The sequence below is a fragment of the Eumetopias jubatus genome, unplaced genomic scaffold, assembly GCF_037043125.1.
Source record: "Eumetopias jubatus isolate StellerSeaLion01/CBP00866 unplaced genomic scaffold, mEumJub1_p1.0 scaffold_65, whole genome shotgun sequence".
NCBI lineage: Eukaryota > Metazoa > Chordata > Mammalia > Carnivora > Otariidae > Eumetopias > Eumetopias jubatus.
The window spans coordinates 1011000-1083088 of NW_028274871.1; the positions used below are offsets into that span (position 1 = coordinate 1011000).

Here is a 72089-nt window from a genome sequence, read left to right on the forward strand (position 1 = left end):
GCTCGATCCCACGACCCTGAGATCATGACCTGAGCTGAAATCAAGAGTCGGGCACTTAACTGACTGAGCCACCCAGGCGCCCCCTCATTATGTGATGATTTTGCTGTGGCCTTGCTTAGAAAGTTAGTATGCTGACTAGCTTTCCAGAAAGCAAACTGTGGGAGGAATCCTTGCACAAGGTGTAAAAGGCCTCCTGTGTCTTCACAAGGAAACGATTTAAATTATATCCCTGTGTACTGTAAGGAAATTTTAATCCTTAACAACAATGCCATGGTTCCGTTTGTAATAGTCTTTATATTATACGGAAATTCTCAACAAAATGTTATGCCCTGGGGGTAAGAGTTGAGGATACACATATTAATTTATGCTATAGTAAATTTAAAAATTCTGAAAAACCTTCCACTCCTGCTTCCTGTGTCCTAGGGAATTCTCCATCAAGCTATCTAGAGTTGGAACTGTAGGAATCTGTATGGTAAGGAAAACCAGACACGTGAAAACTGACTTATTTCTCACAGGTTAACTCCTCACATATTATCCCCCTCATTTCTAGCAGTTCTTGGCTCTTGCCGATCTCCCTGAAGAGCAACGTACTTCATCCTTCTTCACGAAGAATTTCTGGATTGTTTTCACTTGATTTTGAACACTGTACAATATATACCATACTACATATCCTATAAATATGAATATATACCTATAGGTAACATATATACATGGCATATATTTATAATAGTATACATATGCCATATGTATACAAACACAAAGATGATCTGCACCGGTATCGATTCATTTGATAGAACGTCTGTATTGTGCACAGTACACATAGTGAATCATTCATTTGCGGGGGTGCTTTGAACACTGCGGGCACTTGGAAAGATGCATTAGCTACCTAATGTTACCCACTGTGTCTGGGACATATCCTCTATAAATGTGCTGGTGGCTTCTCTTAAGGATTACAGATGACTGGAGGAGAGAGGAGAATCCATGCCTCCTGGGATTTATTTATTCTAATGTACTTTTCTTTAAAAAATATATAAATAATCCCAGATTTATTGAGATATAATTCACATACAATTCATCCATTTAAAGTGTACAACTCAGGGCGCCTGGGAGGCTCAGTTGGTTAAGCAGCTGCCTTTGGCTCAGGTCATGGTCCTGGAGTTCTGGGATCGAGCCCCACATCGGGCTCCCAGCTCAGTGGGGGGTCTGCTTCTCCCTCTCCCTTGTGCTACCTCTCCCTCTCTTTCTCTCAAATAAATAAAAAATATCTTTAAAAAAATAAAAATAAAGTGTACAACTCAATGTCTTTTAGTATATTCACATAGTTGTGCAGCCACCAGCACAATGTTGGAATACTTTCATTGCTCTGAAAAAGAAACCCTGTGCCTTTTAGCCATCCCCCCTCTCGAGCTCCTCCATTTCTCTCAGCCCTAGGCAACCACTCATCTGCTCTCTGTTTTGATAGATTTACTTATTCTGGACATTTTTTTTAAAGATTTTATTTATTTATTTGAGAGAGAGAGAATGAGAGATAGAGAGCACGAGAGGGAAGAGGGTCAGAGGGAGAAGCAGAATCCCTGCTGAGCAGGGAACCCGACGTGGGACTTGATCCCAGGACTCCAGGATCATGGCCTGAGCCAAAGGCAGTCGCTTAACCAACTGAGCCACCCAGGCGCCCCTATTCTGGACATTTTATGTAAGTGGGACTGTGCAATACGTGGTCTTTGTGTCTGACTTCTTTACTTGGCATGTTTTCAAGATTCACCACATTGTTCATGTACTGATATTTCGTTGTTTTTTTACAAAAGAATACTATTCATTATATGGATAGACCACATTTTATTTACCCATTCATTAGCTGGTGGGACTTTTGAGTTGTTCCCACTTTTTGGTTGGGAATGATTGGATAATTTTTGTCCTTCATTTTGGTTTTTCTGCTCTCTCCTCTGCACTTGCTGCAGTTTGGATGATGACCTTCCTGAACAGGCCCTCCATTTGAGCAAATGTTGGAGGGATGACAGGCAGAGAGAAGGGGCAGCCTGCCCTCCACCATTTGGCAAAGATGTGTGTTTACCACGAATGGACACAGGAGCCTCGCCGAGCCCTCCATAAGCAAAGGGACCCCAACAACATGGGGGCCTGGGGTTGGAAGGAGCCATACAAGAAAGCATCTCCCCTGTCAGGTGTCAGACAGTGGAGAGACCCCTAGCAGCACCACTGAAGAAAGCTCATCTTCCCCAGGACAGAGTTATGTCCCCTGGGGCATCAGAGTCTTGGTGCACCATAACTGCATCCTTTGGGAGAAAAGACTTGATCCTTCCCATTCTTTCTTCCTTCCCAGATGTCCTATTCAAGTGGTTTGGGGGAAGGTCACTTGCTGACCATTGAGCTGCCCCTCCAGGGACAGCTTGCTAGCTAACCTACTTTTATTAATAGCAAGATCTGAGGTTTTGTCTCATCTGACTGCTTTTGGCATCATGATAAATAAATATGCAAAGCAATATAAATCGATTACACAGGACATGTAAACACACAGAATAACATACATGACAGGTCTTAACCAATCAATCTTTCCTCCAAGCCTCCTCCTTCTTCCATAGAGATATGTGCATGCAAATTTGGATCTGGCTCATCTGTTTGGTAGAAACGTGGTTTTCTCTGAGTTATTTTTAAAGTTCAGAGAAAGGTAAGGAGCCAGAGTGAGGGCACAACCGCTTGAAAAAAAAACCTGTTGATTCAATGGATTAATATAAAAATTTGTGAATTAAATAAACACAGCCCCCTGGAGAACAGAAGGAACTCCTGGATCAAAAGCACTTTCATTCAAATCCTCTAGAAATAGTGGGCATTTCTTTGGGTTAATAAATTCTTTTATTAGGATTAAAAAAATGCCTGGAGCACTAATACATTAGTCACTCATTCCTTATGGCAGTTTCTTTTTTTTTTAAGATTTTATTTATTTATTTGACAGAGAGAGAACGAGTGGCGGGAGAAGCAGAGGCAGAAGCAGAGTCTCTGCTGAGCAGGGAGCCTGACTTGGGGCTTGATCCCAGGATCCCAGGATCATGACCTGAGCTGAAGGCAGACAACGCTTAACCATTTGAGCCACCCAGGTGCCCCATGGGCTGCAGAAGTTCAAGCAGCACCTTGAGAACCACTTTCCCATCACCACCTTCCAGAATATCCCCATGGTTTACTGCAGATATTCCTGGATCGCTATGCTCAAGAGAGGAAAATCATACTATAACTATGTTGAAGGCTTCTGTTTATTCAGAGTGGCTTATATCTTAGGTATTTTGTCTTCTTGTTGAATTTCTTCATGCAGTGACAGAATTTTGGTCATGTGGGAGATTTCAACAGCTTGCAATTATATGCATTCTAGTTTATCTTGATGTGCCTTTAAAAAGCAAAATTACATAAATATTAATACATCTTAAACCTATTACTTTTTTAAAAAGCAAAGGCATATATTAGTATTCATCTACCATAGGGATATATTTGTATTCCCTTAAAACTAAGGAAAGGAGTTTACTTGTTACTAATCTTCATAATGAAGATAAGTCCATGACATTTTTTTTAAACCTGGTAGAGAAATTATGCCATTAAAAGCCACCATGGTCATCACTAAAGCTTAAGTTACATAGTTACCTTGAGATATCATGCAACATTAAAGTTGTCCCTAGGATATAATTCATATCTACTTCCCAAAATAAGGAGGCAAAATGACAGAAGACATATGAAGAACTTGGCCTTGCTACCACGTCACTTAATCATGCTTGTACATATAATAACATCAGCCACGGATGACTCCTACAACTGAACATCGGGGATGGTCATCACTAGGGAGAATCTACGGGGTTGCATTGTGAGGCAAGAGAAAACCCTAGGATTTTTTTCATGCCTTAAACAGTATCACAATGAACTTAAAGAGCCAAGAGCTAGCTGCAGAATCATGAAAATACATTTACTTTTCTGCTGCAATACCAATGGTCTTAAAAAAAAATTGTAAGTTTTGGATCCAGAAAGATGCAGTTTAGCTCTTCCTGCCAATAGGTGGGTGACTTGAATAAGACGCTGATTTCTTTGAGCCTAGTTTTCTCAGACATATAATATGGATAACAATGCTTATCTTAAAAAACACTATTAGGATGAAATTAAAAAGGCATGGAATGTACTCACATTACTAATAATGATGATGACTACCACTGGCACTCCAGTCCTCTCACTGTATCCTAGCGATCTGTATAAATAATATTACATTAGACCCTCCAAATGATGGTTTATTTCTGCTTCCGCTCACGCAGGACACTCCAGACACCATTTTAGGACAAACTGCAGACACTGCTGTACATCCCCCTCTAGAAGGGGAAGTAAGACAGTAGCTGACTGGGAAGGCAAGTGCCACCTGGGTGTCCACGGGGTCAAAGGCCTGGGAGCAGAAACGACAGGTGCGAACGAGAGCGCCTGCATGCCCATCACAAAATTGATTTTCCACCCGCAAACCTGGTCAAGGAACACGGATCACTCAGAAGCACTGATCAAGACCTCACCCAGTTGCTGGACCCTTGGTGGGAGCAGTAACCTAGACCACACCACCCATTCTCATCAGTGTCCCAGAGACAAAGGATGTTCATAACACCGTCGGGTTTTCACCAAGTTGTAGCTCATCTATGCAGTAAGGGCACACGGACGCCAACACGCCTTTGTGGCAGCATAAGTAACGGGCATCCCGAGATTCCAAGTGATCAGGAATATAACATGGCTGGATGAATGAAATAATTAATTTCCAGAGAGTGGCCAAATGTTTTCAGCCAATATTTGAGTTCTGGCAACTTGCCTTGTTCTCCTGTCTTTAGAATGCTGACTAGCCCACTTTATTCAGGAAGATACTATGAAACCACAGAAGCTCGCCTCTCCAAATTCCCCATCTGAATGCACATATGTTTCATTTTTCTCTACTCTTCGATGGAGCTGGGAGAAGGGTAAATGACAAAAGAGGAAGAATGAAAGGATTCCCTGCACTGCCTCAAACAGACCCCTTTAAAGCCATGGTCACAAAGTCCTATTTTTACTAAAATATCTTACCATGTTAGTAAAAACAGTAGAATCCGTCACATCACTGACAGATTATTGTCAAAAGAAGACAGGCTTGTCTTTCAACATCCCCTTGCCCACAAACTGTTCATGGCGTGAGGATAACAGGGATGCGCAACAAGCCCTGGAATCTGGAAGGTGCATCAACACAGCTAAATGATGAGTTATTGATCACAGCTGAGTTATTGATCACAGTCTTACCTGAGAATAACAGTCATGCACTCTTGAACTCCTAAGCTTTTGTTGGCAATTTTTCTCTATTCTGACTCCTAGGCTTCTGTCTGGGCATTTTCTCATTTTACCGTATTGAAGGTATTTTTGTGTTAATTTCACGTTCCCTCGTAGACTACAAAGACCCTGAGGGTAGGGACAGTCCCAGCATATTGACAATATCCATGTGATTTATAGCTCAATGGGAAGTTGGAGAATGAAGATGTTGTTTTATGGCTCCTTTGACAATTGCATACACACACACACACACACACACACACACACACACACACACCCCTAATAAGCTGTACCCAACAGTTGTGCCCTTGCGTGTGAGAAAGTTAGGCGCCCTCATGAGAGCATGGTGGCAGTAATGGGAGCCGCAAGTCGCAGGCTTTACAATGTTCCCCTGCTGGAGTTTGCTCGTTGGATTGTTCCCACAGGTTGATTACACCCTTTCTATTGCTGCTGTCAGTAGGTTTCCCTGAAAATAAGATGCTGCAACTCACAGGCAGGAGTAAATCCGCACAAATAAGGAGCAAACCTACTCATTCCTTTGTGCTTAGTTATGACTCTCTTCAAAATGTTCCTACTGTTAGTTCTCTAAACAACCTGCAAGTATGGAGCGTGGCCCCAAGTGACATGTTACATTCCCACTGTTCAATTTGGGTGTTAGATCACCGTTCAAATGGGAAGGGTTTTAGATGGTCCTTTTTTTCAGCTCAATCCTGCTGCTTACAAATTCTGGTCATTTATGTTAGTGCTTTTAGTTAACAAGTTATGAAAAAAGCCAGAGGGAATCAAAGACTCATGGGCTAATTGTGAGTTTTAAGAGGCACTGATCGAGGAGCAACATAAAGGCTAACAAAGAAGTGCCCATGTAGAGGCAGGCAAGACCCTTCTCCAAAATTTAAGAGAAAAAACAAAATGAATGCCACCCCACCATATTAAGCTCATGTTTTCTATACTGACTTGGCAAGTGAGACCCAGAGACCTCAAAGGCCTGTCCCAACCCCTGGAACAGGTCTGCATTTCTCGTTACATATAATTCCATGAACTGTAATTTCATGGTTTGCCTGGTCAACCAGTTTAGTAGCCAGCTGAGGACCACATCAACCTTTCCATGACCTTTCTTTGTTCTAAACATTAAAGTAGGGGCGCCTAGGTGGCTCAGTCATTAAGCGTCTGCCTTCGGCTCCAGTCATGATCTCAGGGTCCTGGGATTGAACCCCACATCGGGCTCCCTGCTCTGCGGGAAGCCTGCTTCTCCCTCTCCCACTCCCCCTGCTTGTGTTCCCTCTCTCGCTGTGTCTATCTCTGTCAAGTAAATAAGTAAAATCTTTTTAAAAAAATTAAAGTATTATTATTAAGTCCTTGTGAACAGCACTGTTAGTAACTTCAGGACAGTAGATCATAAGACGCACCAGGAACCTCCTTACTAGGCATTATGTAGTTTCCTGTTTTTGTGATTATTATTAATGATTTCATGAGATCATTTCTCAACAATCTGCTGTTGCTTCTATTATGTAACTAACAATAAATGAAATTCCTGGGTCAAAAGTGATGAATATTTATAAGCTTACTGAGCCAAATGACTTTTGAAATAGGTGTTATCCACATTCCAGTGCAAAGCAGAATTCCCATTCACTGGATCCTAAACTGCATCTGATATGCTCATTTTTAAAACTAATTGATTTCCAAACTAGGGGACAAACTGGAAGATCGCTATTAATACAATCTGTATAACTTGATAATGATATGTGACCAATTTCCATGTTTGTTAACCAGTTACATTTCCTATATTATATTCATTTTTTTCTTAATCCTAAAAGATTTGCTGGTTTCTTGAAAAAGTAGTAAAATAAAACACTAAATTTTATTTAGTTTCACTGTATACTCTTTAATAAATAACTTTCAGAGGAACTAAAAGTACCAGAGTAGAGACACATTTCCTAATTACTTGTAGATTTCTTTTCACATTTTTGTAGAAGGTATCAGTTATCTCTAAAGTATTGCAAGTGATCCATCGTACCATTTGTGTGCCCGGCGGAAACAATTTCCTTCTTCTTTTAATGTAGAGGTCAGAATATTCTTTCTGAAGAACACAAAATGCATTCATGTATGATTTGGGAGGAGACAGATTAAGTCACTTGGACAGTACAAAATTTCTGCAGAATCATAAATACGAGCACAGAAGAAGCAGGGAAAATGGTACTAGTTCAGTCAGTTTGATACTAAGGTGCAACATTAAAACATTTAAAAATATAAATCTCTGCATTCAGCCCTATTTTACTGTGTAAAGTCAACAAAATGAGAAATGTAAATCAGCATCACCTACTTATCATAGGTCTCATTCAAGTGTTGTTTCTAGGAGAAACTTGATGATATTTTTGAGAAATTTTTCTGACTAAGAATTCTCATTAACATTGTTAATAGTGGGGTGCCTGGGTGGCTCAGTTGGTTAAGCATCTGACTCTTGATTTCGGCTTGGTTCATGATCTCAGGGTCCTGAGACTGAGCCCCACATCAGGCTCCATGCTCAACATTGGAGTCTGCTTGCGATTCTCTCGCTCCCTCTCCCTTTGAACCCCCCTGCTCATGCTCTTTCTCTAAATAAATAAAATCTTAAAAAAATTAATAGCATATACATTTTATTTATGTCCAGCCACAAAAGGAAAGGATACCGTAATGCTTTCTAAAATGTTTCCACTTAGGGACGTCTAGATGGCTCAGTCAGCTGAACATCTGCCTTCAGCTCAGGTCATGATCCCAGGGGTCTAGGATCAAGCCCTGCATAGGGTCGGCTTCTCCCTTTCTCTCTCCCTCTGCCTCTCCCCCTGCTCGTGTTTACGCACACTCTCTCTCTGTCAAATAAATAAATAAAATCTTTAGGAAAAAATGTTTTCAATTAATATTTATTTCTACATATGAGAAGTCTGCTTGGGATAAAAGGTCACCATTTTCTGTTCTGATGAGCTTTTATATTTTCTGTATAAAATGACCTTGATGGAGAGCCTCCATTGGACCAAAGGCATGGCAACTGTATGAGTCTTACATGAGTCTGCACTTTGCCCAATCTCCCTGCTTCTCCTCATTCCCTGTCCCTAAACCCTTTCTCATCCTCCTAACACTCAACTTGGGTCAAATAATCAGTAACTTGGGAATACACAAGGACAAAATGACAATACCAGTCTGCTCAATAACAACAGATTAGTAAGAGCTTTCCCCTACAACTTTAAAATGGGTAAATAGAAAGGCAGTTGGAAATGGAGTCAATACCTTTTCAAAAGGGCTGTGTATAATTTGCAAAAAGAAAAGTGAAGTTTAAATTTTATCATCAAAGATCACGTTTGCTCAAAAATCTGACTGCAGAGTTTTTCTGGTCATATATTGGACAAACTCTCACCTGCTGGTACTGACCTCACTGAATCATCAGGAACATATGATGACAAACACATATCTAATGTATTACTGGACTAATGCCAAACTGATTGTACAAGGTAAACTGTGTTATTTATTAGGGCCTAGGGGAACTGAACTCCACCGTGTATTCAAATCAGTATGACTTTATATATGCTTTGCAGAAATTCTATTCCAAAAATAATGTTCTTATACCATCTCAGATAACACATGAATGAATGAATGTATGAATATAGAAAACTATGCATTTTCCCATTGGAAATGATAGATGCAGGATGAGAATACCCCTTTAGGAATAGAAACAAAGCCATAGAATAGAATCAGGATAGACACAACCTGTGAGGTATCTGTTGATAACATTGTATCTACTCTCTTTATCTCTGGAGATTAAAGAATGGAGATTTTGAATTACTACTTTTGGTTTTGGGGGGAATTAGTGAAGAAATACTTAAAAATCAGTGAAATGTCATTTACCCTGAATTTCTTGAAATTACATAGCCTCTGTCATTGTATTATTAATCACTATTCATCTTTCAGATTCATTAAGTATAATAAAATTAATACTTGTAATTATAAAGCTAAAAATGTTTGCATATCAGCTTCACCTACTTTACCATAAGTCAAATGATTAGTAACCTAGATGACTATCAGATATTAGTGAATGTACTCACTTTGTCCACATGATCATTTTATAAAGAGGCAACATTTTGGCATGCATCACTAGACCAAGAATGCTTTGCCACCTGGCTGGAATAGTCTGTTAGTTCCTGCCAGTTTTCTTGGGGAATCAGAAAAATAAGATTACAGCATATGTATGAATGAGCGAGGGGTAACATATATGCTTTAAAATGTAAACAAAAGAAGGTAAACTATTTGTGTGGGTTAAAGGGTGAAGTGGGGGTGGGTGCACATGAAGGTAGTAGTAGAAAACAACTCCAGATATCATTAAATTTAAGAGCCAGAGTGGCAGTGACCATCATATTCATTCATTCATTCATTCATTCATTCAGTGTACGTTAATGTGTTCCTACTATATGCTAGGCATAACATTCATTCCCTTGAGTAGCATTTTATTAGTTATAAAACAACAAAATCAAATCAGTATTAAGATAATTCATTCATGGCAATATGTATAGACTCATCAATGGCATATGTGACATACAATTCCCACACCTATTCTTTACATCAGGTTATGGTGCTAACTGGATGTTGAATTCCATCAACTCTTAATGACTTTTTCTGAGTGTTGGTATCCCAAATGGCAAATGGGGTGAGAATATTTCCTACCATTTCACAGGGAAAACTTACTAAATAGTAATTCTACATTGGAAAATAATTTAACCTCTCCTAGGAGAAATATTTGCAAAAGCATAAATTGATCAAGGACAGAATCAATTTATTTTTAATTTAATTATTGTTTTGTGGATAAAGTTATGAAAAAGGTTAAGTGCTTTCATCATTAATAAGAAACAGCTATTGAGCACCTGCTTAACTACTTTTATACAGTCTTCCTGAAAGGCAATCTTATTGAATTCCTATACCTAAAACCACTATATAATAATTGAAAAAAAATGCTTTAAGTAAATAAGGTAGGTATTTTTATTTAAGTGTGAAAAGACAGCCATTTAAAATCATGCTGACTGGCATGCATCTCAATCCTGAAGACATACTAACTGGATTTAAAAAAAATTCTCTTGATGTAGTTTTTGCTTCTTTAACATAGCACAGATACACAAAATTTTGCTTACAGGTGTCCCTTACTTAGTGTGTGCAGAAGCATCCGTTTGTTTATTTCCTTCCTTCTTTCCTGACCCTTTCTCACGGTGTGTGAACTTCACATGAGCAGCACTGATATCCATCTTGTTCGTGGATATAGCCACAATCCCCAGAGCACAGGGCCTGGCATCTAATAGACACCAGATAGATCATTTTTTTAATTTTTTTATTGTTATGTTAATCACCATATATTACATCATTAGTTTTTGGTGCAGTGTTCCATGATTCATTGTTTGTTCATAACACCCAGTGCTCCATGCAGAACGTGCCCTCCTCAATACCCATCACCAGGCTAACCCATCCCCCTACCCCCCTCCCCTCTAGAACCCTCAGTTTGTTTTTCAGGGTCCATCATCTCTCATGGTTCGTCTCCCCCTCCGACATACTCCCCTTTTCTTCCTCTCCTGTTATCTTCTTCTTTTTCTTTTTTCTTAAAATATGTTGCGTTATTTGTTTCAGAAGTACAGATCTGTGATTCATTTTTAAATGAAGGAGCAAATGAGTGAACGGCATCATGTGAAGAATAAGGGACACCACTGGGAATATAGAGATAAATCCACAGAATTTTGCCCTGGAGGCAAGAGGCAGACACTGTCAGTCCTACCCACACACATTCCCCAGGCACGCACATTTCCTGGCACGCACATTTCCCGGCACGCACATTTCCCAGGCACACCATGTGGTTCTGTCTCTGACTGCTTCCTCTGGCTTTCCTGGCTCAGACTGCACAGGCCAGGTGGGGAGGACCAGGGAGTTAAGTATACCTGGGCATTGCCCTCAACCAGTGCCAAAGGGAACTTAGCATGTAAAGAACCCAGCTTCTTCCTCCCTGGCAGGAACACGCAAAAAGTCTCACAGATTACCAGAGGACTGAATCTCAGTTTCTTAGAGCATCAACCTGCTCCTTAACACACATCCTTCCCTCCCCTCTTCACACCTCCCATGCCCCCACAAGGGAATCAACTCCAAAATAAATTGCTTGTACTCAAATCCTTGTTTTGGTCTTAACTTCTGGGACAAGGTGCTTATATTCTGGTAGGAAAAGGCACACTTAAACCACTCTGGTATAATACTAACAGTAATAGAGGCCGTGATGGAAGTGCAGATCCAGTGATAGGGAAGGTCATGGGAGGGACAGGACCTGAAGCATCAACTGAGATGAGAGGGTATTTAAAGAAGAAAGGAACCACAGATGATACCCCAAGTCCATTACTATAGGTTAAACCTCATAGGGTTAAGTCATGAGTGATGGATGGGATATAGACATGAAGAAGTTGAGGATATTCCTAACCAAGTAAAAGGGATGAGAAATATATGGGGGCCATAGGGCAGATTTGTATGGAGAACACAGTGAATGTTTCTGTTTGTCTGGCCACGGGCTGTGCAAAGGGGGTTAGGAGGAAGATGGTTAGAAAGGGGACTCTGACAGTAGACACAGAGCATATTGTATATCTGACCAAGAACTGTGATTATTTTATGGAGGGGACAGGAAGCCTTAATGATTTCTTTTAAAAGGTAAGTGACATGACCTGCATGTGCCTTAGGAAAATTGATCTTTCAACTGTGTAAAGTAGATTAGCACCGGGAAAGTGAGCTGTGAAATCCTTGTAGAAGGCTAGCCCAAGAGTCTAGGTAGCAAATAATGACACCCAGAGTTAAGACTGCAACAGAGAGCCTGGGAAAGAAAAGACAGAGGTGTATGTATTAGAAGGAGCCTGGTTGGCAGTTAGGCAAGGGCATGACTATGAGAAGGAAGCACAGAAAGTAAGCAGACAGAGAAGGCTTTGACTCAGACAGACTTGGGTTTAATCCAACGTGAGATCTCGCAGGCTCTTTAAATCCTCTGATATATGAACATTTTCATTTTCAAGAAAGGAAAGAAGACATACCCCATAGGCTTGTGAGGCTTCAAACAGATAATGCATTTAAAGTCCAGAATGGGGCCTGGAGAACATTAAGCACGTGATTAATTGAGGATAGTTACTGTCACTGTTGTGAAAGCATAAAGAAGTATTCAAAGTCTTAAAAAAATGATATCCCCAAGGCCAAAACTTAGCCGAAGCCATTAACACCTCAGAATAAAGAATTTACCAATCAGAAGAAAGGTGTCGTTTATCAGCCTGGAACTAGTGATTAAAGAAAGCACAGCAAAAGGCAGGCGCATGCCCATAGCCCAGTTCAGCACACTGGTCTACGTGAATCATGCAATTCACGCTTCTTCCTCTGCTTCCATGATCTTGAAACAACCTTGAGATTATACTTCGGTTTCACGCCTTGGTCTGCCTACAGGAACACAAAATGCTGGTTATGCCAACCTGAGAAATCTGTTTTCTGTGAAAGCGGTATTTTTTATTGAAGTTTGATAAATTCCCATTGGAAATTCATGCATATTCTCCTACAACAAGGTTTAGCATGATTATACTCTCCATACCAAGACAAATTCAAGTTTCTAAGGGTACTAACCTTAAGATTGCACTCTAGGCCGAGAAGAACTTAGCAGAAAGGATCTGTTAGTACATTTCATCTCTCTCACAGTGGGTGGCACACGGAAGCCCTCAACACTCCTAAATCAATGATTCAACTGTACAGCTTTTTCATTCTCCTTCATTAATATTCATAACCATCTCATTGGCCATGAGTAGGTTGGAACCATTATGAACATCAGGAGAAATCTCTAACGAACATGACACTATGGGTATTCCAATCTTTCGTGGGAAGTTCCACAGCCCAAAGAGTCAAAGGTAGCTCTTCACTGCCACTAGAACACACATAACAGAGAAACAAGATAACCCATGGTTTTATTATTTTCTTATAACTACTGAGGCAAGATTTTCTTTCTACCTAGAGAAAGTGAGGCAGAGCAAGACTAAAGGCAGGGAGTCTCCCGACACAGTGGGAAGAAGCAGCAAGGAGAGAAGTCGGCTGGCACGTCAGTCTCAGCGGAGCCGGCGAGACAAACGGCAGAAGCTTGCCAGCACTCAGTTTCCATAAACGCTCATGAGACTGTTGCAGGAGATTATGGAAGCCTCTTAAAGTTCTAACATCCTCCCTGCAGCTCCTACTGTCCCGACCTGATTTCTCACTCCTTTTTATTTCATAATGGGATTCAGAGAGAAAAAAAAAAACTAAAAAATTATAAAATATCATGACTGATGTTATTTTTTTTCTGATTAAAAAAAAAAACCTCAAATGAGGGTATTCCTGTTCTCAAACATCGGGCCAATATTTATTATTTATTGTAGCCAGTGAGGCAGGCAATAACTCAGATCCTGGGCTCACCTCAAGGTGTTTAATAAATATTGATGACTCAATCTGTATCTAAAGGAAATAGATATTCTGTTTGGGGAGAAAAAAGTCAAGTTTCCTCTGAAGACATGACACAAAAACAATCCATTACAGCACTCAATTTTTCACTGTTTAGCACTTTGTTTTAGCATAGACTTTTGAGATCAATTGTTCTTTAATTCATCCACAACGGCACTTAGGGTTTACTCTCTTATTTACCTTGGGACGTTGCTGTCAGAAAGCCTGTGTTCTTACAGTTATTTTCTACATCTTTGCTGGAGATACACTCAAATTTTGAAGCTTCATCTCAAGATTCTATTGGAAAGGGACACAATGTAATAACTCTTTAAACAAGGCCTTTCAAGCAAGTGTTCACATATTTCTCCCAAATCAGACTGAATGAAGAGTAAAGGTTCTGCTCTTCATGCAGGTGGCTCCATTCTGAGATAGAACAGGTTCCTACTGTAATAAACGTGCCCAAAAGACTACCACGGCTTCTACTTTCTATCTGAACATTTGTGAACATGTATACCACAATCCAAACTCAAAGGCACAATATTTGGCCTTCGCAGAAAATTGGCCGTGATATTATAAAATTGCCTAAAAACATACAACACCAGGTTGTGCTCAGTAGCCTACGAAGCACAAAAGCTCCTTCACTGGTACTCTGTTCCAGGTCCACGAGAACATCTAAACCCACAGAGTCAAGCCATGGCTCACAGCCTGGGAGGGGCCTATGATGATAAGGAGGGGGACCACTGACACACCTGTGTCATTATCCCCCAAGGTGCCACTACTGGGATTTGTAAAGACATCTCCAGAGCTGCCAGGGACAGAGCCAGGGACAGCAACATGGTGTAGCCTGTGTCCAATGTCATCGCTGTCACCCAACCCACTCAACACCAGAGAGGATTTTGCCTTTTTTTTTCCCATCCCCATTTTCCTGATCCCTCTCTCCATTTCCCAGTTACTGTGTGCCCTTCTGCCCTTTATCTTACACGTTCCCTTCCACCCCTACTCCCATTCTGGCTCTCTATCCAGACAAGGTCTTGCCATGCTCAAAAAAGACTACTCCCTTCCCTATTGCGCCCGTACTGCACAAAACTATGCTTTTTGGTAATAGCAAATTCTTAGATCATTTTACCATGTTCCAGGCACTGTACCAAGTACATCCCATATGTTAATTTATGGAACACTCCCAGTAACTCTATAAAATCGGTACTATTATGATCTCTATTTGCAGTTGGGAAAATAGGTAGAAAAGAATATTCATCTTCCCAAAGTCTTCAGTAAGTGAAGAACACAGGGTTTGAGACTGGGCAGTGGGACTTAGGGGCCCATACTCGTCCACTAAACCCTGCTACCCCACCGTGTCATTGTGTAATATGAATTCTTCGAAATTTACTTAGATTTGTTGAGATCTGCTTTATGCATGGCTTAATAGTTGGTTTTAAAAAGTAAATGCATAATATATAACTAAAAAGTGTTTATATGTAAGGACACCTGGGTGGCAAAGTCAACTAAGTGTCCAACTCATGCTTTCAGCTCAGGTCATGATCCCCGGTTGTGAGATGGAGCCCCAAGTCAGGGCTCAGCAGGGAGTGTGCTTGAGATTCTGTCTTTTCCTCCCATTCTCCCTCTGTTCCTCCCACTCTCTCTCCTTCTCAAATTAATAAATCTTGTTTTAAAAAATGTTTATATATAAACACTAATTTTATGCAGTTTTTAATAAATCACATTTGTTATTCAAACCTTCTTTATTTTTGCTTCTTTTTCATTTTCTTGACCTATCAGTAATTGAGAGACATATATTGAAATCTCCCATTATGACAGCAAAGTTCTACAGTTCTACCAGGTTTGCTCTGTCACTACTTTAGGCTTTTTTTATTAATTGTACCCAATTCTAAATTATTATATCTCTCTGGGGAATTACAGTGCACTCAGATGGGAAGAAGAAAATTGATTAAACTGATTTGTACTTGAGTGTGAAGGAATCCCCACTCAAACTTTCCAAGGCCATTTACATTTTGAATCAAATGATTAAATAATCTTTTTAATTTAAAAATCTAAATAAAATCTAAATAAACCTTTTACTTGTGAATGTTTTTAAAAGTTATTGATGGAAATATTTCCACGCAGCCTAGTTCCCCGAACTGCATGAATCTCACCAGGACTTTGATCTCAAAGAAAGCTGGCTTCAGTGCTCACAAAACTTGTCTACATCCAAACCAATACTTCTCCAAATTCTATCCACTCTAATCCATTCTACTGACAGATAAATGTTCCTACAGTTCCATCACTAATTTTATTTTTTCATTGTCCATTGAATAAAATAGGTGTCACAATAGTCAAAACCTTTACAACTTGACTTCAATTTCCATCTTGAGCCCCGATGCTTACACTTACTTTATGCTATAATCAAAGCATTATTTGCTGTACGCTGATCATGATTTACATTTTCTTCCTTAGGTCCACATGGTCTTTTCTGTTTGTAAGACATTCTGTTCCTTCTCTACCTGTAAATACCTGCCATCCTGTGTAGCTAATTTTTAATGCTTATTTTGTGAAGATCAAGGCTTTTACCAGATGGGACCTTTCTCCTAATCTACTGAAACAAGGTTCTCTTCCAGCTGTTAGGAAATGAACATCCATCCTTTGGTTTTGTTAATTATACCTTTGTTTTACCTCACTCTGCCTTATTCTACTCTATGAATTCTGAGTGCAAAGAGTATTTTACTTATTTCTCCATTTCCCCAAATACCTCGCTCAGTAAGTATTTTTTCAACAGGCCCAAACTTTTGCAAGATGGCCAAACCTGGTGTAAATCTAATATATGGAAGGGATTGAAGAGTCTCATATGCCCATATTCTATAATCCAAACTCACCCGTGTCTTCCGCTTTTGTTCGACACTGATAACTAAAATTATGTCATGTAACAGTCTTCTGGAAGATAACTCTTAAGGAAAGAGTAGTGTTTCTTCAAGGAGAGTTCTGGACATTTTTTAAATCTAATAACTCACTGTTAAAATGTATATATGACTCTCTACTGAGACTGTAAAAAGTTAAAGTTAAGAAAACTTAAAGGTAAAATACTTAATCCTAAATTTAATTATTTTTGATTTGTTTCCTGCATACGATCAGCAGCACATTTCATAGAAGGATTTTGTCTCACCAAATACTGTCCCTGTTCTGATTACTAATCAGAAGCAATTTAAGTGAAGCAGTTATCAATTGAAAGAGCTCAGGCTATTTCTGTAAGTGATGCTTTCAATTCTAACAAAAGGACAAAGTTGAATCTCAACTATGGTACTTTTAAAGATTTATTTTGTATTTTAGAGAGAGAGAGAGAGAGAGAGAGAGTGTTGGGGGGGAGGGGAGAGAGGGAGAAGAAGAGGGAGTCCCAAGCCGACTTGAGTGCAGAGCCTGACATGGGGCTCAATACCACAACCCTGATACCACGACCTGCACCAAGAGTCGGACGCCCAACTGACTGAGCTATCCAGTAATTTAACCACTCTCTTCCGTGGCATGGTGAAAAACATTCCCAGATTTCCCATTTTTTATCAGGTAGCAAATGGGATATTATGTGTTAAATCACTCTGAAAAGAGTAAAAGGTACAAGAAAATGAAAAGTATGTAAATTCTATCAAGTACTAGTCCATCTAGTTTCTTAGTAGGTAATTTTATATTCTTTACTAATTTGAAGTATGTAAAAATCTTTCAATTGTAGTTTGCAGTTCATAAGACACAAACTCAGCGTTCTATTACTTGTATTATGTACAAAAGGTTGTTTTGCAGTTGCACATAAGATATCCTGTTTAACATAAGAAACAGAATAGAAATCTCAAAATAATAAATGAACAAGTCTGTATGCTTTACCAGCATTGGCTATTTTTGCTAAATATACTGCATTCATTCACTGATACAATTATTCTCTGTGAGTTCAGATTATTAAATTTCATGTGTTTCTATTTCTGCCGAATCGCTAGTGTTGACAACACAGTTCCTTGAACAATGTAAACTCAACAAATATTTGTTAACTGACCTGAGAATTAATTAATACTCATTAGTCAGGAATAATTTTTAAATCAGAAGCATTGAATGCCTGCTGGTATTTAACTTAATGTCTTGAATATTTAATTGAAGCTTCTAATAAGAATTAGAAATGTTTAGCATATGAAAATCTATGTGCTAAATCCTGGGGTAGGGAATCTCACACACATTCTTTGATTTACTCATGTTATTTGTTCTTTTACCTGCCAAGGATGAGTCTGAGGATGAAGGAAAGAATGAGAGAAGGAAAGTGAGGAATCTAAAGTCAACCAGCTGAAAAAGGCCATTTAGCTGCAGGGGAAAGTATCAATATAAAATATACATGTCACATCCATGGGGACATTATATAATATCACAAATGACATTAGAATAGACGAGAAGCAACAAAATGAATAGTATCACCATTATTACACTCCCCAATATCTGATCATCTTTTTGTCTGTTTTCTAAAGATTTATTTATTTATTTGAGGGGGGAAGGAGCAGAGGAAGAGGGAGAGACTCTTAAGCAGACTCCCTGCTGAGTGGGGAGCCTGACAGGGGACTCAATCTCATGATCCTGAGATCATGACCTCAGTGGAAATCAAGAGTCAGCTGCTTAACTGACTGAGCCACCCAGGTGCCCCTGATCATCTGATCCACAGAATGCTGTATGTGGTGATTCTCCCTGGAAATCAACTGGGGAGCAGCCTCAGGGTATAATGTTTATATATGTATGGCATGTGGCATATTAAAACCCTGAGAAGCTTTATTAACATTGCCAAAAACATATTTTGGGAAATCTGCATTATAAGGGATTTTCTCTTAAGTTAAAAAAGGAAAGAATCTGTAACGAGAGAGGAAATTTTAAGTTGCGTGTCAATTCACTGCCAAGTTCACCTGTGTGTAGAGAACTACCAGAGTCTCCACCATCTGAACCACCAGAGCTGTACACATAATAGAAATACAATGCAAAGCACATAGGTAATTTTAACTATTCTGGTCGTCACATTAAAAAAGTGAAAAAGGAACAGGTGAAATTAACTTTAATAGTATATTTTATTTCACATAATATATCCAAGATCTTATCATTCAGCATGTAATCAAAATAAAAATTTTCCCTGAGATGGTCCACTTTCTCATTTTATACCTTATCTTTGAAATCTTGTATTTTACATTTGCAGCATATCTTAATCATAGGCTAAAATGTCAACGGTCAAATACAGTCCTAGCAAAACAAGAAAGGTATGCTTAATGTAAATTTATTTTACACTGCATACCTAATTTAAATCAATAATTTAATTTAAATTGATCAAAATGAAATAAAAATTGTAAAACTGCATGCCCCCAGTCATAGTTAACACCATTTCCAGGGCTCAATAGCCACATGTGGCCAATGGCTGCCACATGCTGAGAGCATGGGTCTAGGGGTCTAGGGTTTATCATCTTCAGGGAAACAGAGTGAGCTCACAGCAAGGAGATCATCCACTGAGACCAGAATATGCTGCAAGAACTTCAAGCTGTCCCACAAGAAGGTCTGTCTGGGTCCTACACAAAGTAACCATGGGAATGGAATTTCTCAAGGAAGGGAGACAACATTACTTAACTCGTGTTTAACTGATACTAAAATGAACTGGATCACATTTTTTAAAAGTCTCCTCATAAACTATCATCCATTTAAACTTTTGATATCTGGATGTGTTTTAGAATGAAATGGATAATATGAATTCTTACTTTTATGTTTAAAAAAGGCAGAGAAAAGGAAATAAAAGTTAGTCTTTGGGACAAATCCTGAACCACAATATTGCAGATTTCCTTAACATCAAAAACAAAACAAAACAAAGAAAAGCAATAAGCAAACAAAAATTCACAGTGATGTTACAGTGATAAGTAACAATACTTTTAAGTAGATATTAGTTTTCCACTAAAATAATAATTATACTGTATTACTTAATTGGATAATTCTAGTAGAGAATCATAGCTCCAAGTGGTATTTTTTTAAATGTTAACATGGAAGTCCTTTACACTAAAATGTCATAAAATAAAATATTTAAAATTAGAAAATAAACTTCTATAAGGAATATTTATTTTCTTTAGAAGGATAAAAAGTGTTAAATTTGAGAGGCACCTGGGTGGCTCAGTTGTTAAGCGTCTGCCTTCAGCTCAGGTCATGATCTTGGGGTCCTGGGATCGAGCCCCGCATCGGGCTCCCTGCTCAGCGGGAAGCCTGCTTCTCCCTCTCCCACTCCCCCTGCTTGTGTTCCCTCTCTCGCTGTGTCTCTCTCTGTCAAATAAATAAATAAAATCTTTTTAAAAAAGTGTTAGATTTGAAATAACTGATTTTAAAATCTGTTCTATAAACAAAGGACCAAAAAAAAAAAAAAAAAAAAGCAACGGAGAAAGCCTACTTTATTTAAAGGCTGGATCCTAGAGTGCATAGGTGCAAGTCTGAGGGTTGGCAACTATATTTTGGAAGCCGCTTGACTGAGTGATGAAACAGCAGAAACTGATTAATCTCCGAGTTACAATGCTGAGTGGAAGGTGTTATTGAGCATTCTAAAGTGGCAACTTCATTTCCTCCAGGGCAAAGCACACTTGGAAAGGAAAGCTGCTTTACCGTAAAATAATCTATTTTGTAGGCTTAGGAGGTTTTAGCGGGATGACATGACTTAACCTTTCCGGAGTGGGCAAATTATTGTAAGACTCATAGCAAAACAGCAGAGTTATGTTCCAATAATATTTCACATTGCTCTGCCCAAGGTAGAGGTAAAAGAGAAGTCATATTTGCATTCTTATGGAAGCCTTCTTTCAGGTTAAAGATAATGAAAAAGTGACCTTGAAGAATAGCTGCTTTGTAAAGAGTTGGAGAACATTATTTAATTAAAAAGGTAACAGCTATATGGTGCCAAATAACTGGTCTTTGGATTAACCACAAAGAACTAACTGGCTTGACCATTTTATTTTAAAAACATCTATTTATTTATCAATTATGAGATTAGATCAGGTTATCTCATGCGTGCACAGTTTCTTGAATAAATAATAAATATTAATTGTTCTTTAAAACAGACCTACTTAATTTTAATAGAACTTTCTACTGTATATATTGCCTGCTCACTGGTACTGAATATGCACAAAGGCAAGTCCTGTTAAGGCACTACCTTGTCAAATAGTTATGTCGCTAATGCTAAATCGTGATGAGAAATATACGGCAGAATTTCATAGATATACAGTGTGAAGTGGTTGCCCACCACAAAATAACTTAAAAGAAACTCAAACTAACTCAATGCTTTATTATTGACTATAAACATATTATACATATTTATACACACTTACATTTATAATTTAAATTACCCTCAAATGAAATTCATGTAATCAAGACGCACAGAACTTTTGCATATATAACAAAAATATAAATTTTAAATTTTGCAAAATATATTCATTTTTATTACTTTATCAGTGTCAATTTTTGAAAAACGGTATTATATGTAAGAAAGACTTAATCATTGCTGCATGATTCACAATGAAACAAAAATATTAAATGACTTAAATTTAATAATTAATGGCATGTCAGATGTCTTAACTATGTATCTGATGTTATATTCATTACACAAATTATACAACACTTTCTCTTCTTCTACATTAGAGTGTCAATCTATTAATCTCCTAATTATCTTTCACCGTTGTTATTAGCCTACATTTAGACTTTGGCTGTAACATAAGCACCACGGTTTAATAAGATGAAAGCAGATTTTATGAGAGCCTTGGTTGCTTTTTAAAGTCAATTCGTTTATGCTCTAAATCTTTCCAAAGAGATTTTAGACTCTTAACAATTTGTTCATAGTCAACTTATCATCTTTTAGATAAATGGTCCACACAAGGACAAAACTGCTTTCTTCTGAAATACTCCTTCTAGCCCTGATTCTCTCTGTGGCCATCTGCCCTTTGGATGTTTGTCTTCCTATCTAAGACCTTTTCTAGGATCCTGACACATTTCTAACTTCTTGAAGTCATTACTTTTCTAAGTGTTTATAGCCATTTTTCCTATTTTTAACTGGCTTCTGCTACAGGTTACCAATGAACTTTAGCCCCTGATTCTTCCTGACCCCAAATTAGTTGTTGAGTTTCTTGGCAGCAAAATAATAAATCTTCTTTCTTGTTATTGTTTTAATTTAAATGTGTTTGATCGTGACAAAAACAATGGAGACATTTCTTGAAAATGTTGAACAGATGATGAAGAAATACAAAGCTATGTTTGCCAAAACTTGAAAAATTCATGCATTTATGGTCAGCTGAACTTCAACAAAAGTGCCAAGAACACACAAGGGGGAAAGGGCAGTCTCTTCACTAAGTGGTGCTGGGAAAACAAATTTCCCAAATGCAGAGGAATGAAATTGGACCCTTAACTCACGCAGATCAACTCACAATGGATTAAAGTCTTAAATGTAAGACCTGAAACCATAAAACCTTTAGAAGAAAATATAGGGGGAAAGCTTCTTGACAGTTGGCCAAGGCAATGACTTTTTGGATGTGATCTCAAAACTACAGTCAACAAAACAAAAACAGACAAGTGTTATTACATCAAACTGAAAACCTTCTGCACAATAAAGGAAACAGAATAAAGAGGAAATCTAAAAAATGGGAGAAAATATTTGTAAATCATACATCTGATAAGTGGTTAATATCCAAAATATGTAAGGAGTTCAAAAAAATCAATAGTAAGAAAACAAATAACCTGATTAAAAAAATGGTCAAAAGATCTGAATAGACATTTCTCAAGAGAAGACATATAAATGGCCATTAGATACAGGAAAAGGTGCTCAACATCAATGATTATCAGAAAAATACAAGTCAAAACCACAATGAGATATCATCTCATATTCTTAGGTATTATGAAAAGGACAAAAGATAACAAATGTTGGAGAGGATGTGAAGAAAAGGGAACCCTGGTGCACTCTTGATGGGAATGCAAGTTGGTACAGCCATCATGGAAAACCTTATGGAGATTCCTCAAAAACTTAAAAATAGAACTACCATATGATCCAAAATTTCCACTTCTGGGTATACATCCAAAGGAAACAAAATTAGTATCTCAAAGAAATATCTGCACTCCCATATTCATTGCAGCATTATTCATAATAAGGATAATAATCAGGATATGGAAACAACCTAAATGTCCATCGAAAGATGAATGGAGGGGCGCCTGGGTGGCTCAGTTGGTTAAGCGACTGCCTTCGGCTCAGGTCATGATCCTGGAGTCCCGAGATCGAGTCCCACATCGGACTCCCTGCTCGGCAGGGAGTCTGCTTCTCCCTCTGACCCTCTTCCCTCTCATGCTCTCTATCTCTCAAATAAATAAATAAAATCTTAAAAAAAAAAGAAAGATGAATGGATAAAGAAGATATACACACACAGTGGAATATTTATTCATTCCTCAGAAAGAAGTAAATCTTGCCATTTGTGACAACATGGATGAACTTGGAAGACATGATGCTAAGTGAAATAAGTCAGAGAAAGACAAATGCTGAATGATCTCACTTATATGAGCAATTAAAAAAAAAAGTCCAACCCATAGAAGCAGAGAGTAGAATGGTGATTACAAGGGGCTGGGGTTGGGGGAGAAATGGGGAGATGTTGGTCAAAGGGTGCAAATTTGCAGTGGTGTAGGATAAATAAGATATCAAAATACGGACAAGAGTATACTTAATAATACTGTACACTCATCACACACCAAAATATGCTGACTGTGAAAAGATGTTGGTTACCTTAATGCTAGTAATCATTTCACTATGTGTATTTATATCAAATCATCACGGTTGTACACCTTAAATATATAGAATTTTTATTTTTAAAAACCTCCTCATAAAAGAAAAAAAAAGAAAAAACGTTGAACAGGTGATGAAGAAATAGAAAGCTGCATTTGCCAAAACTCCAAACTGGCAGAATTTTTTTAAAGTACATAAAACTGATTCAATTTTTATTTATGTCAAGCAAAAGAGAAAATGACATACTATTGATCCATGGAATATGTTCTATGAGGAGTTCTACATAATTTTTCTGCTCAAATTTTTTTGACAGCCTGAAGACATTGTAAATAAAATTTATAGAGATCCATCACCATTATTTTTAGAGTGTTCGACAGAACGCAACACTGCGGCAGATGAACAGGATACAGGTGAATGAAAATAAATACAAAGTGTTGCCTTTAGGTTCAAAAACTTCACTGCACAGATAAAGATGTGAGTGGTGGCTCTGAGAGTGTGAGTGCGAGGTGAGCAAACAGATTGACAATGCCAAGAAGAGGGTCTGTGGCTGCTCAAGGGCAGGTCCAAAAAGGAGAAGACTATGCTGGAGAATACAGTGTTCTTTTTTTTTAAGATTTATTTATTTATTTGTGAGAGAGAGAGAGGAAGAGAGAGCATGCAGGAGTTGGGGCAGGGGCGGAGAGAGAGAGAGAACCCACAAACAGACTCCCCGCTGAGCACGGAGCCCTACATGGGGCTCGATCCCAGGACCCTAAGATCGCGTGCCCTGAGCCGAAATCAAGAGTCAGCTGCTTACCTGACAGAGCCACCCAGGTGCCCCAGGTGTTCAGCTCTGACAGGACATTTTAACCAGAGATATTTACAAAATAGAGGTCACACAGAAGAGTGCTTTCAAAATGTCGGTCTGCCGATGATAAAAGAAATTTTCTCTAATCCATGGAAAAATGTGAGAAACATAAGAACTATAGTGTGCATATTTTTACAACATATGATAAGATTAATTTGTGGTCAAATATGGGCTGTTTCATTCTGAGATGATTGTCTTCCCACTTTTTAAGTGAAATTTATATTTTTATTTATGCAACGGAAGTGAAATTAGATCCACAATAGTGATTTTTTTAAATGCAATCACATGATTTGAATTTACTGGTCCATTAGATTCAAAAGTCTGGGAACTAGTCCAAAAAAGGGATACCAGAGTATTCAGAATTATTATACTGATTTATACACAGAGTATACAACACACATACATTTCAGGTCTAAGGAGAAGAAAAGAATGTGTTCCCAATTTCTTAATTTGGGACTCGGGGATGGACAGACAAGTAGATCCCTGAATGGTTTTCCTCTGATTTCCAATCAACTCAAGAAAACAAACAGCTTTCCAAAAGTTATCTTCCAAATTTCAGTGAAGAAACCTGTCATGAAATGAATTTAAGCAAAACGGGAATGGAAACCATAAAGGAGACCAGAAAGGATTTCTGTCCTTTGTATGAAAGTGGGGGAAGAGGTCTCTCAATGATGTTTTCATTCTGAGACCACGTGATTTTGTAGTTAACTATTTTAAGAAATGTCTTTGCACATTTGTCTTCTAAATTCACTGCAGTATTTTCATCTGCCAGTATTAATGAGAATGATGCCTTCATATACTAAGCTCTTAGAAAGGCTAGAAGATGTGCAACCTATGGAGTAGTGGCAAGTAGAGCCTTCGGTCTTCAATTTTTGGTATTTTTTAAAACATCTTTCACTTTACTTTTCTGGGAATTTGTCCTTTTCTCTCCATGGCTCATCATTTTTGGTTTTCTTGTCTTTGTTCCTACTGTTGCTTCCCAGTTAAAATGCTCTTCCTTTTTTCTACCTGTTAGACTATCATGTATCTTTCAAAGTTCAATTAAATACCAGTTTATCAAAGAATGTATTTTTGATTACCCTGTCCAAAAGTAATCAGGGGCTCTTTTGTTGCATTTCATACCAAAGTGATTTCTGTTCAATTTATTTTTGCATACTAGTTTATAAATGTCCAGAAAGCAGGAACTGTCCTCTACTTATCTCTGTAAATGCCACAGCTCCTGTAATGAACTTAGGTTAGTTCATTATAGACAAAACTATTAGAGCTGCTCAAAATTAATTTCAAATATGCTTGAGTGCAGGTGTGTTTGCACACATGTATAAACATGTAGGAGAAAAGTTACAGTCTACTACAGACTTAGGACTAACCCAAAGTTGCAGTTGGTAGCATTCGTCAGAATATAAAATCGTGTGCGGGACAACTAGGAGCCCTGTTACTTAAGGAGCAATAAAAATCAGACCCCGTAAATTCACCTGGACACAATTTTTATTTATATACAATTCTATGACAATATTATAGATTTCTACATAAAATATAGATGTTACAAGTAAGGAAAAATGGGTCACTACTGAGGAAAAAAACTACTTTCAATAATATTTAGTTCTATTAAACACAGAGTGTCTAATGAAATCTTGCTTTTCAGGTAACCAAAGACATCACGTCTAATGTTTCTTTGTAATATTTCATCTGTGTGACCCCAAAGTAAAATCTCTATCTGCCAGGTGGAAGCTAGAAGACATTTTTGTGTGTGTAAAATGTTAAATTATTTTTCTGGGGGCTCTACGTTCCCAAAAACAATGGCAATGTTTAAAACCAAACACTAATTCACATCTAAGAAGAGTATATTTCATAGAGATGCAGAACAGTGCTCAAACTTTAATGTGCATAGAAAACATCAAGAAAAAGCTTCTTATGAATTACAACTTTGATGTAGTACTTCAGGGCTGCACCTGAACTCTGCTTTCTTCTTTTTAAATAAACGAAATAAATAAATTATTTAAAATATTTTATTTATTTTAAATAAATACAGTAAATATAATTTTTAAAAAATAAAAATAAAAATCTTTATTTTTATTTCCTGATGTAAAAATTTCCTAGACAAAAAAAAATTTTTTTTCAACCAGTAAGCCAAGAATCCTCCCATGTTACCTGAAAACAAACAGAATTTCCCAAATCATATTTGTTACTTTAAGACCGTTAGGAAGACCTTCAAAAAAAAGTGTATCATGGCGATACTGTTTTTAGTAGATTCTGCTTCACATCAAGTTTGAGAAGGAGAAAGAGTGAGTTTAAAAAAAAAAAGATAAAGAGTTGATGAGAAAACATCATTGGGTAAAAAAGAACTCTTACAAAATACAAAACTGGTATTTAAGATAAACCACTGCCTCTTCACCCATCATGAAGGTCCTGTAATTCATCTGCCGTTAGCACTGAAAACCCAAAGCAGATGATGCTCTTGACTTCCACCAGTGGCACTGTGATGATTAATGTAGCTTTCTCTTTGATAATTTTGCTGTAGTCATTTCAGTATGCACAGATTCTGGAAGATTCAGATGTAATCTGTACTTCTCAGAGACCTCGATCAATAAATCATCTTCAGAAACACTAAGGTCACAGAGACATACTGAATTACTACAAGGTGATTTAACTTCTATTTCAATTTTCAGAGGTTTCTCATTCTGATCAGCCACAATCTTTAGTTCATAGGCTGGTCTCTTCATCTCCACCTGGGTCTTGGTGGTGGAAATGTCTCCCGCCAGATACCTTGTTTTGCTTGAAACTTGGTCTCTTGGCAAAAAAAAGCTGAGGAAAGGGACCTGGATTGCTCACCGTACTGCTTCTGATCTGCTCAAGGGTCAGGTCTTCTCTCGTTTTCTCTCTTAAACCCATGGGGTCAGTTTGGGCTCTGGTCAGATTTTGTTTCATCCTTTGAGTGTTTCCTTTTTATTCTAAATTTAGTAATATTGTGAGAGTAATAATAATAGTAGTAATAGTAATAAGTTCATTAAGTTGTCCTCAACGCATTTCATGGCCATCCATATTAACTGATCTTTCTGTGCATGGCGCTTTTCTCCACCTGGAGAACACCAGCATTGTAGGTGACATCAACAAACATGTACAATTCTGATGTCTCAGACATATCTTCTGGTTGGCCAGTACTTAGAGGTACTGGATGAGTGGTTGACTGGGGAGCTGGGGGAATGGTTAACTGTTCTTTTCCACTGACAAAGCTTGATAAAAAAATTTTTGTTTTCTTTCATTTTCAGGATCCTGGCGTGCAGACAGAGCTAATGGTTCTAGGGCACACTGAGCTGTCTCCCCTCTTCCAGTGGCTCTTGAAGGAACTCCTTAGAGCTCTCAGGGCTGCTTCCAGCTAGATCGTCTTGGAGGTTCCAGAACTGAGTTAACTTCAGTGAGCAGCCCCTTTCAGGAAGACTCCATGATTGAGGTAAATAGGCCTCTGAAGTCCCTTCTCTTGGTCTCCTGATCTGAAATCTGCAGGTTTTCAAAGCTTCTCTGGTGATGCAACGTTGCTGGTCGAGACTGTACTTTGAGGAGCAAAGATGCAGAGTGTGGACTTGCACTTGAATGGATCATAACAAAATATTAAATTTGTTTAATGTCACTGTGTAAAAAGCATAAAAACAAAAATGCATGTAAAACAGAAAGAAGTAGATAAATCATGATGGACACACCACATTTTAATGTAAAGTAACTGGGAGCCCAGGAAGGCCAGACAGAGCTTTTCTATCTTCACAACTGTCATCTTAAAACACACATGCTTAACCATACTGCCCACCTCCAAGGATCCGTCATCATTTGAATTATTCCTGTCTCTCATAAGCCATGGATATCGATTTTCACAAGAACGTCTTAGGTCAGAGACAATCCTACAGGGTGCAAGGGAAGAGGGTGAGTGAGCTGTGAAAGCAACAATTAACCTCAGAGAGAAGATCTGCACTTCCTCTTTGCGCACAGTAAACAAGGACAGAAGCCTGGGCGCACAGCAAAATGAATCGTTTGGTCCCCATCAAAGGTGTACGGACCTGATTTTGTTGTAATGATATCCGATATGGTGGTCACACAAATCTTCACAATGAGTCTCATGAATTCTTTGTTGCCTTGTTAGCATAAGTTTCATATGAAAGGCTACAAACTGACATGTGTGTTCACTTCCAGTTGTCCCTCAGGATAAATATTCACTCAAAATTACTCTGTAGAGGAAAACATCAGATGCAAACGTGACTCTGGACTGAAGACTTACCTTCACACAAAAGCTTTGCTCTACACAGGCTTTGAGGAGACACCGGATGCAGTCTGTGCTTTGAACCAGGAGCAGGGTTGTGATGAGGCACCATGAGCCAGGGTGCAGCCCCTCCAGATAAACTCAGGAAGATAGGAAAGCAGCAAGCCCGTGTAAGAATGTACGAGCGCGTCTGTATCAGCAATAGGGAAGGAAGACATTCCGTGGAGGTTGTCACCGTGAGAGAAAGGGTCAGAGGCTGGTGGACAGAAGGAACATCACCATCATACAGAGCCTTCATTGGGGAGAAATAGCAATTCGGAGGAGACGAGGAGCAACATATGGACAGCTTCACATTCTGGATTTCATTCCCTCCACAGGTACTAGTGAAAGTCTATTTGAACAGTAAGGAGAGTAGGAGATCTGTAAAGATGCAGGCTGAACTCTGAAAAACTGAATTTTATCAGAGAGGAACAATGTCAGTTGCCTGGTGGGGAACCATGGAAGTCTCCAAGCAGAGGCACGAAGGATGCTTGTGGGTTTTGTAAGAGACTCCGTCGGATGCCAAAGAGTCAGTGGGTTCAGAAGATATAGCAAGCTGCAAGGTCAGGACACTTATTTGCAATGGTCTTTTAAGGATGCCCCTTTATCTTGGTAGAAGTGGGTAGAGGAAAGGGGGCAATGCGTGCTTCTGAGGTCTTGCACATGAACCTGGTTCTCGTGAGTCCAGACCCATACACTCCAACTAGTCCTGGGGACTGCCTGCCACACTAGGTGCTAATCCCAGCCCTTCCACATTCACAGAAGCCATCAGCCAACACTCTACCTGTGCTTTCTCTGTCCTGCCTGCTCAGCACCTCCATCCATCCTCTTTGTTTGGTGCCTCAATGAGCTACCTTCAGTGGCTTTAACTTTTGCCCCTCTCTTTGAGACTTCATTGCTTGGGATTGCTGATCTCTTCCCAGAGGATCTGTCACTCTTCCCAGAGTGCCTTTTGCTCGGCCCTATTGCCTCTTTCCCCCAGCTGTGTCCTGCAGGGAATGTGGAAGCTATCCAGATACCACCATGTTCTGTAGTTTATGTAAAGCCAGAGCAGGTTAGAGTAATAACTTCTTTGTCATTCTCAACATTCGGGAGTGTAAACGATCTATCTTGTAATAATCTATAATTCTATTAAAATACCAAACTATTTCCCATTTCAATCAACAACTATTCACGACTAAGACATTATGTAAATAAATACATTTATCAATAGAGCACTAATATAATTTTGTTAATTTTAAAATGAAAATAATTTTCATATCTTTTAAACACAACAGGTGAAGAAAATAATTTAGGCAAAACACTAATTTTGTAGTAACTCTGTTTATCATTCTTGTCTATAAAATTGTATCCTGTCACCAGGTAATGAACAGGGACGGTCACTATGAGGTTATATCTTCAGCAGACACAACTAGTTCTTATATTTTCTTGCTTTCCTAAGACACAGATTATCGCAAAAGAGAGACTGATACAGGCTGCAACACTGGCAAATTCTTCCATATATGATTGGTTTTGGTTGTTCTTACTAATTGTTATAATGGCCCCCTGCCCCCCCCAAAAAAAACGTTGAATTTCTAACCCCTAGTCCTTCAGATTGTGACCTGATTTGGAAGTAGGACCATTGCAAACATAAGATCAAGATGAGGACAATACTGGAGCAGGATGGGTCCCTAATTCAATATGACTGTAGATGACCATTGTAAAGACACAGACACACAGGAGATGACATGTGAAGACAGGGAAGACTGAAGTGATGTGTCTTATCTGCAAGGCAAGGTAAGCATGGGTGTGACCAGAGGCTAGGACAGAGATTGAGGAGTTTCTCCCTCAAAAGCCTGTGAAAATACCAACCCCCACAAACAACTTGATTTTGGACTTCTAGCTTTCAGCATTGTAAGACAATATATGTCTGTTCTTTTAAGACATCTAGTTTATGGCACTTTGTTATGGCATTATAAGGAAATTAATACATGATTCAACGTAACTGATAAAAAAGGAGGTTCAATAGAGCAAAAGGGAAGTTCCATCGTAGAAGCAAACCAAGCCAAGTATGCTAGCCTCTCATCCTTTATCTCAAACACACCCACACGCATGCACACACGTACACACATAGGTGTGTGTGTAGTCATTGCATCAGGGTCAATTTCTCATTCTTTTCAAATACATAATGTTTGATTTTCACAATGTGGAACTTTGTGTATATAGCAAATGGAACTATGGACACCCTGAGAAGGAGAACTCATTCTCTGGATCAAGGAAGAAGAATATTTTAAGTCAGTGTGATGCTTGTGGGGCAAGAGAAAAGGTGAAAAAGAGAAGGGAGAATCTGCTGAGCAGAAGAAAGGGGTCCCATACATCCTCCCGGACCCTGGACAGACCCAGTTTATGTCTGTTCTCCTAACTTAACCGTTACCTTTCCTCTTCCACTCTCAAAAACATCCCGGTTTGAGGATGAATTACCTTTTGACATTAACAATTTCTAGTTCTTCTTTGTACCCAAACTACTCTTATCTTTGGTAAGTCACTGAGGATTCTTTGTAACATGGGAATTGGGATATTATGTCTTTTCTCCCAAGGCCAACCATGAGATAAAAATGACATGAGAAATTGAACATGCTTTCAAAATTAGAAATATTATTCAAATGGCAGATGTTTTTATCACAATCCCAGCAAAGCATGAGCGCATAGTTACAGGAGGCTGTTTTCTGAAACTTGTGCTCTTCTTCCCCAGCTTGTACAAGTTATTACCCTTCATCTTGGTGGCCACTGCAGTATGCTCCTGACCTAACCCCTCGGCACCAGTAGTTGCCTCTGACTTGCTCTAATTAAGGAGAAAGAGAGAAGAGGCAGCTCGCGTTTATTGAAAGCCTACAGGCTTATAAGCACCAAACAAGGCACTTGACATATATTACAACAATAAATGCTGTTATTTCTTAAACTTTCATTACAAATCAGGCCCTGTGCTAAGCCGCTCGCATAGATTAGAACACTTAATGCTCATCACCCAATTTTGAAATAGTTACAATAACCCTTATTATAAATAAAGAAACAGAGGTCCACCCCAGAAAGCAGTGATATTTCTGGACATGAGTTCAGATTCAAAGGGTCTGATTCCAGGAACAATTCTGTTCTTTGGAGCTAAGTAACCTTGAACAAATCACTCTGCATTCCTGTCCTCTCTACTTATCTGTCAACAGGCTTAATCATAGTACCTCATGAATAGGGTTATTAGGAAGAGTAAATGAGTTAATGCATGTAAAGGTTTAAAAAGTGCCTCATACATAGGAAGTGTTGTGTCAGTGACAGCCAGGGCTGCTTGCTGTCATTAATGTTGTAATTAATATCATCAACATCATCATCTTTATGTATCCAAGGGCACACAGCCAGTAGGTGACAAAAGAATATTCAAATACTCAAAGGTATTTTGAACACTGACCCACTTATCCAGTCAACAATTATTTATTTAGTGTGTGCTATGGTGCCAAGAATAAAATGATAGGCTGGACTAAATGTTCTTCTTTATGTAGCTATTGGTTTGACTCTTGAAGCACTCACATTCTATAAAAAAAAAAAAGTTTTAAGCTAATTGTTGTGATAGCTGGAAATGAAGGGTGCATATAGGAGCACATAGTAGGTGTACATCTCCCATTCTGGGAGAGTCTTGTAAGTCTGTATCTGAAAGTTGAGTCAGAAGTTAACCATACAATGGCTGGGGAAAGAATGCGGATGAAGGTCTTAAAACTGGAGCCTGAATGGGGAATGGGAAGTTTTGTGTGCCTGAACGGCAGGTTTTGAGATGAGTTAGAGAAAATCCAAAAAGCAGAGACAGGAGTCAGAGGAAGAAAGTCTCACAGAGTGGTGGCTGTCAGGGGCTGGGGAAAGAGGAAACGGGAAGTTGTCTACCTGCTTTGGGGTTGCAGTTTTGTAAGGGACTTTTGAAGAAGTTTTAGAGATCAGTTACAGAACAGTGTGAAAATCGTAGTCAATACAGAACTGTACACTTAAAATGGCTAGGAAGGTAAATTTTAGGTTATGTGGGGTTTTTTTTTTACCACAATTAAAAATAAAATAATAAAAAAGAAAGTCATATAGTTTCTTAGGGAATTGGATTTTATCTGTGTGGCTATGAGAACGGATTGATTATGAGGTTTTGAGAGAGAGAACTGAGGCAAGTGAAATCATCATAGAATTTCTAACCTCCAGAGAGGCTCAGAGGATGCTGCAAAGAATAACAAGAAGCACATCTGTTTTGATAATTTTTTAATTAATAGGTGTCAAATTTTATCCTAAACAAAGAAAAATGAATTAATCATTTTCTGGCATCCAACAAATCATTTGAAACCATTTTATATATTTTGTAGATGTCCTAAACATAATACAAGAGAATGATAAAAATGAGAAAATCAATTATCTATACAAATAAGAAATATCCAGTTAAAGTGCTCTTAAACCTCTTCCTCCTCCTCCCCCAAGAATTAGTCACCAGTCAGACCTCGAGGGGTAAAAATAGCAACTCCAGTAAATTAAGTATCACTAGATTCCATCTTCCATATAATGTCCACTTATAGCCTTAAAATAGTTATTTAGTTGTCCTATTATTATTTTCTTCAGACTAAATCACTGGTTCTCTAATTATCTACTTTCAGAACATCTGGGATCCTATACAAAGTTTTCCATCCTGAAATTAAGAAAAAAAAATGGCAGGCCTTCCTGGTTCACTGGGGAGAAGAATAGTAGATGTGATTGTTTCCATTTTAAGTTTCCTTCAAAACTATTTCTTAAGGCTCTGGGGCCTATTTCTGCATGTCTGAAACACACAACATTAATAAGAAAAGCAGCAAATAGGTATTCCTAGAAAATATATAGAATGGTTTCTCTCATTGACTTGTGTACTTGTAGTTATATGCAGAAATATAATACACATATTCTACTAGTACATTCCCTACTATTTTGTATCACTGCATTAAAACACTGATAGTACACTGAATTATATAAATACCAGACTAGCAGGTGTCTGGCCACCTGGACGAGTTTCCCACCAAAGGCCAACAGGTCTACCTTACTTGATCACAAGCTGCCCCCCTCCTCTGGCACCCCATCCTAAGTATGTTACCTACCACTTTCTTCCTCCTACTTCGCACTGCACGTTTACATTGATGTGATCGTCTCGGCAATCCCATCTTCTTAGTTTGGTCTTTGAACCCTTCTGTTCTATGCCCTCCGGGAATGCTTTCCAGACAGCAAGTGCCCCCATTGTGGTGACCTCTTTGTTTCCTGTTCCCCCTTCTTTAGCCACGGTGGAAATATTATGAGCATATTAGGAGAGGGAACAGGTAGATATTGCAACACCATTAGGTCAAGCTTTATTGTATGTGTATATGCACACATACGCCCCTCACAATATCTGTAAACATCTCTGTCTGTGTATCTGTGCCTTTATTATATCTATGCATGGAAAGAGCCAGAAGAGAGACAGAGACTTTGACATCAATATGTAATAAAGTACTCAAATGAAGGGACTGTCTCATCTAAGTTACAGTAATATAAGAAAAATCAAAAAAGGGAAAACCAAGTACGTCTGACTTTTTAAAGCCAGCACCCAGAAATTACCATGATTATGTCAAAATGGGCCATTCTGTGTTGTCAAACATGTAAAGCCTAACACCTCATACTGAGAAGTCTCTTCCATTCCAAAAATACTCATAAGATGACCAAGATCAGTAAAATCAATGGAAATAGTGCAAAACACCCAGGGAAAGACTGGGACATATTTCAGTGGAGTTTACAATTTTTCCAGCAAAACATTCTCTGTGCTAAGGTCAACTATATGATATCAAGTCAAGCTCTTTGAACAGCTATATTTGATTAGTAATTTCCCAGCCATTGGACTGGAAGAACCAGTACAGATTATAAAGTGATTTATCTCACAACTTGGGAATAGCTTATACATGGAAGACATCTAACCCCTGCTTTTCAAGTCAGTGCAAATTACTGTCCTTAGTAAGTGCTCTCTAAAGCAAGCAATGTTCCTCACCCACTGAAAGAGACGTCTAGCAGATGTATCTGTCACTTCACTGAATGAGACGTAACCACTGCATGGAAATAAAATATGCAGCTAGGACTAGAATACCAGACACCCCACCACCACACTTGTAAGCCGCTCAGCAGAAGGATAGTGAAATCACAACTTCCTGCATATTCCAGCTTTGTTGTGTTAATCGCAATTTATGGATTTTCACTGCACCACAAATGTTCCACAAGCCATAAATCCCCATTTGCAAAATGCTGGGTATCATTAGAATGTGTGCTGAATAAATACAGTCCAACAGGGTTTCTAAATTTCTCCCTAAAATATTTATTTACCGAACAGCAAAATTCCAAGGTGATTATCTGCTTGATACACATGGAACAGGGTAGCTTTGTTATGTAAGTAATGGCATAGTAAAGTGCCATCTTATCTTGATTAGTTCCTAGAGCTTAGCACAGAAGCTTACAAACCTACTTACATAATATTTACCTATTTAGTTCCAATTATGTGTGTATGTATATAAATGTGTATGTTTCTGCCTATATATACACATACAAATGGTTACACTATTTAAGGACAGATTTTAAAATGAGAATAGGCTTAAAAATGAGGACAGATTTGAAAATGAAATTGAATGGTCTCTCACGAGACCATTCGGTAAATAGAATTCCTATGTTTATATTCATAATAAATGAAAATAGATGCTTTGCTTGCATCATTTATAAAACCTGGTCTCACTGAATAGTCCTGAAATATCATCTTAGTTTATTTAAGCCTACTAAATTATTAACTATTTAAACTAATGAATATTACCTAGATTTTGGGGGGTTGAAGGGAATGAAATATGTAGAGCACACCTATTATTAAGCCTTTATAAATATTTGAGGAACATATTATGTCTATGACAAATCACATCCTTTAGAGTCTCATCAACTAGCTGTTTTAAATTCCTCTTTATCTACGTCACATTAGCCTCTTTTTAAAAATAGCTATATATTAGCTGCATCTTTTTCTTTGTTCACTGTAAAAATAAAAAAAAAAATAAAGAAGAGAACAATCATCCATAATAGCTCCATCAGAGGCCATCAGTAGTTACGTATGATGATTATCTTTCATCTTCAGTTACAAAGTGCAGGAGATGTAATTGCACATAAAGATGTAGCTAGGATGAGCTTTTTTGCAGTCCCACCCTTTCTACTGGGAGGGGACTGTGGCTAATGACCACCTGAGAACCTTGGTCAGTGTCACTGAGGGCAGTGTTGGTAAGATGAGTCTGTATTATCCCTAGAAATCAAGGAAATAAAATAGACACTTCTCAGAGTCGACACCAAACTAATGCAAACAATGGCTTAGCAGATGGGTTAGAAATGCTGCTTTGAAAAAGACTAAGTTGTAGATAACAATGTGCTCACCCAAACATTATCTTTTCTAAATCAAGTGAAAATCAGACATAAAGAAAATGAAGGATTAGGTCACTAAAAATTAATTTTCTTTCCAGTGAAATGGTGCTACAAGACAGGTCGAAATGCAGATCTATTAGCATTAACAGTGACAGGAGGAATACATCCTGAAATCTGCAATCAATTCATTGTCTCAAATATTGGTGGGTTAATGGTATGTATGAGACTTAAGCAGATGGATTATGGGTCAAACAGAATATTTAAGAATTGTGACCAGCCTATGAGAAGATTTATATTGGTATACATAAGACATAAGAAAAATCTCCTATTATGAACATACTGCTACTTCGTGTTAGAGCAACAAAGAGCGCTGATTCAATTTAAAACACAAGACAAACTCCATTAGAATAAACTGATGGAATCCAACTTCTAAACTGCTGATTGTCATACATTGATTTCATGGATTCAGTTCAAAACAGTCACAGAAAGGCACAAGATGTGGACTTCTGCCCCATTCTATGTTTTAATGGGCATCTGGTCCATAAAAAGAATCAACGAAAAGCTACAGAAATAAAAGCAAATTAGTTTTTGCTGTCATATCACAGGAAGAGCTCAAAAGCAACTCAGAGTTACCTTTACAATTTCATTTTATATTATGGCTAAAGGAAGCAGAAAACTAACAACAGAAAGAATTAGAAATTGGGGTGGTGGGGGAAAAAGTGTAATAGAGTCAGAGGGAAAATGCAACAGGAGAGGGGCAACCATAAAGAGAGACTCAGGTACAGAAAATGATGCAGAAGTACGCCCGGTGCGCTTCTCTCACATAGAAATAAAATAAATGTCACATGCGCACAAAAACAGGGAAAAAATTTACAACATGGAAATGCACACCACATAACCCTCCAAGGTAGTTTTTCATAAGTTAGATTTACACCGTGCTTTGTGACTAGGTGCATAAATGGTTCGGGGCTTCCTGTTACTTGTCTCCAAGGTGAGATGAATGAATTCAAAGGCCGGGATTCCCTGTCCCTGCGCTATGTCCAAGTGTGCTTAGGCAGCAGAGGCAGATTCTAGCCCTGTGTTAGTGTCCTGTGGCAATAACTGGTTATTAAATGCTATTCTAGCACCCTAAATTTCTCTACAATGGTTTATAAGATTTAGTTTGGTGATCCACATCAGAATAATCTATGGTCACATATCTATGTATCAGTTAGGGGAGAAGGGCATTCCTTCTGAGAAGAAACTCACAATCACATTTATACCTTAAAGTTAGGGAGAATGTAGGAATAATCACACGCTTTCATGTAATAGTGTAAGAGTTATATGGATGCCGCTATATACATGTGTGTGTACACTTGACCGTTGAACACCACGGGGTCCACTTACATGCGGATTTTTTAACAGTACAGCACTGTAAAAGTATTTTCCCTTCCTTATGATTTTCTCAATAACACTTTTCTCCCTATCTTAGTTTACTGTAAGAATACACTATATAATGCATATAACATACAAAATATGTGTTAATCAACTGTTTGTGTTATCGGTAAGGCTCCTGGTCAACAGTAGGCTCTTAGTAGTTAAGTTAATAGGAGGCAAATTAATATGCAGATTTTCAACTACATCGGGGATTGGAAGCCCTAGCCCCCCAGTTGTCTGACGGCCAGCATATATATATATATATATACACACACACATCCCCAATAACGCCATTTATAATAGACATTTTTTCTGTTTATTTGTTATCTCACCCTGCTGTAGAATATACCATAAGACTAAATCTTTACAGAGTGTTTTTCTCTTTCCATGTTTCTATGTAAGAAGAGATCCATTTAAACAATGGGGAGACCTTTATAAAGAAAGAGACATGGAGAAAACAAGGATTCCCAGCAATTGTTACTAGGAGGTCATTCCAGCAAATACTCCTAGGGACCTACAGAGAGCAGGAGAAACAGGGAGTAAAACTGACCTGAATGAAAATCTCAGCTCATCACTTGAGTCCCAGGTCCCTGAACAAGTCATTGCACTGTTTAAACCTCAGTTTCCATAACTGGAAATGAAGTCCATGAAACTGCCTTCTAGGATTCATTCCAGAATAAAATTAGACATTACGTCTACAGTGCTTTGAACAGTATCTGGCCTATCGTGAGCCTCAAAACATGGATCATGGTTTATTTCTAAAATTATGGTCCTGAGCTAAATACTGCACACTAGTCAAAAGTTAATTGACTACTGATTCTTGGCTTTTCTCCTGTAAAGTGAAAATAAACATACGCATCTATAACCAGAACTCCTTTGCAGGGATAGGGATATCCTGTGAAAATACCCTAACGTGAAGGAAAACAATAATACTATACAGTAGTTTCAAAAACACTTAGGATACGAACAGAACCACTGAGACGTATTTCTTTCTACTAAGAGAGATCTCCAGAAAACATTTATTAAGAACACGGTTGGGGGCGGAGCAAGATGGCGGAGGAGTAGGAGACCTGGATATCGTCTGGTCTCAGGAATTCAGCTGAATAGGGATCAAACCATTGTGAACACCTACGAACTCAAGAGAAGATAGAAGAAGAGAGTAGCAACAACTCTCTGAACAGAGAAGCGACCACTTACTGGAAGGACAAAATGACAAGACAAAAAAAGTCACCTCAGCAAAAAGAACAAGAGGTAGTACCGTCTGCCAGGGACCTACTAAATACGGACATTAGTACAATGTCGGACCTAGAGTTCAGAATCATGACTTTAAAGATACTAGCTGGGCTTGAAAAAAGCGTGGAAGAGAAACCCTTTCTGGAGAAATAAAAGAACTAAAATCTAACTAAGTCGAAATCAAAAAGGCTATTAATGAGGTGCAATCAAATGGGGGCACTAACTGCTAGGCTAAATGAGGCAAAAGAGAGAATCAGCGATATAGAAGACCAAATGATGGAAAATAAAGAGGCTGAGAAAAAGAGAGAAACAACTACAGGATCACGAGGGCAGAATTCGAGAGACAAGCGATACAATAAGATGAAACAACATTAGAATAATTGGGATGCCAGAAGAAGAAGAAAGAGAGGGGCAGAAGGTATATTGGAGCAAATTATAGCAGAGAACTTCCCTAATGTGGGGAAGGAAAGAGGCATCAAAATCCAGGACGCACAGAGAACGCCTCTCAAAATCAATAAAAATAGGTGAACACCCCGACATCTAATAGTAAAACTTACAAGTCTCAGAGACAAAGAGAAAATCCTGAAAGCAGCTCGGGAGAAGAGATATGTAACCTACAAGGGTAGAAACATTAGATTGGCAACAGACCTATCCACAGAGACCTGGCAGGCCAGAAAGGACTGGCATGATATCTTGAGAGCACTAAACGAGAAAAATATGCAGCCAAGAATACAATATCCAGCTAGGCTGTCATTGAAAATAGAAGGAGAGAGAAAAAGCTTCCAGGACAAACAAAAACTAAAGGAATTTGCAAACACAAAAGCAGCCCTACAAGAAATATTGAAAGGGGTCCTCTAAGCAAAGAGAGAGCCTAAAAGCAGCAAAGAGCAGAAAGGAACACAGACAATATACAGTAATAGTCACCTTACAGGCAATACAATGGCACTGAATTCGTATCTTTCAATAGTTAACCTGAATATAAATGGGCTAAATGCCCCAGTCAAAAGACACAGGCTATCAGATTGGATTAAAAAACAAGAACCATCAATATGATGTCTGCAAGAGACTCATTTTAGACGCAAAGACACCCCCACATTGAAAGTGAGGGGGTGGAAAACCATTTACCGTGCTAATGGACACCAAAAGAAAGCTGGGGTGGCAAGCCTTATATCAGACAAATTAGATTTTAAAACAAAGACTGTAATAAGAGATGAAGAAGGACACTATATCTTACTTAAAGGGTCTATCCAACAAGAAGATCTAACAATTGTAAATATCTATGCCCCAAACATGGGAGCAGTCAATTATATAAGCAATTAATAACAAAAGCAAAGAAACACATTGACAACAATACAATAATAGTGGGGGACTTTAAGACCCTCTGACTGAAATGGACAGATCATCTCAGCAAAAGATCAACAAGGAAATAAAGACTTTAAATGAAACACTGGACCAAATGGAATTCACAGACATATTCAGAACATTCCATCCCAAAACAACGGAATACACTTTCTTCTCTAGTACCCATGGAACATTCTCCAGAATTGATCATATCCTAGGTCACAAATCAGGTCTCCACTGATACCAAGAGATTGGGATTATTCCCTGCATATTTTCAGACCACAATGCTTTGAAACTAGAACTCAATCACAAGAGGAAAGTCGGAAAGAACTCAAATACATGGAGGCTAAAGAGCATCCTACGAAAGAATGAATGGGTCAACCAGGAAATTAAAGAAGAATTAAACAAATTCATGGAAACCAATGAAAATGAAAACACAACTGTTCAAAATCTTTGGGATACAGCAAAGGCAGTCCTGAGAGGAAAGTATATAGCAATACAAGCCTTTCTCAAGAAACAAGAAAGGTCTCAAATACACAACTTAACTCTACACCTAAAGGAGCTAGAGAAAGTATAGCAAAGAAAGCCTAAACCCAGCAGGAGAAGAGAAATCATAAAGATCAGAGCAGAAATCAATGAAATAGAAACCAAAAGAACAGTAGAACAGAACAACGAAACTAGGAGCTGGTTCTTTGAAAGAATTCACAAGATTGAAAAACCCCTGGCCAGACTTATCAAGAAGAAAAGAGAAATGACACAAATCAACAAAATCATGAATGAAAGAGGAGAGATCACAACCAACACCAAAGAAATACAAACAATTATAAGAACATATTATGAGCAACTCTATGCCAGCAAATTAGATAACCTGGAAGAAATGGGTGCATTCCTAGAGACGTATCAACTACCAAAATTGAACCAGGAAAAAATAGAAAACCTGAACAGACCTATAACCACTAAGGAAATTGAAGCAGTCATCAAAAATCTCCCAACAAACAAAAGCCCAGGGCCAGATGGCTTCCCAGGGGAATTCTATCAGACATTTAAAGCAGAATTAATACCTATTCTCCTGAAACTGTTCCAAAAAATAGAAATGGAAGGAAAACTTCCAAACTCATTGTATGAGGCCACCATTACCTTGACCCCAAATCCAGGCAAAGACCCCATCAAAAAGGAGAATTACATACCAATACCCTTGATGAACATGGATGCAAAAATTCTCACCAAAATACTAGCCAATAGGATCCAACAGTACATTAAAAGGATTATTCACCATGACCAAGTGGGATTTATACCTGGGCTGCAAGGTTGGTTCAACATCCGCAAATCATTCAACGTGATACAATACATTAACAAAAGAAGGACAAGAATCATATGATCCTCTCAATAGATGCAGAAAAAGCATTTGACAAAGTACAGCATTCTTTCTCGATCAAAACTCTTCAGAGTATAGGGATAGAGTGTACCTACCTCAATATCATAAAAGCCATCTATGAAAACCCTACAGCGAATATCATCCTCAATGGGGAAGCTGAGTGCTTTCCCCCTAAGGTCATTAACGTGGCAGGGATGTCCACTATCACCACTGCTATTCAACATAGTATTAGAAGTCCTAGCCACAGCAATCAGACAACAAAAAGAAATCAAAGGCATCCAAATCAGCAAGAAGAAGTCAAACTCTCACTCTTTGCAGATGATATGATACTTTATGTGGAAAACCCAAAAGACTCCACCCCAAAACTGCTAGAACTCATACAGGAATTCAGTCAAGTGGCAGGATATAAAATCAATGCACAGAAATCAGTGGCATTCCTATACACAAACAACAAGACAGAAGAGAGACAAATCAAGGAGTCGATCCCATTTACAATGGCACCCAAAACCATAAGATACCTAGGAATAAATTTAACCAAAGAGGCAAAGGATCTGTACTCAGAAAACTATACTCATGAAAGAAATTGAAGAAGACACAAAGAAATGGAAAAACGTTCCATGCTCATGGATTGGGAGAACCAATATTGTGAAGATGTCAATGCTACCTAGAGCAATCTACACATTCAATGCAATCCCCATCAAAATACCATCCACTTTTTTCAAAGAAATGGAACAAATAATCCTAAAATTTGTATGGAACCAGAAGAGACCCTGAATAGCCAGGGGAACATTGAAAAAGAAAAGCAAAGCTGGCGGCATCACAATTCCGGACTTCCAGCACTATTACAAAGCTGTCATCATCAAGATGGTATGGTACTGGCACAAAAACAGACACATAGATCAATGGAACAGAATAGAGAGCCCAGAAATGGACCCTCAACTCTATGGTCAACTCATCTTTGACAAAACAGGAAAGAATGTCCAATGGAATAAAGACAGTCTCTTCAACAAATGGTATTGGGAAAATTTGTCAGCGACATGCAAAAGAATGAAACTGGACCATTTCCTTACACCATACACAAAAATAGACTCCAAATGGTTGAAAGACCTAAACATGAGACAGGAGTCCATCAAAATCCCAAAGGAGAACACAGACAGCAACCTCTTCGACCTCAGCTGCAGCAATTTCTTCCTAGAAACATCACCAAAGGCAAGGGAAGCAAGGGCAAAAATGAACTATTGGGATTTCATCAAGATAAAAAGCTTTTGCACAGCAAAAGAAACAGTTCACAAAACCAAAAGACAACCGACAGAATGGGAGAAAATATTTGCAAATGACATATCAGATAAAGGGCTAGTATCCAAAAGCTATAAAGAACTGATCAAACTCGGGCGCCTGGGTGGCTCAGTTGGTTAAGCGACTGCCTTCGGCTCAGGTCATGATCCCGGCATCCTGGGATCGAGTCCCACATCGGGCTTCCCCTTCTCTGTGGGGAGCCTGCTTCTCCCTCTGCCTCTGCCTGCCACTCCCCCTGCTTGTGCTCACTCTGTCTCTCTCTCTCTCTATGTCAAATAAATAAATAAAATCTTTAAAAAAAAAAAAAGAACTGATCAAACTCAACACCCAAAAAACAAATAATCCAATCAAGAAATGGGCAGAAGACATGAACAGACATTTTTCCAAAGAAGACATCCAAATGGCCAACAGACACATGAAAAAGTGTTCCACATTGTTCGGTATGAGGGAAATCCAAATCAAAACCTCAATGAGATACCACCTCACACCCGTCAGAATGGCTAAAATTAACAAGTCAGGAAATGGCAGATGTTGGCGGGGATGTGGAGAAAGGGAAACCCTCCTACACTGTTGGTGGGAAGGCAAGCTTGTGTAACCCCTCTGGAAAACAGTATGGAGGTTCTTCAAACAGTTGAAAATAGAGCTACCATACGATCCAGCAATTGCACTACTGGATATTTACCACAAAGATACAAATGTAGGGATCCGAAGGGGTACATGCACCCCGATGTGTATAGCAGCAATGTCCACAATAGCCAAACTGTGGAAAGAGCCAAGATGTCCATCGACAGATGAATGGATAAAGAAGAAGTGGTATATATACCCAATGGAATATTATGCAACCATAAAAAGGAATGAGATCTTGCCATTTGCAATGACATGGATGGAACTGGAGGGTGTTATGCTGAGTGAAATAAGTCAATCAGAGAAAGACATGTATCATATGACCTCACTGATATAAGGAATTTTTAACCTCAGGAAAGAAACTGAGGATTGCTGGAGTGGTGGGGGTGGGAGGGATGGGGGGCCTGGGTGATAGATACTGGGGAGGGTATGTGCTATGGTGAGCGCTGTGAATTGTGCAAGACTGTTGAATCACAGATCTGTACTTCTGAAACAAATAATGCAATATATGTTAAGAAAAAAAAAGAAGAAATAGCAGGAGGGGAAGAATGAAGGGGAGTACGTCAGAGGGGGAGACGAACCATGAGAGAGGATGGAGTCTGAAAAACTAACTGAGGTTTCTAGAGTGGAGGGGGGTGGGGGGATGGATTAGCCTGGTGATGGGTATTAAAGAGGGCACATTCTGCGTGGAGCACTGGGTGTTATGCACAAACAATGAATCATGGAACACTACATCAAAAACTAATGATGTAATGTATGGTGATTAACATAACAATTAAAAAATAAAAACAAAACAGAACAGGTTGGACATTTTGAACTCTCCTCTGATAAGTTCTCCTCTATCTTTAACACCTAATAAACACGTAGAAAAAAATGAAATCTAATCTTGTTTGGAAGTAGGAGGGTCAAGTCTTAAAATTCACACTACCAATAAAATTGAGAAACAAGCATAACTGACTGGGAGATACAGAAATTCTTCAGAATTCAGAAATAGAGTGCTTATTTGAAGAACTGCTCCATTAACCTAATTAAACCAGTCAGTCCCCCTTAGATCAATGCCTGCATGTGGATACAACTATGTCCTGCTCCTGAGCCTAAAATGTAGTGGGCTGTGGTCACTACTTTAAAAATTTCATCAAAAATTTTTTTCATCGGTGTAGATGCTCCAAATTAGAAATCTTAACTTCAAAATCTATTTTGTCCTATAATTTTGATAATCTTCAACAGAAGCTAGGTTTATCCAAGACATTCTCTTGATTATTTCTGTTGTTGGGAGCTACCTGAAACTCAGGGGTGATCATGAGAGGTCTCATGACCCATTCAGTCTTGCATTTTAAGTGTTGATAAGGGCCGAGGTCGACTGTATATGCAGCTGTTGTACACCTAAAGTTTTAAAGGTCAAAGAGTTATTTAACATTATTCATGCATAGTAAATTATCCAGAGATACATAGAATCGTAATTCTAGTTCACCAATCAAGAAGAGTGCTACATCTTCAGGAAAGTTATTTTTCATAATTATTTATAACTGGGCTTTAACTTCTGAAATAGACTTACCATGGTCTCACAGGTAAATAATACAGAATCTCTTATCCAATGATCCTCCTAATTGTTTTCAAGCCATTATCCAATTATTTTTCTCAAAAAGTGCAGGGTTTAACAGTAGCCTGTCTGAAAGTTGCCTAGCGTAATTAGGAAGATATGTTAATGCCTGGGGTAAAATCTCAATAGGACTGTTGTAAAAGGTCTTCAGACTGCTTTGTTCTTCTGACTTTGAGGAGTCAATTAAATCTCCAATGACCTAAACTATCATTTTTTTTCCTTCCCTTTTCAAAGAATTTCCTTTTCATTGTGTCTTCTTTGCTTCTGTTAATTCTTCTTTTGTTGCATTCTTGGTTTTGGCCTAAATTTTCCTTGACTTTCAAGGTCCTTGCAGTCATTTCGCTTCTTCCTTCTGAGGAAGAAGGGAATCTGCATTTAACACCTTACATAAAATCACTTGACCTGCACTTTTTCTTTCTTTTTTTTTTTTCCAAAGGGGCATAAAATAATTTCATGTGAAAATGTACTTATAGGGATGCCTGGGTGGCTCAGTTGTTAAGCATCTGTCTTCAGCTCAGGTCATGTTCCCAGGGTCCTGGGATCGAGGCCCACATCAGGCTCCCTGCTCAGCGGGAAGTCTGCTTCTCCCTCTCCCACTCCCCCTGCTTGTGTTCCCTCTCTCGCTGTCAAATAAATTTTTAATTTTTTTAAATAAAGAAAATGTACTTATAGGGACACCTGGGTGGCGCAGTCCATTGAATATCCAACCTTTGGTTTCATCTCAAGTCATGATCTCAGGGTCATGAGATTGAGCCCTGCCTTGGGCTCTGAGCTCAGCGGGGAATCTGCTTGAGATTCTCTCTCCCTCTGCCCCTCCCCACTCATTCTCTCTCTCTCAAATAAATAAATAACTATTTAAAAAAGAGATAAAATGTACTTTTAATAGATGCAATAGTTTATCTCACAGTTTAGATTTGTATGGTTAGTGATTAAAGCTCAAAAAAATCTAACGAAATCACAAAACTAATACAACTTTTAACTTTACTTTTTGGATGTTTCCAAATCCCAAATTTCTAGACTGGTTTGAGTTTATATTTTAATATGAAGTTTTTATTAGTGTATGATAAGCATTTGAATTTTTATTTTTAAAATGTTTTGCAATTGAACATATAAATAGATTTTAGGTCTATAAATTACAATCACAATGAATATATAACACTTAATGGCTATCAAATAGATTGGAAGCCATCATATCTACCTATTATATATATATATATATATATATATATGTAAGATATATATATGTACATACATATTCAACCTGAAATATAAGTTCAGTGAGGTATTTGGGGAGTTATATGAAATGTTATGTGAAAAAAAATCTCTTATTCACAAAGTAGGAAAAATATCAGCAAAGGATAAGTTAACCAATCTGAAATCTGCAACATCATTCACAGTGGTCTTTCCTAAAATATATTGAACAAAAAAAGAAACTCTGCAGTGAAATGATGGTAGGAAATACAGTAATTAGATCTCTTCTTGGGTCATGGTATTGCATACTAGCCCATTAAAATAAAAGCTCTGAAAAGCTCGCGTCCTATGTAAGTGAAACACCTGTTAGCAACCCTTGAAAGCAGTGTTCTATGGAACACACTTTTAAAAATGCAGCATTTAAAAATTGTATGCAAACTCTCTACCATTTATGATTGTTTCCAGTTAAAAATCAATGTTTAGATTTTATGGAACGGAAAATTTCAGGATAGATCTTTATTACCTGTTACATTAAAAAAAGGATTCTTACAACTTATATTTGCTTTATTTAATGAACATTAAATGAGTATCTAGAATGTACTTTACTAAGCACAAGTAATTTAGGATAAATAATTCACCATACTTACTTTTAAAGAGCTCAATTTCATCAAAGAATAAAGTGAAAGTACTAGTTCTTAATTAAGGTAAACAATATATTGACTATGTGTCTACAAAAGCTATTGACTTGTGATATGTATTTTATTCAGATCTTTGACATACTCCAGTTTGGTCATATTCCACCTTGATGGATTATTTTCAATTTTCTTAACAGAAAACAAAGACAGAGCTAGAATATGTGAAGCTATCTTACAACATATGATAAATCACAGTTCAGGATTATAGAGAATACTCATGGAATAAGCTAGGTAAAAAATGTTGAGGGGTGCCTGGGTGGCTCAGTCGGTTGAGTGTCTAACTCTTGGTTTTGGTTCAGGTCGTGATCTCAGGGTCATGAGATCAAGTCCTGAGTCAGGCTCTGCACTCAGCAGGGAGTCTGCTTCAGATTCTCTCTCTCTCTCTGCCCTTCCCCACACCCTCTCTAAAAAAAAAAAAATAATAATATTGAATAGAGACTGCTATTTTTGTTTAAAGCTATTATATGTTTATACTTTGAAGTTATTAATAGAATAATCTTGTGATTACTTTGCCATGGGGTCAACAAAATAAGTCTTATAAAATAATCTCAGGGGATTGATATTTTCTTCTTGTTCTAATCATCTATCTCCATTTCTGCACAAATTTTCTAAAATGAACAAAACAAAAAATTATCCTACAAAAAATTTTCTCCTTTGTTCAATAAAAACATGTTTGCATGTTTGTGTTTTAAGTTGGTTTCTTTATAATTTAAAAATGACAATAAATATCACTATTTTGTATGAGTTTAAGATCAACAAGGTTGTAAAGGTCATTTTATGCTTTCAATCCTGCTAAAGACAGTTTTTCCCCCTTAAACGATCAATTTCAAGTATTTTTAAGCGTTCATTATTAAATTAATTGCTTAATTAAGTCAGCCTGTTATGCTTCTATTCATCAACCATTAATTGAGTGTCTACTATGCTACAGATACCAAGCTAGAATATTTACCCCCTAATGAATGAGAGAAGAGCAGCCACTTAATTCTATCACTTCTCTTGACATTTCCAATATACTGAAGAAGGCTCATTGCGGAAGCAGGAATTCTGAGTCAGTCTGAATGTGTGCGTTTTTCTTCATGTGCCTACGTGTGTTACAGAGCCCCAATTTTGTATGTCATGACATACATTCTTCTAATGGTTTGCAAATCCTCGTGGCAACTCCTTATTAGGGGAGCTCTCAAAAGATTCAATGGACTTCTAAATCAGGTAGGAAAATCAGAACCATTAGAAATCACCACTGGTGGGGCACCCGGGTGGCTCAGTCCTTAAGCATCTGCCTTAGGCTCAGATCATGATCTCAGGGTCCTGGGATCAAGCCCCGCATCAGGCTCCCCACTCAGCAGGAAGCCTGCTTCTCCTTCTCTCACTCCCCCTGCTTGTGTTCCCTCTCTTGCTGTCTCGCTCTCTCTGTCAAATAAATAAATAAAATATGTAAAGAAAGAAAGAAAGAAAGAAAGAAAGAAAGAAAGAAAGAAAGAAAGAAAGAAAGAAAGAAAGAAAGAAAGAAAGAAATCATCGCTGGATTCCAAAGCAGTTTGAACACGATCTTTTTTCTAGCATTTCTTTCCAAATTAGGAGGACAAGACCCTTAAAAAAAATAGTCACAGATTTTACAGAAATTCTATGTTCAGTTCACTATTCCTGACTAGATGAACTATGTAGACAAATTACAACCTCTCTAACTTGTTCAGCAGTAAAATGGAGTTAAAAATACCTCTTACTGGGAATTCTTAATCTCAGGAACAAACTGAGGGTTGCTGGAGTGGTCGGGGGTGGGAGGGATGGGGTGGCTGGGTGATAGACATTGGGGAAGATATGTGCTACGGTGAGCGCTGTGAATTGTGTAAGACTGTTGAATCACAGATCTGTACTTCTGAAACAAATGACGCAACATATTTTAAGAAAAAAGAAAAGAAGATAGCAGGAGAGGAAGAATGAAGGGGAGTAAGTCAGAGGGGGAGACGAACCATGAGAGATGATGGACTCTGAAAAACAAACTGAGGTTTCTAGAGGGGAGGAGGGTAGGGGGATGGGTTAGCCTGGTGATGGGTATTAAAGAGGGCACATTCTGCATGGAGCACTGGGTGTTATGAACAAACAATGAATCATGGAACACTACACCAAAACAAATGATGTAATATATGGTGGTTAACATAACAATAAAAAATTTAAAAAAAAATACCTCTTACTGTGTTATAAGTTATACAACACAGTATAGCCCTTTGGTTGTGACATTCCCTATCGTTTACTAATTCATCCAACAGATATTTATTGAATTCCTATTGTGTGTAAGGCTTGGCTGCTGGGCAGTAGGGATGGGCGTGTTGGGAAAACAGTCCCGTTTCTGCACCCATACAGTCGAGGGGAACAGATCACTATTAAATTAGCCATGCTTTTCGAAGCCAAAAATTTCCTTCAAGGACCAGGCAGAAATCCCAATTTTTTATGAACCTTCCTCCTTTTTGGAGTGGGGCGGGATCTTTCCTCCCTGAAATCTCTGTATTCTGCATACGCCGTGTACACTACGTCTCAGAGACTACATCAAACTAGGGTTATCGATGTGAATTCCTATGCTTCCCATTGGGTTATCATGTCATTTGGGTGAGAAAAACAAGTTTTACTCTAAGCTAAACAACATGTTAGATGCTCTAACATGTTATCTCCCTCACTGTAACAATGTGAGAAAGCACGTCCATCATTTGAAAGACAAGGGAACCATGGTTTAGGGAGGCTGAATCTATTTCAGGTGAGTTACAGAAAGTGACTGTGCAGGTTGGCTATGATGCACCTGGCCTAGAAGAGCTCAATGGTGATATCTTAGTAACACTGACACAGTAAAACTGTCCTAAAGTGACAGTTGACCTTGTTTATCTCACGTGTACAACTCGCTGAGCTTGGCAAACAGAGGGAAGAAGGAAGTGCCATGGCCCATCAGCTGTAGCTTCCGAAAGCAGTCAGGAAAGAAACAAATAAATGTACAAATTGACCTAAATCTTGGGCAAAGTCTTTTTTGTTTAAATCCTTAGTATCAGTAGAAACCCAGGGCTTGAGCAAATCAGCAGGGTGTGGGGCAACAGAGGGCAGTGATGAGTTATCTGGCTCTGGAGGCAGACAGGGTGTGGGTTCTGGTTCTGTCGCCATTCCTCCCCAGCTGAGTGAGCCCCTGTTCCTCTGTTCCTCTTCTGGAAGAAGAGGCTAGTGATCAAACCTATGTCAGAGTTTGGTAGTGAGCATTAAGGAGAAAGTGCCCATAAACGGTTTCTGGCACATGCTAATAAGCTCTTAGCAATGAGAGTAACATAGTCATTAACAGGTAAAGAACAGGTCACAGGTTCTCAGGAGCATTATATCCTGATAAGCGCCATCACCAAGCCGTAGTCAAGTCGACGCACAAGCTCATAGAGCACCTCACATCTTCATTTATTAATCCATGTATTACATGAATTTCAGGAGCATTTTTTGAGGACCCACTGGGTACCAGGAACCATGACAGATCTTAGGGATACAAAGCTGAGGAGGCAACAGTTTCTTTTGGACATAATAGATTTTAGAAGAAGCAAAATGTGAACGCATATTTGGAAAACGCTTGAAATGTGCTTTGATGTAAGTGCTGAAATATAAAAAAAAAAAATTCCAGATTCAGTGGTAGTCCAATAAAAATAGCTCATATTTACCAAGGCCTTTCTGTCTGTGGCCGTTTGTCAAACACTTCATATAAGGTATCTTGGGCAATTGTCCCAGCATCCTTCCAAGAAACATAATATTATTGTACCCAGTTTACAGGTAAGAAAACTCAGGTTAAAAGACAATGTCAGATTCACCGTAGCCACAAAGTAGTAAGTGGTGCAGCCAGAAGGCGGCCTCCTAAGCTCTGTCACTGTTTGGAGAAGAGTAGTGAAGAAAGGGAGAGGCCACCAGCGGTGCCCTTCAAGGACAGAACTTTAATTTTATGTATGTTAGAGGAAAGGAAGCAAAAGAGCCCTTAAAGAAACTGGAGAAAATAAACATCAAAAAACTCGTCACATTTTATATGGATTTTATGTAACAGACTGCTAAAAATTGGTAAACGTATTTTTCCTTCCATATTCCGCACAAATGCTCCTCATGCCTGTGAATCACATTGTGCTTACTCCGTATCTTGCTCAAATTCTCTTGTTGATTTGTTTGCTGGTGAATTAAGAATGTAATTTAATAAAATAGACTTAATTTGCACATTTTAAGTTTTAAAGAATTGACTCCGAATCCCAAAATGAAGGAGATCTAGATGAATAAAAGAACTTGCTATACACAAACAGGACTTTTGGGGCAGCTGCATATTTAACATTAACAGGAGTGAACTGGGACACCTGGCTGCCAAACTCCCCTGCAAACTCGGCTGTGGGAACAGAAACAAAGGATTCGGAATAAAGGAAACATCTGTCTCCCTCTATTCCTCAGTGTGTGGAATGTATTTGGAGCATCATGTTTAAATCTGGGCACCACATTTTAGGAAGGAACTTAATTAGAGTGTGCCCAGAGGAAGAGAATCAGGAAAGTAGAAAGTGAAGGTAATACCACGTGAGGAGAGTTTGGAGGAAACAGGACCACGGGACCTTGGGGGGGGGCCCAACACTCAAAAGGGGCGTGACCGCCGAGTTCACACCTTAAAAGACCTGAAGGAAGAGGGAACACCACTGGGATGACTCCTGAATGCACGCCAGAATCCAGGTCTGGACGTTTGATAAAGGCAGACTTCAAGCCAGGGCTAAGACAGGAATGGGGCATCTTAGTGTGAACTCCCTATTTCTAGAAGGATCTAAGCACAAATTTTCTGTAGGGACACGAGATGGAGACCATAAACCCTAAAGACCTTCCCAGCTGTTGCTCAATGCTCTTCTTTCTCTTGCCTCTCATTGTCCAGTACGTGCAGCTCTGGTCAGCATCCTGCTCTCAGGGACTCTTACTCAACAGCCAATGGCTCTCAACAGGTCGCTGTAGGTGATCCGAAGGTTGGGACCAGAGAAGGTGGGAAAGCAGGCGATCAGATTTCCCTGAGACCAAAGCTCCAACCTCCCTAGGGCTGAGCTTTGTAGAGGCCATTTCACTTGGGAAGATGGGCACATCCTTTTGCTTGGGATGCTGGGGCCAAGCCTCAGGATCTGTCATGGACAGAGAGGGCTTGGCTGGACCTGAGCATGCTCTGTCCCTCCAGCTGAGGGGCCATGGCTTTGAGCATTCTAGGGATTCCCAGGGCAGCCAGCAGAGGGCACCTGCGCACCTCCAACCCGGAGCGGGAGCTGTCTTTGCCTGTGCTGACCCACGGTATCTCAGAGCAGGAAGGACTTCTGTAGCAGCCCAAGGATTCAGCCCCACTGTGGTTGCCCCAGGATAGAAAGCCAGAGCTGTGGTTCCAGTAGGTTCTGCTGCCCCCCTGTGGGAGACCCTGGGGGCTTTGCAGCCACTTGGTGCCGCCTGAGGTGCGCCTGAGAAAAGGTGCTTTGTTGGGTGAGTGCTGAGGAGGGGGCTCTGGGCGGCTTCCCCAGGACATGCTGGTAGGTGAGCAGCACAGTCGTTTGCATTTGGGGGGCTGTTCCCCTGATTCATTCCTCCTTTTCCCTGAGGGTATTTGAACAAGACCTGTTTTACTCAGGGATCCGTGGATTGAGGGATCCTGCGAAGTCACATCGGAGATGCTGTGGTTGGTTTGTTACAGATGAGGGCTTGTTTCTGGGGAGAAATGCTGACTCCAATTCAGAGAAATGGGAGCTGCATTCAGTTGGGACACGAATACAGGAACTGCTGTCAGAACCTTCTAGAAGGAGGAGCTGAGATCCCACTTTCTGAGTTCTGCTGGAGCCAGAGCCCCAGGTAAAAGCACAGAGTGTCCTCCACTTAAACATGCTTTTATTAATTTTCAATCGTTATTTTTTGCCGACAATGTTATAGTAGTTGGAAATGACTGAAAACTTGACCGGTAATTGATGTCCTAAAACTTCCATTAGTTTACTGTTAAATTTACACCTGAAACATGATTTGTTATAATTATCCTTTCCTGTCTTCCTTGGAAGGAAACTCATTCATAATACCTTTCAAATGTACTCATTATCTCATCTCCTTTTCTTTCTTTCTTCTTCTTCCTTTTTTTTTTTTTTAAGATTTTATGCCAGCACCACGGGGGTGAGGTGGGGGAAGGCAGAGGGAGAAGGTGACTCAACACTGAGCAGGGAGCCCGGCATGGGACTCGATCTCTGGGACCCTGAGATCAAGACATGAGATAGACACTTAAGTGACTGAATCACCCAGGCCTCCCAGCTTATCTCTTTTCAACTGAGATTTGCCATGTTTTCTAATTTCTCATGAACCCGTAACAATCTTCAATAGTTTTAAATTGGTTGCAGTTTACTAAAGCTCATTCACAGATTCCCAATGTGACGTCTTCTGTTCAAAGTGTCAGGACCACTTCTAAATATATGGAAGATTATACTAACTAAGCAAAATTTGTGAATCACTGTTTGAAGAAAAAGCATGATGGTATTTTTTTTAAGATATTAAAATAGATGTTTACATCCACTGGTTCATGCACTTCCAAATTTTTTCTTTTATTTTCCTTTGTTGCTTATTTCTATTTCAGATATTATATTCCTGTATCTTCCTGAGATTTACATTTCTCACGTGTACTTTCAAGGGTCCTTTCCATCATTTGTCAGAAAGAAGACAGACCTTTTGATGAGCATGCAGCTTTGTATAATTTCAAGATTTGTTGTTTAGGTTTTTAGAAACTTTTCCCGCCCATTTGAAAATATCATTCCACCTTGACAAGTTACATAAAAAGTGTAATCTCCTTGTATCAGTATGATTTCATTTAATTATACTGTGTTTCTTCATTTGATATTTTATATTTATGTCTAAAACTTGAGAATATCTCATAAGTTCACTGAATGTCCAAAAAGTATGAAATTTTGAACATTTGAATATTTGAACTCATAAATGCAGAGAGTTGCCTGTTAAATTAAGGCTATTTGCTGAACAAGATGCAAGTGACATAATCATTTTGGGGGACGAAATAATGTCTTCTATTGTTTTACAAACATGTGACAGTTGTTTCATTATCATATATCTGGATATGAGCAATTATTTTTTCTTTTCAATTTTTTATTTAAATTCTACTTAGTTAACATTCAGGATATGGATATGAGCAATCTTATGACACTATCTTTTTATAATTTATTAATTTAAGAAACTAAACATATCATTTTTTTCTCCATGATAAGAAAAATCTACAGAAGTATCATCATTTCTTATGACACAATTCTTTGTTTTTAAGATTCTATTTAATAAATTGTGAGAGGAAGAGAGATCATGAATGCAAGGGGCGAGGCAGTGTGTGAAGATGAGTCCCTGCTGAGCAGGGAGCCTGATGCTGGGCTGGATCCCAGGGCCCTGAGAAATGACCTGAGCCAAAGGCAGCTGCTTAACCCACTGAGAAACCCGGGTGCCCCTTTATGACGTTATTCTTATATATGACATCTCTTATAATTGAAGCTTTTCCTCATTGATGTGCTACATCTGTTTTACCATCAATAACCAAGAAGAAGCATTTTCTCTGAATATTCTTTTTTAAAATTATTTTATATTATTTTTTTATTTTAATTCAATTAGCCAAAGGAATAGCTATCAACTAAACTAAGGATTAGCCATCATTAGTTTCAGAGGTAGAGTTCAGTGATTCTTCAGTTGCATATAACACCCAGTGCTCATCCCATCATGTGCCTTCCTTAATACCCATCACCCTGTTCCCCCTTCCCCCTCACCCACCTCCCCTCCAGCAACCTTCAATTTGTTTCCTATACTTAAGGGTCTCTTACGGTTTGTCTCCCTCTTTGTTTTCATCTTTTTTAAAAAAAATTTTTATTGTTATGTTAATCACCAAACATTACATTATTAGTTTTACATGTAGTGTTCCATGATTCATTGTTTGTGCATAACACCCAGTGCGACACGCAGAATGTGCCCTCTTTAATACCCATCACCAGGCTAACACATCCCCCGACCCTCTCCCCTCTAGAACCCTCAGTTTGTTTTTCAGAGTCCATCGTCTCTCATGGTTGGTCTCCCCCTCCGACTTACTCCCCTTCATTCTTCCCCTCCTGCTATCTTCCCGTTGTGGTGAAGGAGAGCCACTCTTCTCTGAAAGCTGGGCACAGCGGGTATGTGCACACACACTCTACAGAGACAATATTCCATGCTCCGGGAAGGATGACGCCTACCCTTTTTTTTCTTAATTTTTTATTGTTATGTTAATCACCATACATGACATCAGTAGTTTTGGATATAATGTTCCATTGTTCATTGTTTGTGCATAATACCCAGTCCTTCACGCAGGACGTGCCCTGCTTAATACCCATCACCAGGCTAACGCATCCCTCCACCACCCTCCCCTCTAGAACCCTCAGTTTGTTTCTCAGAGTCCGTCGGGGATGACTCCTACTCTGAAGGTTATAAATTTAAAATGTCTGAGAACAGGGAGGGACACATTCCTTAAACAACATAGATGTTGTGTTCCGTAAAAGGGAAGCACCAGCGATGGATCTGAAGGACAAGAGAGGGAGCCATGAGTCACTAGAAACAGGAGGTTGTGGATGAGAAGGATGGAGGTGCTCAGGGGAGTGGATGGGACTCTCTCGGGTAGAGCGTGGGCTGTTCCTGGCAGGCTAGGAGCCTGAGCAGTGAGTGTGAGGACACTGTGAGATCCACCTCGAGTTGCTTCCTGTGTCCGTCACACAGTGTGGATAATGCAGTTATTTGTACTAGAACGTCAGTGTTGCCGTAAAGCTGTTCCTTCATACTCTATAAAGATTGTTGTTTCCGCTGGATTTCTGAAGGTTCTGAACTGGGTGACAGAATGTGGTGGAGATTTGGGAAATTTAACTTGGTTCCTTTGGGGATTCTTGTCTGCCTGAGTTTGTGGGCCCCAGTGAGAAAAAGTGAAGACGGGACCGAAATCAACAGAGAGCCTGCCTTGGCCTTCAGCCTGAGCCAGAATCTTCGTGGGGAATTCAGGATTGACCAGGATCCACCCTAGCTGGATTCCTGTCACTACGCCTCTGCCTCTGAGTCACCACTCTGGCTGCACTTTTCATCTCCCTGAACGTCGTCACAGCATCCTGCGGATTTACCCGTGTGCCTGATTTCTCAGCCCAGATGCCAGCTTCCAGTGGGATCTACTTAGAGCCTCAGCTTTGTTATCTGTGAAAGGGGAGTATATTGGTTTCTGAGCTGATTAGAAGAATAGGAGTTGAAGTACATGAAGAATCTGCAGGGGCCCCTGGATGGCTCAGTGGGTTAAGGATCAGACTCTTGATTTCTGCTCAGGTCATGATCTCAAGGTTCTGAGATCGAGCCCCAAGTCATGCTCGGCGTTGAGTGTGGAGCCTACTTAGGAGTTTCTCTCTCCCGCCACCCTCCCCGTTCGTGCACAACGTTGCCCTTTCTCTGTCTCTGTCTCTCTGTCGGAAAAAAAGAAAAAGAATATGTAAAACATCTGGGCTGTTGGCCACGCCCCCTTCTCACTGTTTAAATGAAAATAGCACCATGCAGATGAGTATGAAAAGATGTTCACTTCAGTCCACACCATTACACTGAGAGTATAACACCTCAGCCCAGAGTTTCTCAATCCTGATTTCAAAAATAAGGCAAAGACCCCTTTTTATTTTCTAAAAAGTTTTAGGTCCTAGCTAAGAATGAAGTAAAAGATCATTACAAGAACCTGTATATTCAGAGATCTATACCTGGGATGTGAAGACAATTGTTTTCTATTACATATAGACTCGTGGAGGCAGCCACACACTCAGGTGTCCATTCAAGGCCTCAAATAGAGTATAGGAAGCAAATGCATTTAGGAAAACAGAAGGTCACAGTGTACTAACCCAAATCTATTTGCCTTACAGGACACTACATTTGAAATTTGAAGACCTCCCTGAGCAATTACAACCAGGCTGTGTGTGTATAAATTTAGAAAATTGTCAGATCAGCCTAATGTCCTGAATGCTGTCCCTGCCCATCCTGTCCCCTGTGCTCTGTCTCTCCTGGTATCCCCCAAATAAACCTTTCACAGTTCTGTCTCTGCATCAGCGTCTGCCTTCAGGAGGCCCTACACTCACTTCCCTTCGAGTGCACAGTGTGAATCCCGTACCCAGAACACACTGGCAGCAATGGTGGTGATGGAGGACAGTAGCAGGATTCCCCGTTGTCGTATCCTTCCTGCACGGGGCGTAAGAAATCCTCTGGGGAGGCGGACATATCTTGTATTTAGGTCTGTTGGTGGTTGTATTAACTCAGGTGATAGATACTCTTGAGCACATGGCACCTGCTAGTTTAGGGTGTGTGTGTCGATCGGCAGGACAGGGGTCTGTCCCCAGGCAGCGGTCTGTTGTGATGGTGAGGAATGAATGAATCATCCCTAGTGGCCCTGAGAGACTGGTGAGGAGGCTCTGCATTAATCCATATTTTGTGCACTGGTTTCACGTCACCAGCTGCCCCCCAACCGCAGGTGGGCTCTGAGTGGGGGCTGAATGTGGCAGTTTTCTTGGTAAGACCCATGATGCCCCTAATCCTCCCCAGTGTCCTTGTTCGGGGATGGGCAGGGAAGAGGCCAATTACAGGAGACCCATTCGTCCCTCACCACACAGGAGGATTTGGGTGTATGCCTCTGTCACTTTTTAGGTTGTTTACTCCAATCCATTCTGCACCAGAGCTCCTGGATCTTGCAAAGCCCTCCTTCTTCCCAGGTTGTGGAAGCAGCCATTCTCCACTATCTTTGGGGTCATGGCTGGGCCACTAAGGTGTCCAGGGTTTCTGTGCAGAAGTGGCTGGTTACTGCACTGCTGCAGTCAAGTTCAGCCTGAGGAGGCTTGGTAAATCAGATGGTCATACCCTGTGAGCAGGGCCTGGGCCAAATGATGGCAGCAGAGAGGGGCAGACAGGAGAGGTGGTTCCCTGTGGTCGTGGACAGGGCTGCACAGAGCAGAAGGCCTGAGGGCCTGGGGAGAGATAGGGAAAGAGACTGTCAGGGAGAGAGACACTGAATGAGTGGTGGGGGGGTTGGGCAAGACCTAGGAAGTGAGAGGAACAAAGAGAGAGATGCGGTAGAGAGAAGCAGAGACCAAGAGGAATTTCAAGGATGAAAAGAGGTTGCTGGTCTAGGTGTTGAAGGTGGGCCATACACCAGGGTGGAGGAAGTCGATGTAGGCGATCTGAATATTGGGGCCAGAGAAGGTGGGAAAGCAGGCGATCAGATTTCCCTGAGAGCAAAGCTCCAACCTCCCTAGGGCTGAGCTTTGTAGAGGACATTTCACTTGGGAAGATGGGCACATCCTTTTGCTTGGGGTGTGGGGCCAAGCCTCAGGATCTGTCATGGAGAGAGAGGGCTTGGCTGGACCTGAGCATGCTCTGTCCCTCCAGCTGAGGGGCCATGGTTTTGAGCATTCTAGGGATTCCCAGGGCAGCCAGCAGAGGGCACCTGCGCACCTCCAACCCGGAGGGGGAGGTGTCTTTGCTTGTGCTGACCCAGGGTATCTCAGAGCAGGAAGGACTTCTGTAGCAGCCCAAGGATCCAGCCCCACTGTGGCTGCCCCATGATAGAGAGTCAGAGCTGTGGTTCCAGTAGGTTCTGCTGCCGCCCTGTGGGAGACCCTGGGGCTTTGCAGCCACTTGGTGCCTCCTGAGGTGCGACTGAGAAAAGCTGCTTTGTTGGGTGAGTGCTGAGGAGGGGGCTCTGGGCGGCTTCCCCAGGACATGCTGGTAGGTGAGCAGCACAGTCGCTTGCATTTGGGGGGCTGTTCCCCTGGTTCATTCCTCCTTTTCCCTGAGGGTATTTGAACAAGATCTGTTTTACTCAGGGATCCGTGGATTGAGGGGTCCTGCGACGTCACATCAGAGATGCTGTGGTTGGTTTGTTACAGATGCGGGCTTGTTTCTGGGGAGAAATGCTGACTCCAATTCAGAGAAATGGGAGCTGCATTCAGTTGGGACGTGAATACGGGAACTGCTGTCAGAACCTTCTAGAAGGAGGAGCTGAGATCCCACTTTCTGAGTTCTGCTGGAGCCAGTGCCCTAGGTAAAAGCACAGAGTGTCCTCCACTTAAACACGCTTTTATTAATTTTCAATCGTATTTTTTCCCGACAATGTTACAGTAGTTGGAAATGACTGAAAACTTGACCGGTAATTGATGTCCTAAAACTTCCATTATTTTACTGTTAAATTTACACCTGAAACCTGATTTGTTATAATTATCCTTTCCTGTCTTCCTTGGAAGGAAACTCATCCATAATACCTTTCAAATGTACTCATTATCTCATCTCCTTTTCTTTCTTTCTTCTTCTTCTTCTTCCTTTTTTTTTTAAGATTTATTGCCAGCACCACGGGGGTGGGGTGGGGGACGTCAGAGGGAGAAGGTGACTCAACACTGAGCAGGGAGCCCCGCATGGGCCTCGATCTCAGGGACCCTGAGATCAAGAACTGAGAGAGACCCTTAGGTGAATCAGTCACCCAGGCGCCACAGCTTATCTCTTTTCAACTGAGATTTACCATGTTTTCTAATTTCTCATGAACCCGTAACAATTTTCAATAGTTTTAAATTGGTTGCAGTTTACTAAAGCTCATTCACAGGATCCCACTGTGGCTTCTTCTGTTCAAAGTGTCAAGACCGCTTCTAAATATATGGAAGATTATACTAACTAAGCAAAATTTGTGAATCACTGTTTGAAGAAAAAGCATGATGGTATTTTTTTTAAGATATTAAAATAGATGCTTACATCCACTGGTTCGTACACTTCCAACTTTTTTCTTTTATTTTCCTTTGTTGCTTTTTTCTATTTCAGATATTATATTCCTGTATCCTCCTGAGTTTTACATTCCTCACGTGTACTTTCAAGGATCCTTTCCGTCATTTGTCAGAAAGAAGACAGACCTTTTGATGAGCATGCCCCTTGGTATAATTTCAAGATTTGTTGTTTAGGTTTTTAGAAACTTTCCCGCCCATTTGAAAATATCATCCCACCTTGACAAGTAACATAAAAAGTGTAATCTCCTTGTATCTGTATGATTTCATTTCATTATACTGTGTTTCTTCATTTGATATTTTATATTTATGTCTAAAAGTTGAGAATATCTCATACGTTCAATGAATGTGGAAAACATATGAAATTTTGAAGGTTTCCATATTTGAACTCATAAATGCAGAGAGTTGCCTGTTAAAATAAAGCTATTTGCTGAGCAAGATGCAAGTGACATAATCATTTTGGGGGAAGAAATAATGTCTTCTATTCTTTTACAAACATACTACAGTTGTTTCATTTTCATATATCTGGATATGAGCAATTATTTTTTCTTTTCAATTTTTTATTTAAATTCTACTTAGTTAACATTCACGGTATGGATATGAGCAATCTTATGACAGTATCTTTTTATAATTTATTAATTTAAGAAACTAAACATATCATTTTTTTCTCCATGATAAGAAAAATCTACAGAAGTATCATTTCTTATGACACAATTCCTTGTTTTTAAGATTCTATTTAATAAATTGTGAGAGGAAGAGAAATCATGATTGGAAGGGGCGAGGCAGAGTGTGAAGATTAGTCCCTGCTGAGCAGGGAGCCCGATGCCAGGCTCGATCCCAGGACCCTGAGAAATGACCTGAGCCGAAGGCAGCTGCTTAATCCACTGAGACACCCGGGTGCCCCTTTATGACGTTATTCTTAATATGATATCTCTTGTAATCGAAGGTTTTCCTCATTGATGGGCTACATCTGTTTTACCATCAATAACCAAGAAGAAGCATTTTCTCTGAATATTCTGTTTTTAAATTATTTTAAATATTTTTTTTATTTTAATTCAATTAGCCAAAGGAATAGCTATCAATTACACTAAGCATTAGCCGTCATTAGTTTCAGAGGTAGATTTCAGTGATTCTTCAGTTGCATATAACACCCAGTGCTCATCCCATCATGTGCCTTCCTTAATACCCATCACCCAGTTACCCCATCCGCCTCACCCACCTCCCCTCCAGCAACCTTCAGTTTGTTTCCTATAGTTAAGAGTCTCTTATGGTTTGTCTCCCTCTTTGTTTTCATCTTTTTTAAAAAATTTTATATTCTTATGTTAATCACCATACATTACATCACTAATTTTACATGTATTGTTCCATGATTCACTGTTTGTGCATAACACCCAGTGTTCCACACAGAATGTGCCCTCTTTAATACCCATCACCAGGCTAACCCATCCCCCGACCCCCTCCCCTCTAGAACCCTCAGTTTGTTTTTCAGAGTCCATCGTCTCATGGTTCGTCTCCCCCTCCGACTTTCTCCCCTTCATTCTTCCCATCCTGCTATCTTCTTCTTTTCCATTTTTCTTAACATATGTTGCATTAATTGTTTCAGAAGTACAGATCTGTGATTCAACAGTCTTGCACAATTCACAGTGCTCACCATAGCACATACCCTCCTCAATGCCTATCACCCAGCCACCCCATCCCTCCCACCCCCACCACTCCAGCAACACTCAGTTTCATTCCCGAGATTAAGAATTCCTCATATCAGTGAGGTCATATGATACATGTCTTTCTCTGATTGACTGATATCACTCAGCATAACACCCTCCAGTTCCATCCACGTCGATGCAAATGGCAAGATCTCATTCCTTTGGATGGCTGCATAATATTCCATTGTGTATATATACCACCTCTTCTTTATCCATTCATCTGTCGATGGACATCTTGGCTCTTTCCACAGTTTGGCTATTGTCGACATTGCTGCTATAAACGTCGGGGTGCACGTACCCCTTCAGATCCCTACATTTGTATCTTCGTGGTAAATACCCAGTAGTGCAACTGCTGGATCGTATGGTAGCTCTATTTTCAACTGTTTGAGGAAGCTCCATACTGTTTTCCGGAGGGGTTGCACCAGCTTGCATTCCCACCAACAGTGTAGGAGGGTTCCCCTTTCTCCGCATCCGCTGCCAACTTCTGTTGTTTCCTGACTTGTTAATTTTAGCCATTCTGACTGGTGTGAGGTTGCATCACATTGAGGTTTTGAGTTGGATTTCCCTGATGCCGAGCGATGTTGAGCACTTTCTTATGTGTCTGTTGGCCATTTGGATGTCTTCTTTGGAAAAAATGTCTGTTCATGTCTTCTGCCCATTTCTTGATTGGATTATTTGTTCTTTCGGTGTTGAGTTTGATAAGTTCTTTATAGATTTCGGATACTAGCCCTTTATCTGATATGTCATTTGCAAATACTTTCTCCCATTCTGTTGGTTGTCTTTTGGTTTTGTGGATGGCTTCTTTTGCTGTGCAAAAGCTTTTTATCTTGATGAAATCCCAATAGTTCATTTTTCCCCTTGCTTCCCTTGCCTTTGGCGATGTTTCCAGAAAGAAGTTGCTGAGGCCGAGGTCCAAGAGGTTGCTACCTGTGTTTTCCTTTAGGATTTTGATGGACTCCTGTCTCATGTTTAGGTCTTTCAACCATTTGGAGTCTATTTTTGTGTGTGGTGTAAGGAAATGGTCCAGTTTCATTCTTCTGCATGTGGCTGTCCAATATTCCCAACAGTTAGTTGAAGAGACTGTCTTTTTTCCATTGGATATTCTTTCCTGCTTTATCAAAGATGAGTTGACCATAGAGTTGAGGGTCCATTTCTGGGCTCTCGGTTCTGTTCCATTGATCTATGTGTCTGTTTTTGTGCCACTACGATATTGTCTTGATGATGACAGCTTTGTAATAGAGCTGGGAGTCCGGAATTGTGATGCCGCCAGCTTTGCTTTTCTTTTTCAAGATTCCTCTGGCTATTCGGGGTCTCTTCTGGTTCCATACAAATTTTAGGATTATTTGTTCCATTTCTTTGAAAAAAGTGGATGGTATTTTGATGGGGATTGCACTGAATGTGTAGATTGCTCTAGGTAGCAGTGACATCTTCACAATGTTGGTTCTTCCAATCCATGGACATGGAAAGTTTTTCCATTTCTTTGTGTCTTCTTCAATTTCTTTCATGAGTATTTTCTAGTTTTCTGAGTACAGATGCTTTGCCTCTTTGGTTAGATATATTCCTAGGTATTTTATGGTTTTGGGTGCAATTGTAAATGGGATCGACTCCTTGATTTGTCTCTCTTCTGTCTTGTTGTTGGTGTATAGGAATGCCACTGATTTCTGTGCATTGATTTTATATCCTTCTACTTTACTGAATTCCTGTATGAGTTCTAGCAGTTTTGGGGTGGAGTCTTTTGGGTTTTCCACATTCAGTATCCTATCATCTGCAAAGAGTGAGAGTTTGACTTCCTCTTTGCTGATTTGGATGCCTTTGATTTCTTTTTGTTGTCTGATTGCTGTGGCTAGGACTTATACTATGTTGAATAGCAGTGGTGATAGTGGGCATCCCTGCCGCGTTCCTGACCTTAGGGGAAAAGTTCTCAGCTTTTCCCCATTGAGAATGATAATCGCTGTAGGTTTTTCATAGATGGCTTTTATGATATTGAGGTATGTACCCTCTATCCCATTCTTGACGAGTTTTGATCAAGAAACAATGCTGTACTTTTCAAATGCTTTTTCTGCATCTATTGAGAGGATCATATGATTCTTGTTCTTTCTTTTGTTAATGTATGGTATCATGTTGAATGATTTGTGCATGTTGAACCAACCTTGCAGCCCAGGGATAAATCCCACTTGGTCATGTTGAATAATCCTTTTAATGTACTTTTGGATCCTGTTGGCTAGTATTTTGGTGAGAATTTTTGCATCCATATTCATCAAGGATATTGGTCTGTAATTCTCCTTTTTGATGGGTCTTTGTCTGGTTTTGGGGTCAAGTTAACGGTGGCCTCATACAATGAGTTTGGAAGTTTTCCTTCCATTTCTATTTTTTGGAGCAGTTTCAGTAGAATAGTTATTAATTCTTCTTTAAATGTCTGATAGAATTCCCCTGGGAAGCCATCTGGCCCTGAGCTTTTGTTTGTTGGGAGATTTTTGATGACTGCTTCAATTTCCTTAGTGGTTATATGTCTGTTCAGGTTTTCTATTTTTTCCTGGTTCAATTTTGGTAGTTGATACGTCTCTAGGAATGCACCCATTTCTTCCAGGTTATCTAATTTGCTGGCATAGAGTTCCTCATAATATGTTCTTAAAATTGTTTGTATTTCTTGGGTGTTGGTTGTGATCTCTCCTCTTTCATTCATGATTTTGTTGATTTGGGTCATTTCTCTTTTCTTCTTGATAAGTCTGGCCAGGGGTTTATCAATCTTGTTAATTCTTTCAAAGAACCAGCTCCTACTTTCGTTGATCTGTTCTACTGTTCTTTTGGTTTCTAGTTCATTGATTTCTGCTCTGATCTTTATTATTTCCTTTCTCCTGCTGGGTTTAGGCTTTATTTGCTGTTTTTTGTCTAGCTCCTTTACGTATAGGGTTAGATTGTGTATTTGAGACATGTCTTGTTTCTTGAGAAAGGCTTCTTTTTCTATATATTTTCCTCTTAGGACTGCCTTTGCTGCATCCCAAAGATGTTGAACAGTTGTGTTTTCAATTTCATTGGTTTCCATGAATTTGTTTAATTCTTCTTTAATTTCCTGGTTGACCCATTCATTCTTTAGTAGGATGCTCTTTAGCCTCCATGTATTTGAGTTCTTTCTGACTTTCTTCTTGTGATTGTGTTCTAGTTTCAAAGCACTGTGGTCTGAAAATATGCAGGGAATGATCCCAATCTTTTGGTACCAGTTGAGTCCTGATTTGTGACCTAGGATGTGACCAATTCTGGAGAATGTTCCATGGGCACTAGAGAAGAATGTGTATTCCCTTGCTTTGGGATGGAATGTTCTGAATATGTCTGTGAAGTCCATTTGGTCCAGTGTGTGATTTAAAGTCTTTACTTCCTTGTTGATCTTTTCCTGAGATGGTCTGTCCATTTCAGTCAGGGGGGTGTTAATGTCCCCCACTATTATTGTATTGTTATCAATGTGTTTCTTTGCTTTTGTTAATAATTGCCTTATATAATTGACTGCTCCCATGTTAGGGGCATAGATATTTACAATCGTTAGATCTTCTTGTTGGACAGACCCTTTAAGTAGGATATAGTGTTCTTCTTCATCTCTTATTACAGTCTTTGTTTTAAAATCTAATTTGTCTGATATAAGGCTTGCCATCCCAGCTTTCTTTTGGTGTCTAGTAGCATGGTAAACGGTTTTCCACCCCCTCACTTACAATCTGGGTGTGTCTTTGGGTCTAAAATGAGTCTCTTGCAGACAGCATATCGATGGGTCTTTTTTTTTAATCCAATCTGATTGCCTGTGTCTTTTGATTGGGACATTTAGCCCATTTACATTCAGGGTCACTATTGAAAGATAGGAATTTAGTGCCATTGTATTGCCTGTAAGGTGACTGTGACTGTATATTGTCTGTGTTCCTTTCTGATTTATGCTGCTTTTAGGCTCTCTCTTTTCTTAGAGGACCCCTTTCAATATTTCTTGTAGGGCTGGTATTGTGTTCGCAAATTCCTTTAGTTTTTGTTTGTCCTGGAAGGTTTTATCTCTCCTTCTATTTTCCATGACAGCCTAGCTGGATATAGTATTCTTGGCTGCATATTTTTCTCGTTTAGTGCTCTGAAGTTATCATGCCAGTCCTTTCTGGCCTGCCAGGTCTCTGTGGATAGGTCTGTTGCCAATCTAATATTTCTACCATTCTAGGTTACATATCTCTTCTCTAGAGCTGCTTTCAGGATTTTCTCTTTGTTTCTGAGGCTCCTAAGTTTTACTCTTAGATGTCGGGGTGTTGACCTATTTTTATGGATTTTGAGAGGGGTTCTCTGTGCCTCCTGGATTTTGACGCCTGTTTCCTTCTCTCATTAGGGAAGTTCTCTGCTATTATTTGCTTCAATATACCTTCTGCCCCCCTCTCTCTCTCTTCTTCTTCTCAGGATGCCAATTATTCTAATATTGTTTCGTTTTATCGTATCGCTTAGCTCTCGAATTCCGCCCTCGTGATCCTGTATTTGTTTCTCTCTCTTTTTCTCAGTCTCTTTATTTTCCATCATTTGGTCTTCTATATCACTGATTCTCTCTTCTGTCTCATTTATCCTAGCAGTTAGTGCCCCCATTTTTGATTGCACCTCATCAATAGCCTTTTTGATTTCGACTTGGTTAGATTTTTGTTCTTTTATTTCTCCAGAAAGGGTTTCTCTAATAACTTCCACGCTTTTTTCAAGCCCAGCTAGTATCTTTAAAGTCATGATTCTGAACTCTAGGTCTGAAATCATATTAATGTCCATATTGAGTAGGTCCCTGGCTGACCGTACTACCTCTTGTTCGTGTTGCTGAGGCGATTTTTTCGTCTTGTCATTTTGTCCAGAGGAGAATAGATGAATGTAAGAACAAAATGCTACCAGGTTAACAACGTCCCCAGGAAATATACTCTGTAGAAATCAGAAAAGACCTGAAACCAGGGGAAACAAAAGGGAAAGAAATAAAAAAGAGAGAGAGAAAAAAACAAAACAAAACAAAAAGATAAAAACAAAAAACAGAACAATACAAAAAATGCAGAATATGATCAAATATGATCAGCCTAGTTTATAGATGAGCGCCAAACACTAGATTTTGGGCGTATTTTGGTCTGTTAGAAGAAAGTGCCTCCTAAAATTTTGAAGGAAGAAAGACATATATGTACAAAATAAGGGTTGATACAATGAAGGGATGGAAGATGACTGTAAAGATGAAAATTATAAAAGATTTTATAATAGGAATTGATAACATAAGAAGTTGTTTGAAAAAAGAAAGAAGAAGGTTAAAAAAAGAGAGAGAGAAAAAAAGGGGAGAGAATGTGATCAGGTAGGAGAGTAGAACAAAGCCATACACTACTGATTTAGGGTATATTTTGATCTGTTAGAAGAAACTTTATCTCAAAATTTTAAAGAGAGAACAATTATACACGCACACACACACACACACGCCAAAAATAAGGGTAACTACTATGAAGGGATAAAATATGAGTCTAAAAAAGAAAAATAAAATTTTTTTAAAAAGGGTTTAGAAGATGTTGGTTGAAAAAGGGAAAAAGAAAAATTAAAAAAAATAGTTAAGAAATTAACTTTGAAAAACGAATGAATCATGGTAAAAAAAAAAAAAGCCATGAATTCTATGTGCAGTATTCCCCTAGCGCTGGAGTTCTCCCATTCTCCTTGATCGGCAAACTTGGTCTTGGCTGGCTGGCTGTTCGTGCTGATCTTCTGGGGGAGAGGCCTGTTGCTGTGGTTCCCAAATGTCTTTGCCGGAGGTGGAATTGCCCCGCCCTTGTAGGTCCAGCCTAAGAAAGCTGCTCGGGTTTGCTCTCAGGAGTTTTTGTTCCCTGCAAGCTCTCGGGACAGCTTTGGAGGACCAGGGTGAAAATGTTGGCCTCCCAATCTCCACCTGGAGGAGCTGAGATCTCGGGGCCCCGCTCCTCAGTGCGCCCCCAGAGAAAAGCAGTCACTCCCGTCTCCCCAGTCTCTGGCCGCACTCCGTGCTCACCCGGCCTGTAAACGAGCGATTCTATCTCTGGCACCCGACCACGTGTGGAGTCTCCAAACCCAGCAGATCTCTGTGGTGCGCTCCCGTGCCACTCTCCCCGGGGAGGAAGGAGAGTCTTCCCAGCTCTGCTGCTTGTTGAGTCCCTGCTGGAGGAGCACTGGCCCGACTGTGCCGCGGATCACAGTTTATGGCAACCCCGAGCTGAGAGCCCACTCCCCGGGTCCGTCCCTGCAGCCAGCTTCCCCACTCCAATACGTGGGAGGTCTGCTGCACTCAGGCACCCCCAGTATTTCTGTGACCCCGAGGGTCCTGAGACCACACTGTCCCACGAGTGTTCCACCCCCCGGCTTAGCCACTGGAGCGACAGTCCCTCAGCGGAGCCGACTTCTAAAAGTTCCGATTTTGTGCTACACGGCTCTATCACTTGCCAGAAGCGGCGGAGGCCCCTTCGCCCGCCGTCTATCCTCCCGAATATCGCCTTGGATTCACTTCTCTGCACGTCCTACCTTCCAGTAAGTGGTCCCTTCTCTGTTCAGAGAGTTCTTGCTACTGTCTTTGATCTCCTGTTGAGTTCCTAGGTGTTCAGAATGGTTTGATCCCTATTCAGCTGAATTCCTGAGCCCAGACGAAAACCACGTCTCCTACTCCTCCGCCATCTTGCTCTGCTTCCCCTCTCTGAATATTCTTAATAGTGTTTTAGGTCTAAAATAATTTTGTAGAGGCATTACAAACTCTTTTTGAATTATATTACACAAATAAGACAAGATCTTATCTATCAATACCTTTATAGTTAGGCATATAGAAATTATAATAATCTACAATACTCAAAATTCAGAATCTTTCTTTTTTTTCATAAGATTTTATTTATTTGCCAGAGAGAGAACACAAGCAGGGGGCAGCGGCAGGTAGAGGGAGAAGCAGGCTCCCTGCTGAGCAAGGAGCCTCATGTGGACTTGATCCCAGGCCCCTGGGATCATGACCTGAGCTGAAGGCAGACTCTTAACTGACAGAGCCACCCAGGCGTCCCTAAATTCAGAATCTTTCTAGTGTTTGGGCTTTCAGTATTTTCCAGTGATCCCCTAAGATGTAAATTGTTTATTGCACAAAACGTGACATCAAAATCACTCCCAAAATATTCTTTCACTTTTAAATATTTTTTCACTTGCTGCAGAGCACAACAGAATAAATTATGAGTTTGCATAATTTTTGAACCCTTTGTTTAAAAAAATCCATCACGATGAAACATGATATGTTCATTGTAACTGATTCTTTTTCCCTCCTGCAATATCAGTGAGCCAGAGGTGACTCACTGTTTATTGGCAGGCTGCTACCCATTAGCTCAAACACCTGCTGCTGGTGCCAAACTCAGAATTGGTTTTGACACATCAGTCTTTTAAAAACATAACCCTGAAGAGCAGGTTTTTAGGCACTGACTGCCTGCGTGATTTCCATATCCCGTGAAACTGTGTCCAACATTTCCTAATCATAAATAAGATCAGTGAGTCAATCAATCAAGATCAACCGTTCAGCTCTAAAAGACCCTGAACTGCTGTTGGCCTTTTAAGTCTCTGATCCAGAACCACCCCCCCCCAAGCCAAGGTGCAGAAAGACATCACTTAGGCACATAAGCACCTTCTTCAATGTCCCCAGTATTGGAAGGGTTAATACTGTGATGGATCTCCCCTCTTGCAAACTTATCAGTTCCCCAAGAAAGGTTGTTTCATGTTACTGCCACCTCATGGTCACATCTTTTTCCTTCAGCCTGAAACTCATTGAAATCACTCTACATTCTTTCAGTCTTTGAATGTCTGTTTAAATTTGAAATACCTGATTGTTCTACTACTGCTGAGGAGGATGAAGGGGGAGAAGATAAAAACGAGGATTCCTGAGAACAATTGAGCCAGCCACAATGAATCACTTGGCCATTTGTACATTTTTTGAACAGGTTCAGCCATGGTGTGAAATATCATATCCTCTAAAATCCAAATATTGCCCGTGATCTAGGATGACCTGCTTTATGCTCAACTAATCAATGACACTCCTTCAAGAGCACAAAACTATTTATTTACATACTATAAAATGGCATGTTATAGATATGTTATTATCTTAATATAAAATATGAGGTACAGATATTTGTGAATTTATATTTTGCTGTATTCAGTTTTCTTTGACATGCATGTTGTTATTTAAATAAAACAATTAGAAGAAAAATAAGAATAGTGGTCTGTTATTAGTAGTCCTACTAGAACTAATTATGCATTCACATGTGTTAGAAAAAATAAAACAGTTATCACTAATAAACTTTTCATTGAAAATAGGCTTAGACTTACCAAAGAAAGGAGTCCATAAATGAAGGAATATTTTCTATGCATAAAATACTTGCATTATGTAGATACCTAGGTCTTCAAGAGGTGATACATAACTTGCCACTCTTTGAGATGTGCCTATAGTGACTTCACCAGAGGAAATATACCTTATGGACAGAGAAGAAACTTGGCCAACACACCCCCAGCAAGGTGATCAAAGTTAAACATCAACAGTGGTAAGCCATCTTGAGAGGAAACATTCTTGATGTGAAGTGATAAGGATATTTTGTCTCTGTGATCTCCTGCCCCCAAACACATAACTCCCGTCTAGTCCTTTGAGAAAAACGTTAGACATAAACCAACTGACGATCTTTCTACAAAGTACATGAACTGTGCTCCTCGAAAATTTCCAGATGATGAAAAATATGGAAAGTCTGAGAACTGTCATGGCCAAGGGGAGTGACTGAGGGTGATGTGCCAGCTGGGATGAGCCTGGAACAGAAAGGGTTAAGACCTAACCAAATCTGAGTAAAACTATAGCCTTTAGTTAATAATTACCTATTTTGAATAGTAGTTGTGAGGATATACCAACTGAGGTGATATATTTGGCAGACTGCTCATTTGTTTGTTAAATTCACGTGAGTGAAATCATCTGGTGTTTGTCTTTCTCTGACTTCTTTTGCTTAGCATTCTATTCTCTAGGTCTGTCCACGTTCTTGCAAATGGCAAGATTTCATTCCGTTTTCTGGTTGAGTAATATTCCATTGTATTTGTATGCCACATCCTTTTTATCCATTCATCTGTGAGTGGACACTTGGATGGATTCCATCATGTGGCTGTTAAAGTGAAAAAATAGAGAGAGACAAACCAAGAAACAGGCTCTCTTTTTTCTTTCTTTTTTAAAATATAAATTCAACTAACCAACTTATAGGTACATCATTAGTTTCAGATATAATGTTCAAAAATGATCAGTTGTGTGTAAGACCCAGTGCTCATCACATCATGTGCCCTCCTTAATGCTCATCACCCAATTAACTCATCCCCCCAACCCTTCTCCCCTCCAGCAACCCTCAGTTTGTTTCTTTTTATTTTCTTTTTCTATTGTTATGTTAATCCCCATACATTCCCTAAGTTTATTTCCAATGATTAAGAGTCTCTGATAGATTTTCTCCCTCTCTGATGACTTTCCATTCTGTTTTCACTCCCTTCCCCCATGGTCCTGTGCCCTGTTTCTTATATTCCACATATGGCGGAAACTATATGATAATTGTCTTTCTCTGATTGACCTATTTCTGTTAGCATAATACCCTCCAGTAACATCCATGTCAATGCAAATGGTAATTATTCATCCTTTCTGATGGCTGACTAATATTCCACTGTATATGTATACCACCTCTTCTTTATCCATTCATCTGTTATATGGATATCTGGGCTCTTTCCACGGTTTGGCTATTGTGGACATTGCTTCTATGAACATTGGGGTGCAGGTGCCTGTTCAGATCACTACATTTGCATCTTTGGGTCAATACCTATTAATGTAATTGCTGGGTCATAGGGTAGCTGAAGTTTTAATTTTTTGAGGAACATACCATTTTCCAGAGTTCCTGCACTGGTTTACATTCCCACCAGCAGTGTGGGAAGGTTCCCTTTCTCCACATCGTCGCCAATATCTGCTGTTTCCTGCCTTGTTAATTGTAGCCATCCTGACTGGTGTGAAGTGGTATCTCATTGTGGTTTTAATTTGTAAGTCCCTGATGCGAAGTGATATGGAGAATTTTTTCATGTGTCTGTTGACCATATAGGTGTCTTCTTGGGAGAAAAGTCTGTTCATATCTTCTGCCCATTTCTTGATTGGATTTTCTGTTTTTTGGGTGTTGAGTTTGAAAAGTTCTTTATACATGTTGGATAGTAGGCCTTTCTTTTAAAGATTCTATTCATTTATTTGACAGAGACAGCGAGAGAGGGAACACCAACAGGGGGAGTGGGAGAGGGAGAAGCAGGCTTACCCCTGAGCAGGATCATGACCTGAGCTGAAGACAGACACTTAACAACTGAGCCACCCAGGTGTCCCAATACTGGCCCTTTAAAAAAAAAAAATATTATGTTCAGTTAGCCAACATAGAGTATATCATTAGTTTTTGGTGTATTGTTCAATGATTCATTAGTTGCATATAACAACCAAATGCTCATCACAACACGTACCCTCCTTAATACCCATCATCTGGCTAACCCATTCCTCCAAACCCCTCATTTCTGTAGCCCTCGGTTTGGTTCCTGGAGTCCTGAGTCCGGAAACCTGACATGGTTTGTCTCCTTCTCTAATTTCTTCCCCTTCGGTTTTCACTCCCGTCCCCTGTA

The 72089-nt window shown here is 39.5% G+C and overlaps 1 pseudogene; it reads right to left on the bottom strand.

The window, feature by feature from the left end:
- Positions 1-26810: 26810 nt before the first annotated feature.
- Positions 26811-27863, bottom strand: LOC148161792 (PIH1 domain-containing protein 2 pseudogene; annotated as a pseudogene).
- Positions 27864-72089: the final 44226 nt, after the last annotated feature.